Source organism: Coregonus lavaretus (genome assembly GCF_964263955.1).
Source record: "Coregonus lavaretus genome assembly, chromosome: 25".
NCBI lineage: Eukaryota > Metazoa > Chordata > Actinopteri > Salmoniformes > Salmonidae > Coregonus > Coregonus lavaretus.
Window position 1 is genome coordinate 13,801,525 of NC_140012.1, and position 60,948 is coordinate 13,862,472.

Below are 60,948 nucleotides of genomic sequence, written 5' to 3' on the forward strand. Positions count from 1 at the left end.
TTTTTATATCTCCTAGATATAGGACAGACACTTCAACACCTTAGTTCTTATGATTTATTTTTTGACTGTCTTTTTTGCCATTTATGAATGTGTCATTCAATTAGTTTCTACGGGCTATAGTAGTAAATGCAAAATTCTAAAATATACATTTCTTCGTACCTAAAGAAAAATCAAATAGCTAAATGATCCATGGTATGACCATCTTAAAACAATTCCATATGTTAGCTTAGTACCCCACCAACCCCCCAACAGCTTAGACTTTTAGAGATTAAATCAAAATTGTAACTCGACCACTCATCTTGGTAAGCAACTCCAGCGTAGATTTGACCTTGTGTCTAGGTTATTGTCCTGCTGAAAGGTGAATTAATCTCCCAGTGTCTGGTGGAAAGCAGACTGAACCAGGTTTTCCTTGATGATTTTGCCTGTGATTAGCTCCATTTAGTTAATTTTTTATCCTGAAAGATTCCCCAGTCCTTAACAATTACAAGCATACCCATAACATGATGCAGTCACAACTATGCTTGAAAATATGTAGAGTTGTACTCTGCAATGTGTTGTATTGGATTTGCACTGAACCACACTTTTGTCTTCATGACATAAAGTTCATTTCTTTGCCACATTTTTTGCAGTTTTACTTTAGTACCTTATTGCAAACAGGATTTTGGAATATTTATATTCTGTACAGGCTTCCTTCTTTTCACTCTGTCAATTAGGTTAGTATTGTGGAGTAACTACAATGTTGTTGATCCATCTTCAGCCATTAAACTCTGTAACTGTTTTAAAGTAAGCTTTGTCTCGTGGTGAAATCCCTCAGCGGTTTCCTTCCTCTCCGGCAACTGAGTTAGGAAAGACGTCTGTATCTTTGTAGTGACTGGGTGTATTGATACACCATCCAAAGTGTAATTAATAACTTCACCATGCTCAAAGGGATATTCAATGTCTGCTTTTTTTTAACCCATCTACCAATTTGAGAGGCAGTGGAAAACCTCCCTGGTCTTTGTAGTTGAATGTTTGAAATTCACTGCTCGACTGAGGGTGTCACGTTCGTTTAATGACGGATCAGACCAAGGCGCAGCGTGATATACGTACATGTTTATTAAACTTAATAAACACACGACAAAACACGAAACAAAACGTGAAGTCCTAAGGTAGATACACAACCAACCTTAACAAGATCCCACAACTAGACAGTGCCAATAGGCAGCCTAAGTATTGTCCCCAATCAGAGACAACGATTGACAGCTGCCTCTGATTGGGAACCACACCGGCCAACAGATCTATACATGCTAGATCCCACACATAGAAAAAGCACAACAAGGAATATACACACCCTGACTCAACATATACGCGTCCCCTGAGTCAGGGCGTGACAGTAACCCCCCCCCCCCCCCCCCCCCCCCAAAGGTGCGGACTCCAACCGCACAACATAAACATAACAGGGTAGGGGCCGGGTGGGCATTCCACCTCGGAGGCGGATCCGGCTCAGGGCGTGACGACCTCTCACTCTCCGCCTCCCTGTTGCGCCCCTGGTCTGGTCTAGACCTCGGCGCATTGCTTCCCCTCTCCTTCCTCCCACGATACGCCAGGCATTGTCTGGAGCCTGGTGTGGGAGACCCCGAACCTGGAGAGGGGCTGACGTCATGGTCTGGACTGGAGCCGCTGACCGGAGCTGGACTAGGCACCGGTGGAGCGGACTGCTCTGGCTCCGGAGTGGAGCCGCTGACCGGAGCTGGATCAGGCACCGGTGGAGCGGACTACTCTGGCTCCGGAGTGGAGCCGCTGACCGGAGCTGGATCAGGCACCGGTGGAGCGGACTGCTCTGGATCCGGAGTGGAGCAGCTGACCGGTGCCGGACCAGGCACCGGTGGAACAGGCACGGGCCGTGCCGAACTGGACAAACACCGGTGGAACACCACAGGCTTGGTGCGAGGAGGAGGAACAGGCCGGGCGGGGCTGGCGACGCGCACCACAGGCTTGGTGCGAGGATTAGGAACAGGCCAAGCTGGCGACGCGCACCACAGGCTTGGTGCGAGGAGCAGGAACAGGCCGGGCCGGACTGGCGACGCGCACCACTGGCTTGGTGCGAGGAGCAGGAACAGGCCGGGCCGGGCTGGGGACGTGCACCACTGACTTGGTGCGAGGAGCAGGAACAGGCTGGGCCGGACTGTGAAGGCTGACTGGAGGTCTGGAAAGGAGAGAACTGGCGCAGGATATGCGGGACCAAGGAGGCGTACTGGAGACCAGGAGCGTTGAGCCGGCACACCCCGTCCTGGCTGGATGCCCATCTTCGCACGGCACGTGCGTGGTGCAAGCACAGGACGTACAGGACTGTGCCGGCGCACTGGCGACACAGTACGTAGCTCCGCATAACACGGAGCTTGCCCAGTCATACGCCTCTTCGCGTGAGTACGGGGAGTTGGCTCTGCTCTAACCCTAGGCTCCGCCAACCACCCCGTGTGCCCCCAAAAAATTTTTTATTGGGGCTGCTTCTCGGGCTTCCTCCTCGACCGGCCTCCTCCGTGTTGCTGTTGCTCCTCTCCTGCCTGGTCATCTACCTTAGCCCATGGTCCTCTCCCCGCAAATATCTCCTCCCATGACCACAAATTGCCCACCTGTGACATGGCTATTCACTCCGCCTGGGCACGCTGCTTGGTCCTCGTTTGGTGGGATCTTCTGTCACGTTTGTTTAATGACGGGTCAGACCAAGGCGCAGCGTGATATACGTACATGTTTATTAAACTTAATAAACACATGACAAAACAAGAAACGAAACGTGAAGTCCGAAGGTAGATACACAACCAACCTTAACCGGAACAAGATCCCACAACTAGACAGTGCCAATAGGCTGCCTAAGTATTGTCCCCAATCAGAGACAACGAGCGACAGCTGCCTCTGATTGGGAACCACACCGGCCAACATAGATCTATACATGCTCGATCCCACACATAGAAAAAGCACAACAAGGAATATACACACCCTGACTCAACATATACGCGTCCCCTGAGTCAGGGCGTGACAGAGGGACCTTACAGATAATTGAATGTGTTGGGTACAGAGACAAGGTAGTCATTCAAAAATCATGTTAAACACAGTTATTGTACGCATAGTGAGTCCATGCAACTTATTAACTTTTTTACTCCTGAACTTATTTGGGCTTGCCATAGCAAAGGGGTTGAATACTTATTGAGTCAAGGCATTTCAGCTTTTAATTTTTAATAATTTTGTAAACATTTCTAAAAACATTATGGGGTATTGTGTGTAGGCCAGAGACACAAAATCTCAATTTAAACCATTTTAAATTCAGGCTGTAACATAACAAAATGTGGAAAAAGTCAAGGGGTGTGAATAATTTCTGAAGACAAACCCTAATTGCTCCTGTAAGTCGCTTTGACTAAGAGTGTCTGCTAAATGACTAAAATGTCAAATGTAACCAAAAACCTGATCTAATTTGCATACAGAATGAGTTTGCAGCAAATTTTCTGCAAACAGAATGTTCGCCACAAGTTTCACAGAATTGTTTGCCAGAAGTCCACAAGTCGCCACAAGAGTTTGCCACAAGAAAGATTTGCCACAACTGTTTGCCAGAAACCTGTTTTTTCGGTAATAGTTTGTCTCTTGTTATGTCAGTCACTGACAGTCACTCAATTAGCTATGTCAGCAAAAACATTTTAGATTAGTAATTTAGTCTAGCCAGCATCTAAACTGGTCATCATGGCCGAATACCAACCAGTCACGCAGGGCACTGACTTAATTTCTCTCTCCACCGTCAAGACGGGACCAATAATTTTTTCCGCCCGTAAGGTGAGGACGCCCCCAACCAAATCTCGCTTAGTGCCCCCAAAAGGCTATGGCTGGCCATGGCTACTGGTATGGTGCATTTAGTTAAGAAAGGTAAGTAGTTTAACTGCACAAATCAATTGACTGCATGTGTGGGTATGGATGTGGGTATGCAGACTCGCGAGCCACTGTGGCCCCTCATGGTGAGTTTAGATTTTTTTGTGGCCCCCACCCCCATCAAAGTTGCCCATCCCTGATTTACAGTAAGGGTACACCCCAGATATGACCCAGATTTTAATTAATCGTATCCTAAATAACTGTCGGTATAAATACAATCTGTAAAGTAATTCAGTCTATACCTGTTAGTAAACGACCAATTCATTTCTTAAGATGCCAAATATTTAATGAAGTATAGGAAGTCCCTAGCATTCCCACTAACACTAGATTGGGTATGATGAATAGTATGTTCGGCATAGTGTCAACCTTCGATAAAATCTGTACTGTAGAAACAAATTATGTAGATTTGCAAAGCCTTTGTCACTGCCAAACGCCCCTATACGGGTGGATTGCTGGTTCTTGGACACACTTCAAATTAATAAGTAGTAATGCTAAATCAACATCACACTTTCAACAGACACCCAAGACTACCTCACAACAACTACCACGCCTATCCATTATGTAAATGTACTTAAGTTACTATTAATATTTAACAAGAGAGCAAAGCTCTGGATTCCCATTTCTAGACAGTCAGCAGTAAAACACTTGTCAGCATATTCCAAATCAGTACAATGACATGCATTGACCCAGAAGAGAGGCTACAGGCGCTGTTTTATAGCATTGCCTGCAGGTTTTTCACACAGATGGTGCTAAACCATGATTTTCCCAATTTAAAACAATCCATCCTAAAACACGAAACAACAACACATCATATTATTAATACACCTCAGAAATGGACATAGGAGCCCATATTTCATGGTGTATGTTGTGTCAGTGCTAGCATTGCAAAGGGAGGGTATATTACTGCAAACTTCGAAGTTTACCAGTAAACTACCAGCATTTTGGTATCCTTCAAGTTTTGGGGGGGAATTTAAGAGATGCAATCTAGTGGCCTTTTGGGTACTTCAGATTATCACAGGCGTCTGTAATTATCTCTGGCCCTCTGTGTGGCCTTATCACATGTAAAATAGATAAAATAATGAAATAACATTATTTGTAAATTTTTTAAAATTGAATAACAAAGCTGCAAAACATTATCCTAAATATAAACCATGAAGTTAGTGAATACCATTGGTGTTTAATGAGGGTTTCAGCATGAAATATCCTTTACATTTTACTGTTTATTTATTTTACTATGTCAATATATATTTGTTGTAAATGTTTTGTTGCCAAACTGGTGGCAGTTGTGAAAAAAAGTAAATAGTTGGAAGAGTTGCAGAGTTAATTAGGCTATTTTCTCTTGAACCATATGGTCTATCCAGTAAAACAGTGGTCACCAATCTTTTCTGAGTCAAGATCACTTTGAGTCCAAAAGCAAGCCAAGATCTACCTTTCCGATTTTACTTTTTAAAAACATACAGTAAGCCTATGCAACATTCACCTATTAAAAACAGTTCTGTAGCAATGAGGTTTGTGCTGTAGGCTATAGGTGTCACACCCTGATCTGTTTCACCTGTCTTTGTGATTGTCTCCACCCCCCTCCAGGTGTTGCCCATCTTCCCCATTATCCCCAGTGTATTTATACCTGTGTTCTCTGTTTGTCTGTTGCCAGTTCGTTTTGTTTCGTCAAGCCTACGAGCGGTTTTCCCCTTGCGCCGGTCTGTCTCAAGTTCCTGTTTTCTAGTTTTCCAGGTTTTGACCATTCTGCCTGCCCTGACCCTGAGCCTGCCTGCCGTTCTGTACCTTGTCACACCACCCTGGATTATTGACCTCTGCCTGCCCTGACCCTGAGACTGCCTGCCGTTCTGTACCTTTTGGACTCTGATCTGGATTACTGACCTCTGCCTCCCCTTGACCTGTTGTTTGCCTGCCCCCTGTTTTTGTAATAAACTTTTGTTACTTCAACACTGTCTGCATCTGGGTTTTCTCCTGAAACGTGATAATAGGCCCAATACATTATTACTGCATATTGGCTATGCTTGAATTGCTCTGCCAATGTTGTTCTTCTCAGACCATTTTGAAATTATATTTCAAAATTGTAGGTATATCATCACACTGGTAATAGATCATTTGTTGTATTACTTGTGAGGCACAGATGAGTGAGCATAATAATTAGCATTTTTTATTTTACTGGACTGATGGCCTGCATCTGATGGTCAGTCTGAGGGGATGGAGGGAGGGAGGGAGAGAACAGAGGTGAGGCTGCCTCTCACCCGGCTCAAGGTCCCTCCGCTCTCCCGCCCTTCGTTGAGAAAAGGGGACACAGTCTTCCAGCTGATGGCGAAACTGAAGTCGCACTGCATTATTTCTGCCTCATGCACCAATTCATTTTGTTACTCCTATGACCAGAAAAAGTGAAATATTCCTACATATTAAGACACTAATAAGAACAACACTTTGCTATAGGCCTACTCATTCATTGCAGCTGCAGTGCTAGTTGTAGTGTGAGTGGAAGTAGGAAGAACGCGCATTCTATAGCTTATAAAAAGTGTTGAACAAAGTTTTGACAGTGCTGAATAACAATTTAAACAAGAACTTACTTATAAAAATAACAGCTCTTTCCTATATTCGTTGAGTCTCTCTTTAGTCATTGTTTTAAACGTTTTTAAAATCACAGTATCAACTTTGCTGTGCACTCAATGTTTCTTTTTACAGCCTATGGCTAGAGGAAACTATGCAGACACAGTGATCTGAGCTATCTGATTGGCCAGCGGTAGGCCTATAGTTACACTTGATTGGCTCTCTGGGTTCTACCTTTAGACACATGAAGTGGTTCAAAATGGGAACACTTTGCCTTCCAGACACTAGGGGCTGCTTAATCAAGTGCACCTACCACTAGCAGCGCTAAACACAATTAAAAAATATAGGAACGCAAGGCTTTATCGTTGTTGTTTTTTACAGACATGTTTGGTGATCGACTACGAATGACTTGGAGATCGACCAGTCGATCGCGATCAATCAGTTGGTGACCACTGCACTAGAAATTCATGGACAATATGGACACAGATTTTAAAACATTTATACTAATACATTTTCTTAAAGTTATTCTAGTATAAATTACCAAAGTTACCATAGATTACCTGTTAATACCCAAATTACCGAACATTCTGATAACTTTGGTAAATTACCGGTAGCTTTGCAACCCTAGTGACAATGAGCAGCCCAGTTGTTATGGCTGAACAAAAACAGCAGTGCCCAGCCAAACCTTAACCCTATCAACTATCAATGGCCGTAAGGTTTTTATTGCTGTCTCATTTTGGCTTGTGCTGAGGTTTGTGAGGCCCTTCCCCCTCTGGTCTCTGTAGTAAGAGCAGCTGTGGTCTTCAGGGCAGCGTTGATTCAATTGCAGTGGAGGACTTAAAGCTTTTCTACTCCATATGGAAGAAGAGGAGAGGAGGAGGATGCCTGGGCTGCTGCTCCCACACTGATGCAATATTATTAGAGAGATGCAGGGAACTAGGAGGGAGATTTTGAGGGCGAGAGAGATGTAGAAGGGAGAACACAGGGAGTTCAATCAAGTACAGGCTTAACTGAATAAACAACAGAGACAGAATTAAATATGGAATTGTACTAAATAGTTTGGGGTATGGCCTTGTTTTAAAGGAATGGTCCTCAGAGCCAGATGCTGATGACAGGTAACTCTTTGCTGGGCAGCTGTCATTAGAGAGATGCAGAGAACTTGGAGGGAGATTTTGAGGGAGAGAGAGAGAGAGATGTAGAAGGGAGAACACAGAGAGTTCAATCAAGTACAGGCTTAACTGAATGAACAACAGAGACAGAATGAAATATGGAATTGTACTAAATTGTTTGGGGTATGGCCTCGTTTTCGAGGAATGCTCCTCAGAGCCAGGAAATAGGAAAAGGAGAAGAATGAGATGCTATGCTGAAAATGATATGTTTGTATTCATTCCCACTATGCTTGTATAATAGGAAACAGAGTCAATTATGTTATGATGCTTGATGAAGTTAAACGAGCATTCAGACCAGCCTCCTGATTGAACTTTCGTAAACTACATTTCAATCGTGTACAGGCTTAACTGAATGAACAACAGAGACAGAATGCAATATGGAATTGTATTAAATAGTTTGGGGTATGGCCTCGTCTCCGAGGAACGCTCCTCGGAGCCAGATGCTGATGACAGGTAGCCCTTTGCTGGGCAGCTGGCATCGAAACCCCCCAAAATAAATAAGTTAGGCAATAGTGATTAGAGTGAAAAGACCGGATCAGGAAAAACCTAAATCACGAGAAGGAATAAAAGTGATAGAAGTTGTGAACTCGCTATTAGAAGCAAACAATGGAAAACCGGTAAGAAGACAGCCTCGAAGACGTCAATGCGGAGGGAAACTGCCTTGCCTGAGGGCTGTGAGCATATGCTGTAGAATAGGAAGTAGCATGTAGCTTAGTATTGAGATCAAAACTGTTGTGTTTTGCGATGAAGAGAGTCGTGCTGATTAAAAAGATGGTACGAGACAAAGAAACAAGCTGTAATGGTAGCCTGAAATAATGTCATTTGCCTAGTGTGCGACATGCTGTCGCTAGGCCTATGAGTTGAGGCGCACTATAGAATTACCAATGATCCGTAATGTAGACCGATGAACTTCAGACAACTGAGCCTGAAAATCCTCCCAAAGTACACAGATGGGAAGCATCCGTAGTAAAACCTGTCCTCTAGGGCCAACTGTCTAAAACATGATGAGATCTTGAGATCAGGCACTGTTGCAACAACCATAGTAAAAGTGTTATGAAAACTACAACCTTGCACATTAGCAATAAGGGAACCCACGTGGTGAAACCCATTGCTGGGTAGCCTTAATTTGCAAACAGGTGGTGGTCACTGTGGGACCAACCGTTGTTAATTGGGCAGGATGTTAGAAGCTAGCATAGAGAAGCATTTCCCCGAATCAGTTCAGGCAAAATGTAACCCGGTTTTTAGAAACTGAAGCTCCACCTGTAACAATGAACAAATGTATTAGAATGTTGACAAAAACCATGAAATTAGTATTAATAGGCTACAGGCAACAAAACTGAAGCTGAAAGATACAGTTCTTATTTGATATACAGTGGGGAGAACAAGTATTTGATACACTGCCAATTTTGCAGGTTTTCCTACTTACAAAGCATCTAGAGGTCTGTAATTTTTTATCATAGGTACACTTCAACTGTGAGAGACGGAATCTAAAACAAAAATCCAGAAAATCACATTGTATGATTTTTAAGTAATTAATTTGCATTTTATTGCATAACATACAGTGGGGGAAAAAAAGTATTGTCAGCCACCAATTGTGCAAGTTCTCCAACTTATAAAGATGAGAGGCGCCTGTAAGTTTCATCATAGGTACACGTCAACTATGACAGACAAAATGAGAAAAATAAATCCAGAAAATCACATTGTAGGATTTTTAATGAATTTATTTGCAAATTATGGTGGAAAATAAGTATTTGGTCAATAACAAAAGTTTCTCAATACTTTGTTATATACCCTTTGTTGGCAATGACACAGGTCAAACGATTCTGTAAGTCTTCACAAGGTTTTCACACACTGTTGCTGGTATTTTGGCCCATTCCTCCATGCAGATCTCCTCTAGAGCAGTGATGTTTTGGGGCTGTCGCTGGGCAACACGGACTTTCAACTCCCTCCAAAGATTTTCTATGGGGTTGAGATCTGGAGACTGGCTAGGCCACTCCAGGACCTTGAAATGCTTCTTACGAAGCCACTCCTTCGTTGCCCGGGCGGTGTGTTTGGGATCATTGTCATGCTGAAAAACCCAGCCACATTTCATCTTCAATGCCCTTGCTGATGGAAGGAGGTTTTCACTCAAAATCTCACGATACATGGCCCCATTCATTCTTTCCTTTACACGGATCAGTCGTCCTGGTCCCTTTGCAGAAAAACAGCCCCAAAGCATGATGTTTCCACCCCCATGCTTCACAGTAGGTATGGTGTTCTTTGGATGCAACTCAGCATTCTTTGTCCTCCAAACACGACGAGTTGAGTTTTTACCAAAAAGTTATATTTTGGTTTCATCTGACCATATGACATTCTCCCAATCCTCTTCTGGATCATCCAAATGCACTCTAGCAAACTTCAGATGGGCCTGGACATGTACTGGCTTAAGCAGGGGGACACGTCTGGCACTGCAGGATTTGAGTCCCTGGCAGCGTAGTGTGTTACTGATGGTAGGCTTTGTTACTTTGGTCCCAGCTCTCTGCAGGTCATTCACTAGGTCCCCCCGTGTGGTTCTGGGATTTTTGCTCACCGTTCTTGTGATCATTTTGACCCCACGGGGTGAGATCTTGCGTGAAGCCCCAGATCAAGGGAGATTATCAGTGGTCTTGTATGTCTTCCATTTCCTAATAATTGCTCCCACAGTTGATTTCTTCAAACCAAGCTGCTAACCTATTGCAGATTCAGTCTTCCCAGCCTGGTGCAGGTCTACAATTTTGTTTCTGGAGGAGCCTCTTAAAGAAGAAGTTACAGGTCTGTGAGAGCCAGAAATATTGCTTGTTTGTAGGTGACCAAATACTTATTTTCCACCATAATTTGCAAATAAATTCATAAAAAATTCTACAATGTGATTTTCTGGATTTTTTCGGTCTGGGGCTCCATGCAAGATCTCACCTCGTGGGGCATCAATGATCATGAGGAAGGTGAGGGATCAGCCCAGAACTACACGGCAGGACCTGGTCAATGACCTGAAGAGAGCTGGGACCACAGTTTCAAAGAAAACCATTAGTAACACACTACGCCGTCATGGATAAAAATCCTGCAGCGCACGCAAGGTCCCCCTGCTCAAGCCAGCGCATGTCCAGGCCCGTCTGAAGTTTGCCAATGACCATCTGGATGATCCAGAGGAGAAATGGGAGAAGGTCATGTGGTCTGATGAGACAAAAATATAGCTTTTTGGTCTAAACTCCATTCGCCGTGTTTGGAGGAAGAAGAAGGATGAGTACAACCCCAAGAACACCATCCCAACTGTGAAGCATGGAGGTGGAAACATCATTCTTTTGGGATGCTTTTCTGCTTTTCTGGATTTTTGTTTTAGATTCCGTCTCTCACAGTTGAAGTGTACCTATGATAAAAATAACCGACCTCTACATGCTTTGTAAGTAGGAAAACCAGCAAAATCGGCAGTGTATCAAATACTTGTTCTCCCCACTGTATTATTGTCGATGGCCACCCTGACACTTGGTTTGCTGCTAGGAGGCTGGAGAATATAACTATTATTCAAGATGGAACTGATTGCAAGGACTGACAGAACGTATCAATATATTGCAGAAGACATTTTGTTTAAATAAAAATACCTAGAGTGATGAGAGTTAAAGGCAGTAGTACAGTATGTCTACTGAGCTTATAAAGCATGGATGAAATGTATAGTTTTGTCATCAATGAAGAATCAATTGATGAATGACTATGATATTGCAAAGCACCACTTGTGAAATAGGCTATGATTATGCATACTTACAGACTTTAGGAAACATGTTTCTGATTATTTTACGATACCCTGTTCATGATTGCTGGCGATGGCGTTTTAGCAAAGCCGTTCGATAAGCTTCCCACGGGTTCAATTTACTTTGAGTCCACTCCTATGCAACCATATAGCTGTGAACAGCACAACAACAATCATCCTGTGTAGACCAGTGGAACGGAGTTCTCACAGCCGGCGATGGCGAGGGGAGAGGAAACAGCACAGCACATTAAGGGGAAAGAGTAGGCCCGTGGGCTACACATCTGAAACCAAACATAAAGCATAGACTGCAAATGTGCGCTAGATCCTTGCTAGATCAACATGACATGATAAAAATGGTATAGCCCCATGATAAGTGAATAAGATTGCCACCAGTAATCTGACAGCCTATAGGGAGGAGTGGTGGTTGTGTGGTGCCAGGATAACAACCTCTCCCTCAACGTGATCAAGTCAAAGGAAATGATTGTGGATTACAGGAAGAAAAAAAAGAGGACTGAGCACACCCCCATTCTCATCGACGTGGCTATAGTGGAACAGGTTGAGGGCTGCAATTTCCTTGGTGTCCACATCACCAACAAACTATCATGGTCCAAACACACCAAGACAGTCGTGAAGAGGGCATGACAAAGCCTATTCCCCCCCAGGAGACTGAAAAGATTTGGCATTGGTCCTCAGATCCTCAAAAAGTTATACAGCTGCACCATCGAGAGCATCCTGACTGGTTGCATCACCGCCTGGTATGGCAACTGCTCAGCCATGACCGCAAGGCACTACAGAGGGTAGTGCGTATGGCCCAGTACATCACTGGGGCCAAGCTTCCTGCCATCCAGGACCTCTATACCAGGCGGTGTCAGAGGAAGGCCCTAAAAAGTATCAAAGACTCCAGCCACCCAGGTCATAGACTGTTCCTCCTGCTACCGCATGGCAGCGGTACCGGAGTGCCAAGTCTAGGTCCAAAAGGCTTCTTAACAGCTTCTACCCCCAAGCCATAAGACTCCTGAACAGCTACTCATGGCTACCCGGACTATTTGCATTGCAAGTTTATTAAAGTTTCATTAAAATGTATTCATAAATATTGAATTTGAATATTCAATTAAATTGAAATTGAGTTTTAAAACTGAATGCAATATTCATTTAATTTAGTTTCAAATCATCAAGTTCAATTTATGTTCAATGATTACATTTCTGCATTACAAATTCAAAAATATTAAATTCAATATCCTCATACATATTCAAAATTATGGAATTCCAATACAATTTCTGTTGGCATTGAAATCGCTCCATACATTGCATTGATTGCAGAACTTAAGAGTGAAGTGACAATGAGTAACGATGAATATCGTCAGATAAATATACTACCAGCAGCATACTGTATATGGGTCTTTCTATAAACTAGGTTACCAGTGAGCATTTGTTGTAGTGGACAACTGTTTGGAGCTGTTACAAAGTCATTAATAATAAAAAGGCTTTTTTTCCCCATGTGAATACTTTAAGATATGTATTAAGAACTCTTTCTCATGCTTGGAGTCTTCATAGATTTGGCAAACATTTTGTGAAATAAAACACTATCATTCTTTCCTTACATTTATTATACTGCTCTTTGTCATTATATCATATACTAAGAATTTAACAACTTAATTACACATTGAACTTCCTGTAAAATTCACGGATATTGCTGCTGTATGGAGATCTCGAAAGTACACTGTAACTTCGTTACATTTCGTATCTCCCTATGTTACAGCGGGCACACATATCCAAAATAATGTATGGATTGCCAAATTCAATGCTTCTAACAGAAAGAGTACTTTAACAAGATGAATCAAACAAAAATCGATAGTCATTAACTGGGTTCTTCAATAATTATGCATAATAGTTGTTTAATGCGCATTTGATGTCTACAGTACCTGTTTAGTTACATTGGGAAACTATTGAGCAGGAAAGGATTTTCTGAATGACAGTCGAGTGATAAAGAGCGTGTGTGATACTGCACACGATTGAACAACAGCCAAAGTGCGGGAATTAATGTTGATCTGGAGAATTGACAGAACATTTAGGTGTCTATGTTAGGGCGGTCAAGATAATTAGCCTATGTCATGGACAACATTATGTTAAGATTCCTGAGATAAGATTATGGTCCATGTATGTTTAGATTGTTTGTTTTCCGAGTTAAAATGGAGCAATCAGGAACATGAAAACGGCTTGTTTATTAGTTTTTTTAATAGAAAACCATATAAAACCCAAAAAACTACTTGATATTTCAATTTTCCCATGTGGGTGGGGTTAAATGTGAAATGACTGTCATTGGTTAAGTGCACAGCCAACACTTGCTGTCCTTTCAAAGTAGGGGTTCAACCTTCTAACTCCATTCTTTGAATCTATGAATCTATTATCTATTAAATAATAATAATAATAGTGCCATTTAGCAGACGCTTTTATCCAAAGCGACACAGTCATGTGCGCATAAATTTTTACGTAAGGGTGGTCCCGGGGATCGAACCCACTACCCTGGCGTTACAAGCGCCATGCTCTACCAATTGAGCTACAGATTAATAGCTGCCAATACAATGCCACAGTGCATGATAAAGCAATATTTCTCAATTTCTGCATAAGATTTAGTGTGTACTGACTTATTAATGAACTGCTGTTACTGTAAATGGTTAGATGACATACAGTACCAGTCAAAAGTTTGAACACACCTACTCATTCGAAGGTTTTTCTTTATTTTTACTATTTTCTACATTGTAGAATAATAGTGAAGACATCAAACCTATGAAATAACACCTTTGGAATCACGTAGTAACCAAAAAAGTGTTAAACAAATCAAAATGTATTTTATATTTGAGATTCTTCAAATAGGCACCCTTTGCCTTGATCACAGCTATGCACACTCTCTGCATTCTCTCAACCAGCTTCATGAGGTAGTCACCTGGAATGCATTTCAACTAACAGGTGTACCTTCTTAAAAGTTAAATTGTGGAATTTCTTTCCTTCTTAATGCGTTTGAACCAATCAGTTGTGTTGTGACAAAGTAGGGGGGTATACAGAAGATAGCCCTATTTGGTAAAAGTCCATATTATGACAAGAACAGCTCAAATAAGCAAAAAGAAACAACAGTCCATTATTATTTTAAGACATGAAGGTCAGTCAATACGGAAAATGTCAAGAACTTTGAACATTTCTTCAAGCTCAGTCGCAAAAACCATCAAGCGCTATGATGAAACTGGCTCTCATGAGGACCGCCACAGGAATGGAAGACCCAGAGTTACTTCTTCTGCAGAGGATAAGTTCATTAGTGTTACCAGCCTCAGAAATTGCAGCCAAAATAAATGCTTCACAGAGTTCAAGTAACAGACAGATCTCAACATCAACTGTTCAGAGGGGCCTGTGTGAATCAGGCCTTCATGGTTGAATTGCTGCAAAGAAACCACTACTAAAGGACAACAATAAGAAGAAGAGACCTGCTTGGGCCAAGAAACACGAACAATGGACATTAGACCGCTGGAAATGTGTCCTTTGGTCTGGATTCCAAATTGGAGATTTTTTGGTTCAAACCGTCGTGTCTTTGTGAGACGCGGAATGGGTGAACGGATGATCTCTGCATGGAGGAGGAGGTGTTATGGTGTGGGGGTGCTTTGCTGGTGACACTGTCTGTGATTTATTTTGAATTCAAGGTACACCTAACCAGCATGGCTACCACAGCATTCTACAGCGATACGCCATCCCATCTGGTTTGGGCTTAGTGGGACTATCATTGGTTTTTCAACAGGACAATGACCCAACACACCTCCAGGCTGTGTAAGGGCTATTTTACCAAGAAGGAGAGTGATGGAGTGCTGCATCAGATGACCTGGCCTCCACAATCCCCTGACCTCAACCAATTGAGATGGTTTGGGATGAGTCGGACGGCAGAGTGAAGGAAAAGCAGCCGACAAGTGCACAGCATATGTGGGAACTCCTTCAAGACTGTTGGAAAAGCATTCCAGGTGAAACTGGTTGAGAGAATGCCAAGAGTGTGCAAAGCTGTCATCAAGGCAAAGGGTGGCTATTTGAAGAATCTCAAATATAAAATATATTTTGATTTGTTTAACACCTTTTTTTACTGCATGATTCCATAGGTGTTATTTCATAGTTTTGATGTCTTCACTATTATTCTACAATGTAGAAAATAGTTAAAATAAAGAAAAACCTTTGAATTAGTAGGTGTTCTAAAACTTTTGACTGGTAGTGTATATCCTAGCTACCTAACTAACCATTCGTAATCTTATTCAATGATGCCATACAGCCAAAACAACAGTGTCTAGTGCTAGACTAGAGATATTCCCCTAGCTATAGTTAGTCAGTGGTTGCACATCTAACTTGCAGCGCTCCTAGTAGCAGGGGACTTTAATGCAGGGAAACTTAAATCCGTTCTACCTAATTTCTACCAGCATGTTAAATGTGCAACCAGAGGGGAAAAAACTCTAGACCACCTTTACTCCACACACAGAGACGCATACAAAGCTCTCCCTCGCCCTCCATTTGGCAAATCTGACCATAACTCTATCCTCCTGATTCCTGCTTATAAGCAAAAACTGAAGCAGGAAGCACCAGTGATTCGGCTAATAAAAAAGTGGTCAGATGACGCAGATGCTAAGCTACAGGACTGTTTTGCTAGCACAGACTGGAACATGTTCCGGGATTCTTCAGACAGCATTGAGGAGTACACCACATCAGTCACTGGCTTCATCAATAAGTGCATCGATGATGTCGTCCTCACAGTGACCGTACGTACATACCCCAACCAGAAGCCATGGATTACAGGAAACATCCGCACTGAGCTAAAGGGTAGAGCTGCCGCTTTCAAGGAACGGGACTCTAACCCGGACGCTTATAAGAAATCCCGCTATGACCTCCGACGAACCATCAAACAGGCAAAGAGTCAATACAGGTCTAAGATTGAATCATACTACACTGGCTCTGACGCTCGTCGGATGTGGCAGGGCTTGAAAACTATTACAGACTACAAAGGGAAGCACAGCCGCGAGCTGCCCAGTGACACAAGCCTACCAGACGAGCTAAACCACTTCTATGCTCGCTTCGAGGCAAGCAACACTGAAGCATGCATGAGAGCACCAGCTGTTCCGGACGACTATGTGATCACGCTCTCCGTAGCCGATGTGAGTAAGACTTTTAAGCAGGTCAACATTCACAAGGCCGCAGGGCCAGACGGATTACCAGGACGTGTACTCCGAGCATGTGCTGACCAACTGGCAAGTGTCTTCACTGACATTTTCAACATGTCCCTGACTGAGTCTGTAATACCAACATGTTTCAAGCAGACCACCATAGTCCCCGTGCCCAAGAACTCTAAGATAACCTGCCTAAATGACTACCGACCCGTGGCCATGAAGTGCTTTGAAAGACTGGTCATGGCTCACATCAACAGCATAATCCCAGAAACCCTAGACCCACTCCAATTTGCATACCGCCCCAACAGATCCACAGATGATGCAATCTCTATCGCACTCCACACTGCCCTTTCCCACCTGGACAAGAGGAACACCTACGTGAGAATGCTATTCATTGACTACAGCTCAGCATTCAACACCATAGTGCCCTCAAAGCTCATCACTAAGCTAAGGATCCTGGGACTAAACACCTCCCTCTGCAACTGGATCCTGGACTTCCTGACGGGCCGCCCCCAGGTGGTAAGGGTAGGTAACAACACATCTGCCACACTGATCCTCAACACGGGGGCCCCTCAGGGGTGCGTGCTCAGTCCCCTCCTGTACTCTCTGTTCACCCATGACTGCATGGCCAGGCACGACTCCAACACCATCATTAAGTTTGCCGACGACACAACAGTGGTAGGCCTGATCACCGACAACGATGAGACAGCCTATAGGGAGGAGGTCAGAGATCTGGCCGTGTGGTGCCAGGACAACAACCTCTCCCTCAACGTGACCAAGACAAAGGAGATGATTGTGGACTACAGGAAAAAAAAGAGGACTGAGCACGCCCCCATTCTCATCGACGGGGCTGTAGTGGAACAGGTTGAGAGCTTCAAGTTCCTTGGTGTCCACATCACCAACGAACTATCATGGTCCAAACACACCAAGACAGTCGTGAAGAGGGCACGACAAAGCCTATTCCCCCTCAGGAGACTAAAAAGATTTGGCATGGGTCCTCAGATCCTCAAAAAATTCTACAGCTGCACCATCGAGAGCATCCTGACTGGTTGCATCACCGCCTGGTATGGCAACTGCTTGGCCTCTGACCGCAAGGCACTACAGAGGGTAGTGCGTACGGCCCAGTACATCACAGGGGCAAAGCTCCCTGCCATCCAGGACCTCTATACCAGGCGGTGTCAGAGGAAGGCCCTCAAAATTGTCAAAGACTCCAGTCACCCTAGTCATAGACTGTTCTCTCTGCTACCGCACGGCAAGCGGTACCGGAGTGCCAAGTCTAGGTCCAAAAGACTTCTCAACAGCTTCTACCCCCAAGCCATAAGACTCCTGAACAGCTAATCATGGCTACCCGGACTATTTGCACTGCCCCCCCACCCCATACTTTTTACGCTGCTGCTACTCTGTTAAGTATTTATGCATAGTCACTTTAACTCTACCCACATGTACATATTACCTCAACTACCTCAACTAGCCGGTGCCCCCGCACATTGACTATGCAACGGTACCCCCCTGTATATATAGCCTCCCTACTGTCACTTTATTCTATTGTATATATAGCCTCCCTACTGTCACTTTATTTTTACTTCTGCTCTTTTTTTCTCAACACTTTTTTGTTGTTGTTTTATTCTTACTTTTTTGTTTAAAATAAATGCACTGTTGGTTAAGGGCTGTAAGTAAGCATTTCACTGTAATGTCTGCACCTGTTGTATTCGGCGCATGTGACCAATACAATTTGATTTGATTTGATTTGAACTACTATGTGAATAGTAGAAATGTAAATATATCGTTTCACTGTTTACAGCAGGTCTTCAGCTACCCAGAACTGTCTGATCAGCCTGATAGGGTGCCGTGGGTGTGTCCAGCTTACACCCGTGCAAATGTATGTGTGTATAGCAATGGAATGAAACATCCAACCAATGCCTCGAGTCATGCTGTAGGTCCACCACACAACCGGAGGGTTGTCCTGTCCAAAAGCAACCCCTAGCCCCTAGACACTTGTGGAGATCTGAAAGGATTGGACAAGTGTAAGCAATACCACCAAAATCCACCAAGCCTTTCAGAGGGTAAGGTGGAGCTCTCACCATGTCAAATCCAGAAGATGCTGGAGGAAACAGGTACAAAAGTATCTATATCCACAGTAAAACGAGTCCTGTATCGACATAACCTGAAAGGCCGCTCAGCAAGGAAGAAGCCACTGCTCCAAAACCGCCATAAAAAAGCCAGACTACGGTTTGCAACTGCACATGGGGACAAAGATCGTACTTTTTGGAGAAATGTCCTCTGGTCTGATTAAACATAAATAGAACTGTTTGGCAATAATGACCATCATTATGTTTGGAGGAAAAAGGGGGTCGCTTGCAAGCCGAAGAACACCATCCCAACTGTGAAGCACGGTGGTGGCAGCATCATGCTGTGGGGGTGCTTTGCTGCAGGAGGGACTGGTGCACTTCACAAAATAGATGGCATCATGAGGGAGGAAAATTGTGGATATATTGGAGCAATATCTCAAGACATCAGTCAGGAAGTTAAAGCTTGGTTGCAAATGGGTCTTCAAAATGAACAATGACCCCAAGCATACTTCCAAAGTTGTGGCAAAATTGCTTAAGGACAACAAAGTCAAGGTATTGGAGTGGCCATCACAAAGCCCTGACCTCAATCCTATAGAACATTTGTGGGCAGAACTGAAAAAGCGTGTGCAAGCAAGGAGGCCTACAAACCTGACTCAGTTACACCAGCTCCGTCAGGAGGAATGGTGCCAATTTATTATGGGAAGCTTGTGGAAGGCTACCCAAAATGTTTGACCCAAGTTAAACAATTTAAAGGCAATGCTAGCAAATACTAATTGAGTGTACGTAAACTTCTGACCCACTGGGAATGTGATGAAAGAAATAAAAGCTGAAATAAATCACTCTCTACTATTATTCTGACAGTTCACATTCTTAAAATAAAGTGGTGATCCTAATTTACCTAAGACAGGGAATTTGTACTAGGATTAAATGTCAGGAATTGTGAAAAACTGAGTTTAAATGTATTTGGCTAAGGTGTATGTAAACTTCCGACTTCAACTGTAGGTATGGGTAAAGTGACTATGCATAGATAATAAACAGTGAGTAGCAGCAGTGTAAAAACAAAGGGGGGTCAATGTAAATAGTCCGGGTGGCCATTTGATTAATTGTTCAGCAGTCCTATGGCTTGGGGGTTGAAGCTGTTAAGGAGCCTTTTGGACCTAGACTATGGCGCTCCGGTACCGCTTGCCGTGCGGTAGCAGAGAGAACAGTATGACTTGGGTGACTGGAGTCTTTGACAATTTTCTGGGCCTTCCTCTGACTCCGCCTAGTATATAGGTCCTGGATGGCAGGATGCTTGGCCCCAGTGATATATTGGGCCGTACGCACTACCCTCTGTAGCGCCTTACGGTCGAATGGGGAGCAGTTGCCATACCAGGCAGTGATGCAACCAGTCAGGATGCTCTCGATGGTGCAGCTGTATAACTTTCTGAGGATCTGGGGACCCATGCCAAATCTTTTCAGTCTCCTGAGGGGGACAAGGTTTTGTCGTGCCCTCTTCACAACTGTCTTGGTGTGTTTGGACCATGATAGTTTGTTGGTGATGTGGACATCACAATGTGATTTGATTATAATAGACCAATGACTGTTCATCTGGGTAAGGGGTGGGCTCTAGATCGTCCTATCAGCTTATCAGGGCCGTGTATGTAAATATCTTCAAATTTGTTTCCTAACGCCCACACAATCAGACTGAGCATTTCAAGGGCCAAAGGAGGCTCAGGGGAATAAATGAGAAAAAAAATGTATTTTGGAGTTATTTTCATTAAATTAACACACAGTGATTTATTAGACATACAGTGATGATTTAAAAAATAAAATTACAAAGACTGCATGGGGGCTTTAATAACTGTCAAATACTTGCTTCCTCTGTCCTTGGGAGAATCTCGATTGCATTTCCTTGATTTGTCACATCCTCTCTCCTTCTCAAAACCCATTGGATGAGAAGGTCAGAGGTCCTTCCCCTCTCTTGAGGAATCAAGAAATGCAATTGAGATTCTCCCCTTGTTTCCCCCATTCCTCACCTCCCTCTCAAAGCACATTGGGGGAGAGGAGTGAAGGTTCCTTCCCTCAGGCTACAATGCACTTTCAAGGAAAGGCAAGGAGTAGAGGAAATAAGGACAGAGGAAGCAAGCATATGACAGCTAGTTTTCAAACAGACTCACACACACACACACACATACACAACGCTTGAAGAGTTTACTGATTATAATGATTTCCTTATTGGTTATTGTCACTGATTTTGTTGACAGAACACATTGTATTATCTTATATTATTATATCAAGTATTAAAACATAGAAATGCTGTTGTTTGTCTTTTTCATTCTTCAGGAATGTTTAGCATGGCTATAAATAATAGAGAAGTTGACTAAAGCACAAAAAGACCCGGCAACTAGGCATGACAAAAGAAAAATGCTACATGACATGTAGATATGTTGTTGTTGCTAGGTGAAGTTGTGGTCTCATTGTGCCTACCTAGACTTTTATTCCTGTAACTACACATGAAGCTGCAAGAAAATCATATTTAGATATATGTCAAACCATTTTACAATTTTGACACTGATGTCACACATTGGCCCCCTTATTTATAGAAAGACCCATATGCACCCTTATCCCTGCAGAGGATAACTGTATTTGGAAAAAACTCTGTGCTCTCTCTGCAAAAGAAAGTTTATGACAAGACACCATATTGTTTAGCAAACAGCCATAGTAAAATATTCATCAGTGAATATGAATCCGGGATGTAAAGAAGGTTGAGTTTTCCCAATTAATACCCTCGAGAAGACTATGAGTCAAATGAGCATTAACAATAAATCCAACTGGATCTGATAGCTGAAGTGAATAATATTATATATCAACGTGGAATGACGCTAACCATGGCCGGAAATCTTAGAGATATAATTATCAAGCTCTCTTCTCCTGGGGTTAAACATGGAGCAAAACATCACGGCAAATGCTAAATGCTACCACAAACTGCAATGAAAAGGAGCAGAGGAGGCAGGACCAGCCTGGTCAGAGACGCCCATTGCCTCACGTTTTCTGGAGCCTTTTCTTCCCTCTGGGAGAAACGACCTCTTCTCCCGAGAAAGGAATACTGTCGTGTGGAGTGCAGAGATGAGTCAAATGCATTCGTAGCCAGTTGTGAGGAGCTCATGGCTTGAAATGCCTGGACCACTGTGGCCAGGATTGGCCAGGAATCCCAAAAGTTGAGCGTCGGAAAATGCCCACTTGCCTAATGGCGATTCTCTAAAGCCTTGTTCACGTTGGCAGTTTGAAGTGACTCAAATAATTTCTTGGTTACACTTTTGACACCTAGCGTTATAACACGTTATGACACGGTCATAAACATGTCATAATATGTCATTACAGCTGACATAACCTGTCATAATATGGTCATAACTCTGTCATGAGCCATATACAGTGTTTACAACTGTGTGACATATATTGCGTTATTTTATGGCTGGTTATGACACCTACTTAAGGATGTCAAAACCCAAATTTTTTCAGATGAGTTTTTTTCCTTTGTTTGAAAGTTTGTTTCTTAAATTCTTTGTTGTTGTACAAATATATTTAAACTCAGTTTTTCACAATTCCTGACATTCAATCCTAGTAAAGATTCCCTGTTTTAGGTAAGTTAGGATCACCACTTTATTTTAGGAATGTGAAACGTCAGAATAATAGTAGAGAGAATGATTTATTTCAGCTTTTATTTCTTTAATCACATTCCCAGTGGGTCAGAAGTTTACATACACTCAATTAGTATTTGGTAGCATTGCCTTTAAATTGTTTAACTTGGGTCAAACATTTCGGGTAGCCTTCCACAAGCTTCCCACAATAAGTTGGGTGAATTTTGGCCCATTCCTCCTGACAGAGCTGGTGTAACTGAGTCAGGTTTGTAAGCTTATTTGCTCACACATGCTTTTTCAGTTCTGCCCACAAATTGTCTATAGGATTGAGGTCAGGGCTTTGTTATGGACACTCCAATACCTTGACTTTGTTGTCCTTAAGCCATTTTGCCACAACTTTGGAAGTATGCTTGGGGTCATTGTCCATTTGGAAGACCCATTTGCGACCAAGCTTTAACTTCCTGACTCATGTCTTGAGATGTTGCTTCAATATATCCACATAATTTTCCTTCCTCATGATGACATCTATTTTGTGAAGTGCACCAGTCCCTCCTGCAGCAAAGCACCCCCACAGCATGATGCTGCCACCCCCGTGCTTCACTGTTGGGATGGTGTTCTGCGGCTTGCAAGCACCCCCTTTTTCCTCCAAACATAACAATGGTCATTATGGCCAAACAGTTATATTTTTGTATCATCGGACCAAAGGACATTTCTCCAAAAAGTACAATCTTTGTCCCCATGTGCAGTTGCAAACCGTAGTCTGGCTTTTTTATGGCGGTTTTGGAGCAGTGGCTTCTTCCTTGCTGAGCGGACTTTCAGGTTATGTCGATATAGGACTCGTTTTACTGTGGATATAGATACTTTTGTACCTGTTTCCTCCAGCATCTTCACAAGGTCCTTTGCTGTTGTTCTGGGATTGATTTGCACTTTTCGCACCAAAGTACGTTCATCTCTAGGAGTCAGAACGCGTCTCCTTCCTGAGCGGTATGACAGCTGAATACTTGCATACTATTGTTTGTACAGATGAACGTGGTACCTTCAGGCTTTTGGAAATAGCTCCCAAGGATGAACCAGACTTCTGGAGGTCTACCATTTTTTTTCTGAGGTCTTGGCTGATTTCTTTTGATTTTCCCATGATGTCAAGCAAAGTGGTACTGAGTTTGAAGGTAGGCCTTGAAATACATCCACAGGTACACCTCCAATTGACTAAAAATATGTCAATTAGCCTATCAGAAACTTCTAAAGCCATGACATCATTTCTTGGAATTTTCCAAGCTGTTTAAAGGCACAGTCAACTTAGTGTATGTAAACTTCTGACCCACTGGAATTGTGATACAGTGAATTATAAGTGAAATAATCTGACTGTAAACAATTGTTGGAAAAATTACTTGTATCATGAACAAATTAGATGTCCTAACCGACTTGCAAAAACTATTGTTTGTTAACAAGACATTTGTGGAGTGGTTGAAAAACAAGTTTTAATGACTCCAACCTAAGTGTATGTAAACTTCCGACTTCAACTGTACATGTCTGACATCAATGTGTTTACAATTACAATGACAATTCAATATGGTCAATTTCAGAAAATTGTACATAACATAAATATACTGTTGACAAGTAGGTTATGGTGTAATGGAATGTTTAGCATTGTATGGTAAGTTTTATGGGTATTGACACTCTTATGTAGGTGTCATAACCAGCCATAAAATAAAATAGCCATACAATACATGTCACAACAGGTCTAAGGATATGTGTCGTGATAGTGTTATGACCATATTATGACAGGTTATGACAAGTGACTTGTTATGACACTAGGTGTCAAGTAAAGTGTTACCAATTTCCCCCCCCCCCCCCCCCCCCCCCCATATCTCATTCAAATCTGTTATTTTTCCTGCAGTCTGAGCAAATGGAATCAGATACCTCAACCCACATTTCCAACTACCTTCGTAGGTGGTTTGAAATCAGATACAAATCTGATTCCTTGCCATGCGACTGTTATTTGGCATATCCTTTTGCTTGCTAGCTACTCTGGTGACAGATTTGACAAGAACATGTGGTAGTTAACTGGCTTGTTAATTGTTTACAAATACATGAGTGAATGTGCTAGATGAGCTCAACAGCTACCTAGCTATCTAGTTGATTGTTGTGGCTAGCCAAAAAGGACTCATTTTGAAAGTTGGATCGTCTTATCCTTTCAGTCTTTAAAAGTGTTCTGAACATTCAAAGCAACTGGGGAAACGTCCAAGGCAGGCATTGTTGTCACCTTAGCTTGCCACATAACTTCTGAGTGATAGGAAGCAGGAGCACCACCACCAATCAGCCTACACCACTGTGAGCACACACCCGTCATTACTATGACAACTAACATAGCCATGTCAGCAAATTACTGCTGTCTGAACACACACATCCGATTTGGTCACTTGTAACTTGCTGTTTGGACAGTCAGTATTCCAAAACGGATTTGAAAAACAAAACTGATTTCAGCACTAAGGCCTGCAGTGTGAACAAGGCTTAACTTCTTCTCGGGAAAATAGTTATGGAGGAATCACCTGGATTGCCTGGGAGTGGGTATAGATCTATCGCTGGAACAAGGGACGTATCTTCTTCCTCAGGGGAGATTTCGGGGTCTGACATAATTTAAATAACACGGAAAGCAGAGACCATCATTTTAGAACTTTTGTGAAAAATCACAGTACAGTTGAAAAATATATGGCAAATAGAAATCAAAACTGGATGGTGTTCAGAGATAAATGGGAGGGGTTGAGTGTAGCTGAAGGATGGGACTAAATACAAACAAAAGATAACTATTGTAAACTATGCTGTGTCCGTAAAATGTATATAGTATGTATAAGCTGGATGTAGAAGCCTAAGAGTTGTTGTCCATTAGTTTACTCCAATTAGGGGAGGGATAGTATGGTTAGGGGAAAATAATAAAGGAAAATATATATTTTAAATATATTTACAAAAAAATGTGTGGGGGATTGGAAATGATGCAGACAATTACATTGATGTAAGTCACAATCTATCTGCAATATTAAAGCTGATTTACCCCCTACATTTTTTTATAATAATTACATAAAAATAATACATCCCAAGATTTACACCCATTGGTTGAGAGAGAGGAAAGTGATAATTGCAAAAGTGAGCCCATAGGTTAAACAGAAAGCGTGCGGAATGTGCATTATTGTGCCATGCTTATAGGCTAAATGTAAATAGTTGAAAGACTGTTGAGACTGTATGCTGATGATGACACGTTTGTATTAATTCCCACCAAGCCTGTTTAATAGGAATTATGTTATGCTGCTTGATGAAGTTAAACAAGCATTTAGACTAGCCTTCCTGATTGAACTTTCGTAACTGACATAATGAGGAAGAGGTAGACCCTAGTGAGTGAAACAGAAGGAAAAGGAAGAACACAGACAGAGGGAGAAAAATCTAGAAAAATAGAAAATGACAGAACATTAGTGATAAAGAGAGAAACACATGGCTTTAGCCAATTAAGAGGGTAGCTGCCAGCCAGAGAGAGAGGAAGGGAAACAGCAGCTCTCCTCCTTGTGTGTTTCAGCCCCATTGAACCTGCGATGGGAAGGGCATTCTAATCACAAACAGGCTTTACCCATCAGTGTGGTATAGTAGTAGTGGGATGAGATCCCCCCTCCCTCCCCCCTACCCACCAGCGTGGTCGCCCCGGCGATGAATAATGTAGAAGGGAGGGGTGGAGGCCACTGAGCGTGTGCGAGGAGGAGGGATCCCTCCCCCCTCAGCCCCAGCCCCCTAGCCTGCTGCTGCTGCTGGTGCTGCCTACTACAGAAGGTCAGTGGGAGAGAGAAGAGATTAAAGGATAGACAGGAGAGGAGAGGATGGTGTGTTGAGAAAGAGTGATAGAGAGAGAAAAACGAAAGGGGTGGGGTGCCGGACGGACGGATGAACATGCTGAGAGGGCAAAGTGTGGTCCTCCAGCGATGCTGAGTCCCAAGATCAGACAGACCAGGAGAGGTGAGCGAGCCGAGAGCGATGTATTTTTCTCTACCACTACTATCTAACCTACTACTACATACTGTATCTGAATGGAGCACATGGGCGGTACACAACGATCGTTCTACTATGATGCTGTGAATGACATCATCATCTCCTGTTTCATCTTGACGATGCTGACCAGATGCTTGTCCGTCAGTTGCTGCTTTTGATGTATGCGGCATTGACACTAGAATGTGAATGACAAAATGATGCAGGTGTGATAAGATTTCATGAGAGTTCATGTGAAATGATGAACAGTACTAGATATAGGGATAGATCACATCGTTATCTGTATTCTCTTATTCTCTCTAAAATAAGATCAAATTGAGAGTGTATAAGAAACTAAATGGATGAATAAATTCATTAAAAGATGTCAAAAATGAAATAGATTCAATTAGGTTTGTGGTTCTAAGATACACACATTCTCTGCATAGATTTTGTAATTGGTATGTAAATTGCTTATTTTTATTCATTCAACAAAACACTTGAAGAAATACAATTTTCGAGTCCTGGTCCTTTTAAATATATTTTGTGGTCCATGGAAATCTCATTAAATAGCCCACATCTCAGCTGTTTCACTCTCCTCATCATCATGCCTTTGAAGTACATTACCATGGTTTTGGGATGAGAAATCCCACTACTGTAGTATACTACACAGCATTGACAGTAGTAGTACTGACAGATGAGCTACAGGCACAGTAGTACACACACATACACACACATACTATGCAACAGAATATACAGCATAGATACAGTGCACACTAGGGCTGGGAATTGCCAGGGACCTCACAATACAATATCATCACGATACTTAGGTGCCGATATGATATGTATTGCGATTCTCACGATTGCAATTCGATACTGCAATTTTATTGCAATTTGATGTTCCAAACATATTGCTTACTATATGTCTGCTGCATAGAGACAAGAGAGAGCATGAGAAAATGATGATCAGTCATGGAAATAAAAGTGTTGAAAACAGTTCCCTGTAGCTCAGTTGGTAGAGCATGGTGCTTGCAACGCCAAGGTTGTGGGTTTGTTTCCCACGGGGGGCCAGTATGAAAAATGTATGCACTCACTAACTGTAAGTCGCTCTGGATAAGAGAGTCTGCTAAATGACTAAAATGTAAATGTAAAAACATGTTGGCTCAATATTTAAAAAGAAGATGGAGAACAAGCTATAGAATGAAAAGTATTTATATAATATCGTCCAAAATAATATTGCGATATGTAACTGTAATCCATTTTTCCCCCCATCACTAGAACACAGAGTACACACACACCAGTAGAGAAGTGTGACACCTCACTGCAGCTGAACATCACGCACAGTAATCACACCCCCCTCCCCCTAATCCGAGTGACACCTACTACAGTTTCTTAGGCAACGCAAACTCTCCACTGATTCTCAATGGGTTAATACATTCATCAACAGCAGATAGAGTCAGTGGAAATGATCCAGTGATGCACCTGTAGCTCTGCTACCTCCTTCCCATGCATCATAAATCACACAGCAACCATATTCATTAAATGGAATTTCTCAAATGGATTCCAGCTTGGAGAAAAGAGCCAGGTAATTTATCCTGTGGCTGATAAGTCTGCTCATTGTGACAGGTTAATGGATAGCTATTCTCTGATTTGGAGAGGACTATACATCCATATCGTGTGATGATGAATACACAGCTCAAAAGTTCATTAACAATAGTGACTGGATATAGGCTACAGCAGGGGTAGGCAACCCTGATCCTGGAGTGCTGCAGATACTGCAGGATGTTGTTCCAACTAGGCACCTCACCTGACCAACTGAGCTAATTGATCAACACACCTGGTGGCACTCCAGGTCCAGGGTTGCCTACCCCTGGGCTATAATATGTGTGTGTGCAATGCAATCATGCAGTCGTTATTTCTCTATGGTCATGATTACTATCTCTGGATGAGTTTTCACCCACTTTGAAACACAATAAGGTAGGTATGACGTCTGGGCCACAGGAAAAGAGACACACTTAGTCATATGCCATTACTATGGATTAATCATACTATGGGTTAGAGACATGCTAAATAGACAAGTTATATAGAGCACATCTCCTTAGCTGGCGTGATATCATGCTTTTAGACATTAGTTCATTGATTGATGGTATTAGTAAAGCTGGTACACAATATACATTAATCATGATGAACATCCTTGGCAGACTATTCTCTAGGGTCAGGGAATACATGCCACATACAATAAGGAGGAGGACAACCAATCTACTAAATCTTTAATTGAAGATTACTATAAATCATATGGAGGGGAATAGTATGTTTGGGTTATAATCTCAGAGTTACTGTGAGTGTGAATCATCCATTTACTTAACCATAAACATACAAAGAAATACTCTGAATGTGCACTCCTTAGCTAAATGAATTGCTGGTATGTTGTGATAACACAACAATGTTGTTTCTAAGACCTACTTACAGACTGGGAGTGACCACATTGTAACTACGCCCATGACAACGCAGGGAATCAAATCAAATGTTATTTGTCACATGCGCAGAATACAACTGGTGTATACTTTACCGTGAAATGAATCACTGATAGAAGAAATCTCCAAACTGGGTCAGTGTACCATTTGGTCTACACTCACTGACTCAGATAATTGGGCAGTGTATTCCAATGCACCCACGGACTGCAACATCTGATGCAAACTACATTACACTCTTAGAAAAAAAGGTGCTATCTAGAACCTAAAAGGGTTATTTGGCTGTCCCAATAGGAGAACCCTTTGAAGAACCCTTTTTGGTTCTAGATAGCACCTTTTTTCTAAGAGTGTAATGTAGTTTGCATCAGATGTTGCAGTCCGTGGGTGCATTGGAATACACTGCCCAATTATCTGAGTCAGTGAGTGTAGGCCAAATGGTACAGAGGGTTCTACCTGGAAACAAAAAGGGTTGTCCTATGGGAACAGCCAAAGAACCCTTTTGGAACCCTTTTTTCTAAGAGTGTGCACTACTATGGCAACATTTACAAATCATTCCTTCATTCCTCTTGGACCTACTTGGTTTCTTCCAGTAGAGTCGATTTTTGAAAGGGCAGTGTGGAAACTGGAAAACAAGACTCACGAGGCTTCCCCCAAATGTCTGTTTAGAAAACACCACGGTTTGTTATGTCCTGAAACACCACTGATGAAATACATCTGGCTGGAATGACAGAATAATGAATACAGTAATGAAAGACTTTGTCATTATAGTTTCAATTAAGACGATATTTGAGACAATGTTTGAGATCTCACAATACACCAATTACAATGCTAAAACAAAAGAGCTCAAACAAGTCTCTAACGACCATGCTTATGGTCCCTCCAGGACGGGTGTGTGTTAGGGTTGAATGGCGGGAACCCGGTTAACAAGATTTACCGGGATTTACCGCCCAAAACCACTCCCGTTTCCTGGGATAAATAACTGCGAGAAACCGGTAAATTATAATAAACAATTTATATGAACAGCATGGTGTAAAATGGAACTGTAAAATTATACGCAATGTTTAAATCTGGCTTCTCTACGGCGTCTGCATGATGAATCATCAACACTCAGCGTGGGGACAGACTCATCTCAGTATGGAGTGCAGTTCACGATGCATATAGTCCTATCATCTCATTTTTTTTTTGACAGGTAGGCCTGCATTTGCTGCAGCATAGTCTATTCTACAGTAATATAGATAGAATGCGTATCTAATTTACCCATCTCCATCTGGCTTTCGGGGGTCACCTTATTTTTTAATTAAAGATACTTTTTATTTTTTTATTGGAGCTGCAGTTTTAAACAGGCTATCATTTTACATTTACATTTTAGTCATTTAGCAGACACTCTTATCCAGAGCGACTTACAGTTAGTGAGTGCATACAATTATTATTATAATTTATTTTTTCATACTGGCCCCCCGTGGGAATTACTCGAATATCGTTGTTTTAAAGCAATGCACGCATGAGCACTCTCTCGAAGTTCTCTCTCCATCAACTCCATTGAAATTTCATCCAAAATACATAAACCTGTTCTAGATTGATATATAGCCCAATATATTGATGTCCTAGCCTACTTCTTTCAGGTAATAAATTCAATGCAGTATTAGCTTTATATTTAGCTAATTAATGATGGGTTATGCATAATAAGCTTCTAACTTATAGCCTCTGTCTCTTGCGCAATATGCATGCACCTGTGCTCCGCTGGCTTCTTTCCTGAAAATAATCCTTAGCTCTTGGAGTCCCATGCAGGAAAAGATAGACTAGAATAGCTTGCTGGACATAATTGTTTTTGTGTTTCTAACACCAATAGACAATTTGAAGAGGGATGCAAGCTCTTGTTTGCTGAATGTTAAATACAGCAGCCAATAGAACTCGGGCAGTTTAAAAGAAGAGCGAATGTGCGATGGCGGTAGGCTATAGCAGTTATTTATTCAGACCCATAACCATTCAATCTTCGTGAAGAGAAGTGAAAGCCTTCTGCATCTAATTCTAGTCCTATATTATTCTGGGATGTCATTAGAAAGATGAAGATATGGACAACAAAACGTATTTCATTTAACCTCTACAGGATCGGTGTCCCATATACGGGACGGTTGAGCTAATGTGCGCTAATGTGATTAGCATGATTGTATGGGCAGAAAGCTTACATTCTTGTTAATCTAACTGCACTGTCCAATTTACAGTAGCTATTACAGTGAAAAATACCATGCTATTGTTTGAGGAGAGTGCACAACAATTCAGTAATCTTGCTCTGATTTGTCATCCTAAAGGTCCCAGAGATAAAATGTATCATAGTTTTGTTAGATAAAATCAATTGCTATATTCAAATGTAGGAACTGGGTTCTACAATTTGAACCCCTGCTATCTCTGTCTCCACACCCACCCCGCCCGGCCATCTAGATGTGTGAAAGTTAGTGTATAAGCTAATGATCCATCATGTATGACATTCCTGGGAGTGTGTAAACTTACATTTTGTATTACCATATCATTTTTGTATGTTCTCTAAAGTTATGTACTTGAAAATGTATCAATTGACCAATTCGGCACATTTGGGCAGACTTGATACAAAATAGTCCAGTATTGCAATGCTTCACTGGATCAATCTGAAACTTTGCGCACTCACTGCTGCCATCTAGTGGCCAAAATCTAAATTGCGCCTAAACTGCAATATTATATTGTGGTCTTTCTCTTGCATTTCAAAGATGATGGAACAAAAAATTAATAGAAAACACATGTTTTTTTGTTTGTATTATCTTTTACCAGATCTAATGTGCTATATTCTCCTACATTAATTTCACATTTCCACAAACTTCAAGGTGTTTCCTTTCAAATAGTATCAAGAATATGCATATCCTTGCTTCAAGTCCTGAGCTACAGGCAGTTAGATTTGGGTATGTCATTTTAGGCGAGAATTGAAAAAAGGGTCTGATCCTTAAGAGGTTAACTCTTGAACACGAGGAAGGAATGAACAATAAAGAGAAAAAGAGGAGGTAGGCTAGTAACATTAGGGGAAATACAGTATTATGAAAGGTATATATGCGCCAGCCTACTAATTATACATATAGGCCCTATTATATTTCAAAATCCTTACTTTTGTGACGAGTACTGAGGATACGAAGAGGCAGGACGCAGACGCAGGAATCAACAACGTAAAGGTTTACTTAACACTGAGCAAGAGAACAACAAAGAGCGAGTACACGATATGACACTAACAATCACACACAACACAACACTGAACAGTCCAGGGCTATATAGGGGTGGTGATGAGATGATGAGGTGCAGGTGCGCTGGAGGTGATTAGGGTGGGTTGGGTTTCCATTCTGGTGTTGCCAAGGTGGTGCGCTCAGACCGGTGGCTCAGTAGACCGGCGAATCAGAGCGCCTGAGGGGAGCAACGGGAGGAGACGTGACAACTTTTAACTCTGTAGGTTTTACAGTGGGGAAAACAAGTATTTAGTCAGCCACCAATTGTGCAAGTTCTCCCACTTAAAAAGATGAGAGAGGCCTGTAATTTTCATCATAGGTACACGTCAACCATGACAGACAAAAGTTTCTCAATACTTTGTTATATACCCTTTGTTGGCAATGACACAGGTCAAACGTTTTCTGTAAGTCTTCACAAGGTTTTCACACACTGTTGCTGGTATTTTGGCCCATTCCTCCATGCAGATCTCCTCTAGAGCAGTGATGTTTTGGGGCTGTCGCTGGGCAACACGGACTTTCAACTCCCTCCAAAGATTTTCTATGGGGTTGAGATCTGGAGACTGGCTAGGCCACTCCAGGACCTTGAAATGCTTCTTACGAAGCCACTCCTTCGTTGCCCGGGCGTTGTGTTTGGGATCATTGTCATGCTGAAAGACCCAGCCACGTTTAATCTTCAATGCCCTTGCTGATGGAAGGAGGTTTTCACTCAAAATCTCACGATACATGGCCCCATTCATTCTTTCCTTTACACGGATCAGTCGTCCTGGTCCCTTTGCAGAAAAACAGCCCCAAAGCATGATGTTTCCACCCCCATGCTTCACAGTAGGTATGGTGTTCTTTGGATGCAACTCAGCATTCTTTGTCCTCCAAACACGACGAGTTGAGTTTTTACCAAAAATATCTATTTTGGTTTCATCTGACCATATGACATTCTCCCAATCCTCTTCTGGATCATCCAAATGCACTCTAGCAAACTTCAGACGGGCCTGGACATGTATTGGTTTAAGCAGGGGGACACGTCTGGCACTGCAGGATTTGAGTCCCTGACGGCATAGTGTGTTACTGATGGTAGGCTTTGTTACTTTGGTCCCAGCTCTCTGCAGGTCATTCACTAGGTCCCCCCGTGTGGTTCTGGGATTTTTGCTCACCGTTCTTGTGATCATTTTGACCCCACGGGGTGAGATCTTGCGTGGAGCCCCAGATCGAGGGAGATTATCAGTGGTCTTGTATGTCTTCCATTTCCTAATAATTGCTCCCACAGTTGATTTCTTCAAACCAAGCTGCTTACCTATTGCAGATTCAGTCTTCCCAGCCTGGTGCAGGTCTACAATTTTGTTTCTGGTGTCCTTTGACAGCTCTTTGGTCTTGGCCATAGTGGAGTTTGGAGTGTGACTGTTTGAGGTTGTGGACAGGTGTCTTTTATACTGATAACAAGTTCAAACAGGTGCCATTAATACAGGTAACGAGTGGAGGACAGAGGAGCCTCTTAAAGAAGAAGTTACAGGTCTGTGAGAGCCAGAAATCTTGCTTGTTTGTAGGTGACCAAATACTTATTTTCCACCATAATTTGCAAATAAATTCATTAAAAATCCTACAATGTGACTTTCTGGAAAAAAAAATCTAATTTTGTCTGTCATAATTGACGTGTACCTATGATGAAAATTACAGGCCTCTCTCATCTTTTTAAGTAGGAGAACTTGCACAATTGGTGGCTGACTAAATACTTTTTTTTCCCCACTGTATGTGCTGCACCAGAATCGCTTGTTCTCTCCCTGCTTTATCATGGTTTGAACGATGTGCGTAATTCCAGTCAATATAATACAGTATAATACAATGCAGTACAGTAATACAGTTCACACTCAAAAAGATTAGCCTACTGGAGCTAGTTTCATTTATTTACCCAAGAGAGCATATAGCTAGCTACATCAATGGGCTTTTATGTTTTTCTGTCGTGCGTAATGTGCAGTAGCCTATAGGCCTATCTTATATTGGATAACGGCACAATCATTTGGGCTTTTTTGGGCTTGGGCTCATTGAATGTCTTTAATGTAGAGCTCATAAAATGTATTTAATGTATGGCTCATCAGGCTCAAGTAGCATCAGGCTTGAATTTTCGATCAAAGCTCGAATCAAATCCAGACAGGCCTATTTACGTGCTTTATAATGCTTTTGAATGACAGTTCCGGTTTTGGCGGGAAGAACTGGGTTACCCGGGAGAAAAGTGATTTATTCTTGGGATGGAACATTTGTAAACATTCTCGGGGATGGAACATAAAAAATATTCAACCCTAGTGTGTGTACAGTATGTACTTACTCTAAAAAGGCTTCCAGAGTAGAACACAGGGCTGTGATTCAGTGGGGCCAGCAGTGCACCCAGACACAGGGACGGAGGTAGAGAGAGATGGAGGGACGGTTGTAGATGGAGAGAGAGAGAGAAATGGTAAATGTGATATATGGCCCCTGCTCCTCTGATGAGTGTAACCCATTAGGAATGGAGCCAAGCAGGCAGCCATGGCAGTAGGAGTGGAGGGGGACCATGATGACTAGGCTACAGTAGCCATGCTATGTTGTGTCTGGGGCTGGGGGCAAAGGAGCCACAGCCCAACCCATAACCACAGTGTATAATATACAATGACTGTAAATGAATGGACAGTTTGAATTCATTCCAAACATGGTGGGTGACGCCAGGGAGATGTTGGGAAGTGTCTACTATAGCATTCCCCATCCTTAGGGTCGGGGATTTTCCCTGACCATGTGAGAAACTCCTGGCCGTCCATACCCATCCCATATCGCAAGAAGGAGAATAAAGGGAGAATAAGAGAGAAAAGGGCAGAATAAACATTGATTTTCATCCCCCTTTCCCCCTCTAAGCTGAGCAATGATCCTGAGTGTGTCACACAGGAGGTCCAGCAGAGAGGATGTCTGCAGGATTGATTCCTATAAATTATTCATGATCATCAAATTGCTTGTTTTGTTTGCCTTTGCTGCTGTTTGGCTCTGTGAGAGGTGTTGCTGAGTGGCTATTCTCTCAGGATGGTCAGGTCTCTAGAAGCTGAAATCAGGGTTTTGTTAATTGTGTCAAATGTCATGATTAATGCATGCACTAGTAATGACCAGATTTTACTTTCTGCACATGCTGTACTGTATTGAGTCATCTTGTGTGTTTCCTGTACTTGATACTGTAGCTAATTTCATGAATAGTGTTGCATAGAGGACAGACTGAAACTGATACAGGGACAGTGTGTGGGTCCAGAACCTCCAGACAGAGGAAGCCTATAAACTGCATCTGAAACAGTCGTTGACTGAGCTCACGTTACACTAAAACCAAGAGTCAATCCCAGGAGGTCTTATTATCACAGTTCAAACGGGTTTCTGGTTCTAGTGGTCTGCCAGAACAGACAATAACTCTCTTCCAGGGGCTTTAAATGAATCGCTTATATCACCTGAGGTCTATCCTCTCTTCCCTGTGCCGGGTGGGTCTCCAGCCACCTCTACCCAGGGGAGGGAGGGGGGCCTCAGCCTCAGCTCCAGGGCAGGACGTGGTGTGTGTGTTGTCTGCCTCACCATGGCAACCCTGGAGCTGACACACACTATGTGTATGTGCCTGTCTCCCTCTCTGTCTGTCTCCCTCCCTGCCTGTCTCCATGCCTGTCTCCATGCCTGCCTGTCTCCCTCTCTGCCTGTCTCCCTCCCTGCCTGTCTCCCTGCCTGCCTGTCTCCCTCCCTACCTGTCTCCCTCCCTGCTTACATGTGTATTTGTATTAATGTGTGTATGTGTGTGTGTCTCGACTCTCCAGCCCGGTCCAAGAGCATGGTGATGGGGGATGTGTCCCGGGGCCCGTGCCGCCCGTCCTCCCCCAGTCTCCACGAGGGGGCTCTGAAGGCTGGCTGGCTGAAGAAACAGAGGAGCATCATGAAGAACTGGCAGCTGAGATGGTTTGTCCTGCGCTCTGACCAGCTCTACTTCTACAAAGACGAGGAGGAGACCAAGCCACAGGTATTGAACCTTTATTTGGTTTAATGTGGGACTTTCGCTATAGTAGCTACTGTCGCTGGTTCAGATCCTCTCCAATAATACTTTGCTGTGGTTTTTCATCCATTGCTTAGACAGACAGGTCAAATGGCCAATAGAACATTTTAAAAATTCTATATCACCACCTAGCATGGATAGATAGTATTGCCATCGTGCCCTGCCTAGAAGGAAAATCAATGTTGGTCATGACATGTTGACATGGTCATGAAAGAGCTACGAGGTAATCAGGCAGACGGTTGTTTCGGGACCACTACACAGCATCAAGCCAGGAAAGGGTAATGAAGTGATCCAACAAAAGACAGCAGGCGGTAGGCGGTGGCCCCATGCTTCCAGTGTTCAGTGATCATCTTCTTACATTCCCGGCCTGATATCCAAGCACCATTGATTTCCACTGGCGTTCCCACTTGACTGCTGCCCTTTTAAATGCAGACCTGTCTCCCCAACACACAAACACACACACACACACCATCGATGCCTTTCAGGTTGGAGAAGCTCTGCATTAAGGCCTGGATGAATGACTGAAGGGTTTGACTAGCACCTTTCAATCACAGGCTGTCAATAGTCATCCAGCCAGTATTGATTTCTCCACACACACACATACACACACACACACCCCTCCCTGCGCGGTAACCAGGATGCGTGCAAAAGTGTCAATCTGGTCGCTTTTTTCCCATCTAACCAATAGGAATTGGAGCAGGGGGCTGTGTAAGCAATTCACACAGCAAGGTCTCACACTGAGATGAAAGGAAATTATAATTGAAAGAAGGGAATTTGCACAGAGGCAATCTATAGCCATTTCCTATCATGTAGAGCTGGCCGTTAAGGAATGGATTGGTGTTTAGAGCCATAAAGGATACTACAAGACATGTTTTGAAGGGAGAATAATCTCAGATCTTGAGTTACGTCTTGGTTTTCCTCAGTCATTTGTCCCCATATTCAAGGCACATTGTACCCTTGGGAGCTCTGCTGGGCTGCTAGCCCTACCCCAACATTATACCAATTTGTTGCCATGGCAACTACTGTGGACAGCTTGGCCTCTGGTTTGGCAGATCCCAGCCTGTTTGATGAGGGATGATGAGGGATGCTGCCAGACTGGTAGAATGAGACCGGCTTACCTTCTGAGTAGTCTCTAAATTAACAGGCCTTGATTACGTTGTTTAATTATTATTGATCTGCATTCAATAATCTGTACATCTTCATCCTGAAAGAGATAGATAGAGCTAGAGAGATCTTCTGTCTATGTTCTACCCTAATATTCTCATCAGGATTTTATCAATATTTGTGATTTAACCGATTAGAGTTTAATCTCACTGAGGTATCGTTAATATTTGGTTTTGAATGGATGGATTCCCTAATGCTGCTGATTCCTGTGGTTGAGTGAAATCCTTCTCTGTTTGTTTGTTCCAGGGCTGCATACCTCTGCAGGGCTGTCAGGTGAACGAGCTCACCGCCAACCCAGACGAACCAGGGAGACATCTTTTTGAAATCGTTCCAGGTGAGGTGATCCATCAACACCAAGCACTCTCCTTTTTTCACAGAAAATACACGTGTTGTCAAAGTCAGGCATCACTACACAGGGCTGACTCAAGTTTTTATGAGGAGGATATTAGCATATTGCAGTTTCCTCAATACCACACTAAGCCAGCAGGGGGTAATGCTGATGTTTCACAATGGAGACTGGAGATGCAGGACAAAGACACCATACTGACTGGTGGATAAGCTTGCACTCAATACACTGTGCAATTGCACTGAGTGTACAAAACATTAGGAACAACTTCCTAATATTATGTTGCACCCCCTTTTTCCCTCAGAACAGCCTCAATTTGTCGGGGCATGGACTCTACAAGGTGTTGGAAGTGTTCCACAGGGATGCTGGCCCATGTTGACTCCAATGCTTCCCACAGTTGTGCTGGCTGGATGTCCTTTGGGTGGTGGATCATTCTTGATACACATGGGAAACTGTTGAGTGTGAAAACCCAGCAGAGTTGCAGTTCTTGACACACTCAAACTGGTGCGCCTGGCACGTACTACCATACCCCGTTTAAAGGCACTTAAATCTATTGTCTTGCCCATTCACCCTCTGAATGGCACACATACACAATCCATGTATCAATTGTCTCAAGGCTTAAAAATAATTCTTTAATCTGTCTCTTCCCCTTCATCTACACTGATTGAAGTGAATTTAACATGTGACATCAATAGGGGATCATAGCGTTCACCTGGATTCACCGGGTCAGTCTATGTCATAGAAAGAGCAGTATATCACCCCCTAAGAATTCTATCCCTGTGGATGTTAATCTCTTTCATAACAGAATCTCCAAACCAAGACTTCAGAATCAGAACTAATCACTAAGAACAAATTAATACATCAGTATGGGTGCCACCTGCTTGCTAATTACATTTTAATACTGGGAAGAGAGAAAATAGAATATTCTGATCTTGCCCAGGCATATTGACCCCAATAGCTGGGTCTCATGACTATCATGAGTCTGTTAAGGTTGACATCCATGTACAGTTCCTTCGGAAAGTATTCAGAGCCCTTGACTTTTTCCACATTTTGTTACGTTAGAGACTTATTCTAAAATTGATTAAGTTGTTTTATTCCCACATCAAACTACACACAATACCCCATAATGACAAAACAAAAACAGGTTTTCAAAAACGGAAATATCCTATTTACATAAGTATTCAGACCCTTTACTCAGTACTTTGTTGAAGCACCTTTGCAGCGATTACAGCATCGAGTCTTCTTGGGTATGACGCTACAAGCTTATCTTTAGGTGCCTTATGGCAAACTCCAAGCGGGCTGTCATATGCCTTTTACTGATGAATGGCTTCCGTCTGGCCACTCTACCATAAAGGCCTGATTGGTGGAGTGCTGCAGAGATGGTTGTCCTTCTGGAAGGTTCTCCCATCTCCATAGAGGAACTCTGGAGCTTTGTCAGAGTGACCATCGGGTTCTTGGTCACCTACCTGACCAAGGCCCTTCTCCCCTGATTGCTCTGTTTGGCCGGGCAGCCAGCTCTAGGAAGAGCATAGGTGGTTCCAAACGTCTTCCATTCAAGAATGATGGAGGCCACTGTGTTCTTAGGGATCTTCAATGCTGCAGAATTTGTTTGGAACCCTTCCTCAGATCTGTGCCTCAACACAATTCTGTCTCAGAGCTCTATGGACAATTTCTTCAAACTCATGGCTTGATTTTTGCTCTGACATGCACTGTAAACTGTGGGACCTTATATAGACAGGTGTGTCCTTTTCCAAATCATGTCCAATCAATTGAATTGACCACAGGTGGACTCCAATCAAGTTGTAGAAACAGCTCAAGGATGATCAATGGAAACAGGATTCATCTGAGCTCAATTTCGAGTCTCATAGCAAAGGGTCTGAATACTTATGTAAATAAGGTATTTCTGTTTGTTTTTTTAAATACATTTGCAAAACTTTCAAAAAACCTGTTTTCGCATTGTCATTATTATTGTGTGTAGATTGCTGAAAAAAATACAATATTTAATCCATTTTAGAATAAGGCTGTAACCAGTGGTGGAAAAAGTACTCAAATCTCATACTTGAGTAAAAGTAAAGATACCTTAATAGAAAATGACTCAAGTAAAAGTGAAAGTCACCCAGTAAAATACTACTTGAGTAAAAGTCTAAAATTATTTGGTTTTAAATATACTTAAGCATCAAAAGTAAAAGTAAAAGTACAAATAATTTAAAATTCCTTATATTAAGCAAACCAGACGGCACAATTTTCTTTCTTTATTTATTCATGGTTAGCCAGGGTCACACTTCAACACTCAGACATCATTTTAAAACAAAGCATTTGTCCACCAGATCAGAGGCAGTAGGGATTACCAGGGCAGTAGGGATTACCAGGGATGTTCTATTGATAAGTGTGCGAATTGGATCATTTTCTGTCCTGCTAAGCATTTAAAATGTAACGAGTACTTTCGGGTGTCAGGGAAAATGTAAGGAGTAAAAAGTACATAATTTTCTTTAGGAATGTAGTGAAGCAAAAGTAAAAGTTGTCAAAAATATAAACACTAAAGTAAAGTACAGACACCCCCAAAAAAACGACTTAAGTAGTACTTTCAAGTATTTTTACTTAAGTACTTTACACCACTGGCTGTAACGTAACAAAATGTGGAAAAAGTCAAGGGGTCTGAATACTTTCCGAAGGCAAAGTAACCGGTGTGAAAAGGCTAGCGGTGCCCGCTAGTAGCATTTCAATTGGTGACGTCACTCGCTCTGAGACCTTCAATTAGTTGTTTTCCTTGCTCTGCAAGGACCGCAGATTTTGCGGAGTGATAGGTAATGATGTTTCAGTGTGACTGTTGTCAATGTGTTCAGAGGTTCCCTGGTTCGAGCCCAGGTTGGGGCAAGGAGAGGGACGGAAGCAATACTGTTACATATGCACGGACAGTACGCAGCTTTGCCTGGGGGCAAGTTTGCTGGAAATACCCTACTCATTCAGCTCTTCACGCTATTGGTTGCGCTCAATTCAGCCGAATTGTCATTTTCAATTAAAGTGAGCTTGGCATTGAGATCGTATTAAATTCTAATTTCTAATTCTATAGTACTAGGTAGCTATATCACTCAGTTAAAGGGTATTTGCACTGTGATTTTTCCCCACTGTTTATTGCTGCTGACGGGCCAGTGGGTCTCTGTGTGTTTTATTTATGGTGAGTAAATATTGCAGGAGAGTGTGACCCCAATCAGCCTTTACTGGCTAAGTGTGGATGAGCCTGGCAGGCAGCACACAGGCAGGGAAGGCCATTTCTGAAGACCATTTAAACAGTGGGACAGCAAGAACATAATGGAAAGGGGATTGCGTTTCAATCGGGTCTGTGCACTTTACATATCTCTCACTCTCAAACCCAACTCAGCCCCTCCATGCCCATTACAAGATATTCAATTCTCAGGCCCTTGAGAGAAAGTAGGTGTTTTTTCTCCCTCTTGCTTTCACTCTTAATCAGCTTAAATGAAAGCTTTTCGCTTCTCGGCTTTGAAATAAACAACCACTGAGGGCTCAGGTTGACTATGGCATTACGATAAAGATCCACTCTAGTAATGGGGTTGGGAAACAAGAGATCATGTTAAACAAATATTACTGTAAGGCTTCAACAGAGGTGCGGGGAAGCTTTTTGTACACTTCTTACAGTAGGTCAAGAGGGACCACTACATTCACCCATATCACCCAAAATGTCTCCATATGAATTCAGATCCACTCTGAACTGATGGTCTTATGTCCTCATTCATACTGTCCATTTCAAAATCGTTTTCGGCAAAGAGCAGTGCCTGCAATTCATTGGCCAATTTGGCTTTTGACTGTGCCATCTAGGGGGTTAGAGAGCCCATGACCTCTGAGGCTACTGTCTGTATGATTCTCCTAGCACTTGTGATAAATCCCTCTAAGCATCTTTTGTCTTCTGTTACCACATCACGTCATCCTTTCAGAGTAGGGCTGCAGAATTATTTGAATTCACATCAAAATCGCAACATTGACATGTGCAATATCCATTTAGCAAGAGAATCATATCGCATGCAATATTTTGAAACAGCCACGTGTAACATCCTCTTAGTTTTTTATTAAATCTATTTCTATGATTCCATCAGTTTGCCCAAGTGTTTTGATCTATATCGCAAGTGAAATCGCAATCGCAATATTTGGTTAAAAAAACACCCATGTCGTGTAGCCCTATTTCAGAGCAAGGCTAGGCACTAGGGTGTTCCTGGGTTTCATTTCACTGACTCTCTCTATGCATGACCTCTGGCAATAAACGCTCTTGCAGGTTGTGTTTCATGTGGACACTTTAAGGTCCTTGCCCTGTCCAAACGAAAAAGAAGCAAAGGCCCCTCCAAATTGACACTAGCTCATCAAGGGTACAAATATGCCTAGCTTGATTTTTTTCCCTCCAAAATTTGGCAAGAGATGATACATTGATACATGATACATCTCTACTCATTTCCTTAGGAACATCTACGATGAGAGACATCCTGTATGACCAAATTAACCTATCTGATAGCATTTGTTATGTCCTCATATCCAAGGGTACAATTAAACTGGTTTGGGAGGCCTCATACCTTCTAATATCCTTGGGACCAAGAAAGCAATGAACCAAAACACAGCCAAATCCAACAACCCTTTTCAATATCCGTTAAACTGAAATAGGCTATATGGCTATGACTGAAAGTCAATCAGAGTAAGGAAAGAGTTATAATAATCTGTGTTTTTTAAATGCTCTCTGTGCTTAAGGGGCTCCTCAAGGCTAAGCTTCCTTTTGTGTTGGTCTCTAGCCATAAAACCAGCTGGGAAACAACAGCCAGTGAAGGATGGTGCACACACACACACACAAGCCTGGGTAAACGTGACAATTTCAGCTAATTAATTATTGCAGGCTACTTGTTTAGCCAGTGCAAACACACTCTTGGAGCCTGTCCCCTACCCCCAGCACCTGTCCAAGTCTTGCAGACAAGCTCAGCCTTATCAAAAATACCTGTTTGCTAGAGAGGGAATACAGTTCCAGACAAAGGACAGTGGTCCCGTCTTTCTAGGCTTGCATGACTTCTGCTTAGCTAGTTGTCAGTTCATTGCTTATAGAGCACCACGCTGGCTCAGAACATTGAATGTTGAAAATTGAAAATTGTTTTATACTGTATACAAAGATATTGTTAGTACCCTACTAACAAGATCTTTGTATACAGTATAAAACAATTTTCTTAGTGCCCTCTGACATTTGCATATTATCCTGTGGCACTAGCAGTAGAAAGGTTTATGATCTTGTTTACCTGAGTAATGTGACCCAGGTTGAAAAGTAGACAATGTTCATGCATACCTCCCTTTCATCTGAGCTTCATTGTGAGCTCTCATTACTTGATATGCATAAACTGTCAGTAACTACAACAATGGCTCACTTCATGACCCCAGACAGTGTTGCGAAAGAAAGCAATGGAAAGTAGCAAAGCACTGTTTTGTTGGTTTAAGTGCCATGTCTATGGACAGCATGCTGGAATTTGTGATGGAGGATTTCCATGGATCTATAGATGGGTCTTGTGGTGACGTGACTGTGACTGTGAGGTTAGCAACAAACCTACGCACATCACTCTTTCTGGTCACTTAAAGCGAAGGGAAAACACCAAGGCCTGCTGTAAATATGCGTTAGTAGGACAAACTAGCCAACAGCAGAGTGTGATCCAACAACATGATTACAATGATACTGGTCATTGCAGTTTAGACTCATACACTATTAGAAAGAAAGGTGCTATCTAGAACCTAAAAAGATTATTTGGCTGTCTCCATAGGAGAAACCTTTGAAGAATCATTTTTGGTTCCAGGTAGAACCCCTTTGGTTCCAGGTAGAACCCTTTTGGTTCCAGGTAGAACCGCAATGGGTTCCACGACAGCCGAAGAACCCTTTTGGAACCCTTTTTTCTACGAGTGTACTATAGATCACCATCACAAATCTGGCCAATCAGAGGCTTCCCGATTTATTAGCAACGTCTCTTTGTTTTCCAGAGAGTGTGTGTGTGGACTGGGGAGGTTTGTTTGGTAAGGAAGGGAAGAGCAGCCCATCTCCTAATCACTCCACACACAGCACACTGCCAGGGAGGGAGAGCAAGGCAAGGGCACACAAGGAGAGCTTAGCCTACACTCCTCCTCTGGGATCTGCCTCTCCCTAGGGGAGCCAGGGGATAGAGAGAACTGCCGCTGCCCATGTTAGTGAATGAGAGAATGTATAAATGAAGAGGAAGAAGTGGGAATTGTTTTTCGGGGTTTGTTTTTTTCCTGGCATCGAGCATGCCTCACTGGCACCGCCTGCCCAGTAGTACCTGCGTGTGGATAAGGATACACAACCTCCAGGAGGGCAGCACGTACCCCGTTCATGCCCCAGCTGTAGCACTGCCAGCTCCCCTCAGTGAAGCATGGGAATGGGGCTGGCCTGCTGTAAGCCCACCAGGCTCAAACAGGAACACCTGCAAGGTAAAGCTAGCTACATATTTTGAGTTATATTGTCAATATAAATTCATGTCATTTGAGTACATGTAATGTACTGTAATTACAATGTACATTGAACAGCTATGGGCTGTTGATGTTCATCTGTCTGTTGTGGATTTCACTTGTTTTGTCCATAGTGCAATATGCCATACCACAACGAAAGGTGTCCTCAGTAGGGGCGCTAGATGGGCTCAAAAAAAGTATTTTATTTTGTTGGTGGTGGTGTTCTGATGTTGTATGACGTACTACATTCAGGTTTTGTGAAGAGTCCTTCCTTTCATTTGAAGGGCAAGCTTTTCTGAATATCCAACAAAGGTTGGTAGAAAACATTATAAAGCATGTTCTAGAACCAATCATAGCTGCTCCAGAGGACATGTTTTATTACAAAACGTACATACTATAATAAATAAATAATTAAACATACTATATGCCAGAAATATCATGATGTTCCCTCTCCATGGTGACTCTACACACAGTTATTTAGGAAACATTATACACAACACATGTGCTGCACCTCATAAACACTGCTGCACAAAGGTCAACGGGAGTTAATCCATTCCCAATCCTCAGAACCATTAACACTGACAGTGACCACACACACACACACACAACACCGCTGCTTATCATTAACTGCAGGTGTCTGCACCTCCCAGTCAGTTAACTAAGTTCACACAGTCAGTGGTGGAACAAGTACTCAATTGTCATACTTGAGTAAAAGTAAAGATACCTTAATAGAAAAGGACTCAAGTAAAAGAGAAAGTCACCCAGTAAAATACTATTTGAGCAAAACTCTGGTTTTAAATGTACTTAAGTACAGTGATGTAAAAAGTACTCAATTGTCATACTACAGGGGCTCACTCAAACACTCAGACATAATTGACAAATTCAGTATTTGTGTTTAGGAGTCCGCCATATCAGACGCAGTAGGGATGACAACCAGTGGAGGCTGCTGAGGGGAGGAAGGCTCATAATAGTGGCTGGAATAGAGTCAATTGAATGCTATCAACCACATGGAAACCATCCTCCCCGCAGCAGCCTCCACTGACGACAATGTGTTATATTGATAGGTGTGTGAATTGGACCATATTGCTGTCCTGCCTGAGCATTCTAAATGTAACAAGTACTTTTGGGTGTCAGGGAAAATGTAATGGAGTAAAAAGTACATATTTTCTTTAGGAATGTAGTGGAGTAAAACTTGTCAAAAATATAAATATTAAAGTAAAGTACAAATACCCCCCAAAATACTTAAGTAGTACTTCAAAGTTTTTTACTTAAGTACTTTATACCACTGCACACAGATAAGAAGAAACATATTTTTCGCATCCCTCATCTCCCCTCCCTTCCACTAAGGATCCATCCATCCACAAGCACAGTGGTCAGTCTGACATTTACCGACCAGAGGGAATCATTATCATCAAAAATGATCTTCACTGCAGTTTTCTGTGGAACATGAAGTGTCCTAATCAAAATACCAGCCCTTTAATGTGCTCAGTGGGAGTGAGACTTACATTAAATCCCAGAGCTCTGGTTTATCTTAATTGTCTCCAAATCAGATTGACTCGGTACGGGTACCCCCTGTATATAGCCTCGTTATTGTTATTTTATTGTTATTTATTTTAAATTTTTTACTTTAGTGTATTTAGTAAATATTTTCTTAACTCTATTTTCTTAAAACTGCATTGTTGGTTAAGGGCTTTTAAGTAAGCATTTCACGGTATGGTCTACACCTGTTGTATTCGGCGCATGTGACAAATAAAATGTGCACTTTCTTTCCAAAGACAGACTTTTCGTATTTTCTTATCTTTTTGACAGTCTGCATTTCTTGAATGATTTTGTGAAGCTGTCTTATCTGGCTGGCGGTGGGCGGGAAGAGGAAGCACTGACTGTGTTCAGGCTCCTTTATGTCTGCGACGGCAGGACATCTTTATCACTCGCTTGATTTCTCTCTTTTCCGGTGGCTGTATAGATCACTTATGTGGGTGACCTGAAGGGAAGGGATCCATCTGGTTTACACTGCTATTAATGACAGGAACTAGGACTGAAGAGCTTTATCTTTCCTATCTGACCACATAAAGGAACAGCTTTTTGAAGAAGTGCTTTTGAAGCTGTAATAATATTAACACTTTCATCTTTAAAATTAATGGGAAGTGCTATGTTTGGAACTGGCTTGCTTAAGTATTCACCCCCCTTGGCATTTTTCCTATTTTGTTGCCTTACAACCTGGCATTAAAATGGATTTTTTTGGGGGGTTGTATCATTTGATTTACACAACATGCCTACCACTTTGAAGATGCAGAATATTTTTGGGGGTGAAACAAACAAGAAATAAGACCAAATTAACAGAAAACTTGAGCGTGCATAACCAACAGCCTGGACACTAGACTACAAACCTGTATCTAAGGGTCACATGAGTACACAGAGCCCAAAGCAGTCAATGTGACTGGGCTGCTAAGCGATAATCACAGTGGTGTGAGTTTGCTGAGCTCGGTGACAAAGGCACTTAGCTTTATGGCACCACTGTTTATATATGGTTTACCTTCCCAAAGCTAAATGGCATTGCGTAACATAGCAAGAGATATCATTACACGGATTACTGGACCACAGTAAAATCACATCTAAAGAATGATATCTGATTAATCACTTAAATGTGACTATTAGCGATCCTGTTTCTCTACATGTGTACTACTATATCTGATAAATGGTAGACATTAATTTTGTTGCCAAATCCTATAGGGTCAATCAATTGAGACATGTAGTCTACATTCGGTTGTTCAGTCAGTCTGTTATGTATCCACAGAGTTTCTAAACCCAGAGGTGCAACATCGCTAGACTTCTGGGAATGCTTGCAAAGCAGACCAAACAGACCAGGCAGGGGTTTGGGGTTTGAGAAGTCAATGAGAGAAGTGACAAATTCTTCCTTAGTTGTTAATTTTCTTGAAATCTAAAGGCACAACCAAGATTAGAGGCAATGTCTTAAGTAGTTGAACATGTTATTACTCCAACCTCGTGAAAGTGTCAAACTGAACCATTTTCATTTTTTTTGTTAAAGAAAAACGTTATATCGAAGGAATGCCTTTGATTTGACGGCCTGCATATGCGCAGTTTGGCGCTAGACGACCATTACACTCAATTACGTGTTTCTACACATGTGCTTATCTAGCCAACGTCGCCATGACATTGCCTACAAGTGTGATTGGGGATTTATTTTGGAGAAGCAGTTTTAGCCTATCTTCATAGTGTACTGTCTTTGATGTAGCTGTAACTGTATTCTAAACAAAACAACTACACCATCTAGTGGTAATGGTACCAGCCAGTTACAACTTTATTTACCCTGATATGAAGGTAGTTGATGGCTAACTTGTTTGCTGAAAATCCAATCAGATTTTGAATTTAGACAGTTTGATCTTTGAGGAGTCGGGCCTACCTGATTGGAGGTTCTTGTCCATGCACAATATCTCATATTGTAGCCTAATACAGGGATGGGGCTCTTGAAGGACATCATCTCCCGCTGGAGAGCTGTGGTATGGAAAAAAACATGAAAGGATATTGAAGTGGCTGGACTCATCAACCTTTCATTAACCTCACTCCAGTTTTCCCCCAGATAAGAGTCTGCCAACAAGATTAACTTTTCAAAGATTCATTCGACTCATCTCTCTCTCTCTCTCTCTCTCTCTCTCTCTCTCTCTCTCTCTCTCTCTCTCTCTCTCTCTCTCTCTCTCTCTCTCTCTCTCTCTCTCTCTCTCTCTCTCTCTCTCTCTCTCTCTCTCTCTCTCTCTCTCTCTCTTTCTCAGGTGGTCCAGGAGGAGAAAAGGACCGTGCTGCTATCAGTCATGAGGCCTTTCTACTCATGGCCAACTCCCAGAGTGACATGGATGACTGGGTCAAGGCCATACGACGGGTCATCTGGGCACCGTTTGGAGGAGGTAAACTAGGCTGGCATTCAAAGTGATTTTGCTATGTTTCACTGTTGTTTTGCAGTGTTCAGTCTGGTTTAACCAGGCTAGAAGTAAACTGCTTTGCCCAGACTTATATTACTAGATACAATTATTTACAAAACTGAGCTAATGCTCAGTGAAAGCGTATTCTGGTCAAGGCTCACATTGTACATGTAACTCAAACATTTTGACTTATGCTGTATGGGGTCAGCGGTTTGACAGACAGAAAATCATTGCATGGAGTACAGTATGTTCAGAACAGACTAACAGGTACTTTCAGAGCTTTAAGTCTTTATTTCCTTACTAGTGTGTCATTACACTCTGTTCAGTTTCTAACATTGTACTGAAGGCTAGTCTACTGTATGCTGCTGTACTTGACGTGTATCCGGAAGTTTCAAGCTTTAATGTCACATGCACAAGTACAGTGAAATGCCTTTCTGGCAAGCTCTAAACCCAACAGTGCAGTAATCAATAACAATGTAATACTAAAAATAACATAAGGTAAAACAAAAACACACAATAAATAAAAATAAGAAAATAAGAAGAACACGAGAAAGTAAGTGAGCATATTATATACAGGGTCAGTTCCAGTATATGATGATCCTCTGTAGCTCAATTGGTAGAGCATGGCGCTTGTAACGCCAGGGTAGTGGGTTCAATCCCCGGGACCACCCATACGTAAAAATGTATGCACACATGACTGTAAGTCGCTTTGGATAAAAGCATCTGCTAAATGGCATATTATTATTATTATTATTATGATTGAGTCAGTGTGTGTAGAGTCAGTATAAATGTATATGCATATTATGTGTGTGTGAGCAAATTATGGAGTAAGTGTTTGTGTGTGTGTTGGAGTGTTAGTGTGCGTGAGTGTGTAGGGCCCTGTGAGTGTGCATAGAGACAGTGCAAAAATGTAAATAAAATAAAATACAAGGGTCAGCTCAGATTGTCCGTGTAGCCATTTAGTTACCTATTTAGCAGTGTTATGGCTTGGGGATAGAAGCTGTTCAGGAGCATGTTGGTGTCAGACTTGATCCACTGGTTCCGCTTGCCATGCAGAAGCAGAGAGAATAGTCTATGGCTTGGGTGACTGGAGACTTGGGTGACTGGAGACCTCTGATATAGAGGTCCTGGATGGCAAGGAGCTCGGCCCCAGTGATGTACTGTGCTGTCCACACCACCCTCTGTAGCGCCCTGCGATCGAGGATGGTGTTATTGCCATACCAAGCAGTGATGCAGCCAGTCAAGATACTCTCAATGGTACAGCTGTATAACTTTTTGAGGATTTGAAGGCCCATGCCAAACTTGTTCAACCTCCTGAGGGGAAGAGGCGCTGTTGCGCCTTCTTCACGACTGTGCGGGTGTGTACCATTTTAAGTCCTTAGTGATTTGGACACCGAGGAACTTGAAGCTTCGACCCGCTCCACTGCAGCCCCATCGATGTGGATGGAAGCATGCTCACCCCCCTCTTTCTCCTGTAGTCCACGATCAGCTCCTTGCTCTTACTGACATTGAGGGAGAGGTTGTTGTCCTGGCACCACACTGCCAGGTCACTGACCTCCTCCCTGTAGGCTGTCTCATCGTCACCGGTGATCAGGCCTACCACCGTCGTGTCGTCAGCCAGCTTGATGATGGTGTTGGAGTCGTGCGTGGCCACACAGTCATGGGTGAACAGGGAGTACAGGAGGGGACTAAGCACACACCCCTGTGGGGCCCCTGTGATGAGAGTCAGCATGACAGAGGTGATGTTCCCTTCAGGAAGTCCAGGATCCAGTTGCAGAAAGAGATGTTCAGTCCCAGGGTCCTAAGCTTGGTGACAAGCTTAGAGGGGACAATGGTATTGAACGCTGAGCTTTAATCAATGAACAGAATTCGCACATAGTAATTCCTCTTATCTAGGTGGGTGAGGGCAGTGTGGAGTGCAATTCAGATTGTGTCATCTATGGATCTGTTGGGGTGGTATGCAAGTTGGAGTGGGTCTAGGGTGTCTGAGGTGATGTGTGCCATAACCAGCCTCTCCAAGCACTTCATAAAATATAGGCTAGGGTGTGTGAAGGCAGCTGGATATCCAGATATTATATTAAAAAGAGGACGTTATAAATAGGAGGATCACAGCATGTCTAACTGACATCCAGGCTTTCATATCATAGTCGTAACTTTAAACCCATCAGACACTGGAACTGGAAGGGAGGTACTCTATTGTAGTCAGTCAGTGAAGACTGCTCAGGAGAGGACGGCTCATAATAATGGCTGGAACGGCTGAGCGAATGGAATGTCACCCAACCAAGTGTTTGATGTATTTAATACCATTCCACCGATTCCGCTCCAGCCTTTACCACAAACCCGTCCTCCCCAATTAAGGTGCCACCAACCTACTGTGTAGTCAGTAGGCTACTTGTGGCTTCATACATTACATTTTGGAAGGAGCATGCAATGATGAAGGGAACTTCTTTAGCTAATGTCTAATTCATGTCAAGAGGGCCTACAAATTGCTGATAACAGCAAGATTCCATACGGTATGTGAGACCTATGGACATGTTCTGTATTGGCCCTTGCCAAGTACCTCAACTCCTCCACGGAGCAACTCGAAAGAGTCAGAGGTTCATTTCAAAAACTCTAGTCTGCGCTCAACTCCATGGATGAAATCATCGGGGAGTTGAGGTACTTGCCAATATTGGCCCCTGAATGCTCTGTTGCACAGGGGTGTATTTAGTTGTTGTTGTTTTTTTTAAATATATTGTTTTAAAATATATATTTCCCTTTATTACTTTCCAACCCCACCACCCCTTCCCTAATTGGAGTAAACTAGAGAACAACAATGCTTAGGCCTCTACTTCCAGCTTATACTGTACATACTATATACATTTTATGGACACAGTCAATTTTACAATAATTCTATTTTATTTGTTTTTACTCCTGAACTTCCTCTAACCTCAACCTCGCCAATCATTTTCATGATGTCCATCCGGTTTGCTTCTATATGCCATATCTTTCTAACTGTGCTCTTTCACAAAAGCTCTCAACCTATAACCTATATACTTATTATGGACACAGTATGCTTACATTATTAGTTATCTTGTTGTTATTAGTTGTTGTTAGTAGTTATTAGTCCCATCCTTCAACTCCATTCAACACCACCCATCTATCTCTTAACACCATCCATATTGGATTTCTATTTGCCATATATTTTCAACTGTACTGTGATGTTTTACAAAAGTTCTGAACCTTTCTATTCTCATTGTTTTTACAGATTGTAAATTGAAAATAAACATTTTTGCTAAAAGTATTATTATATTATTGATCGATTGACTATGACTTTTCAGATCACCCAGTAATGCTATCTGCAGGGTTAGCTCCAGGTAAATATTGCAATGTGTCCAAAAACAAGCTACGAATGGACAGTACCAAAACAAATGATCTAATGATTCTGTCTCTTTGCAGCAAAATCTATTGGTAGCAAAAATGTTATATAATAATTTACATTTACATTTACATTTTAGTAATTTAGCAGACGCTCTTATCCAGAGCGACTTACAATTTAAATTGACAAATTCTAAGTTTTGAATCCGGCGTCGTTTTGCGTATCAGTTCAAAAATCTCTTCCCAGCTATTTTGGGACGGCTGTCGGTCCTTAAATGAAACTGGTATACTTTTTTATTTATCACAGTTTTCTTTAACCAATTATGTTCTTTAATGCAAGGCCAACAGACAAGTTCCTTACTTTTTCCCCCTTCCACTTTCCTCTTCCATTTTTGCGGTAATGCTGCAATTATTTGGTTGTAATTTTGGGTAGAGCAGACATTTCCATATGTTTTTGTTAGCTACATGTGCGACATACCTCCACCTGTCCTACCGATGATATCATTTACGAAGATTATACCTTTTTTTTTTTTTTAATTTGTCAAAATAAAAAGGTTTTTTATCAATTATATATCTGAGTTTAACCACAATATTTGTTGCATTCTTTGTTCTGTCGTTTCTGGAGGAACTTTATATGGCTTGTTTTAGAAATAGTGATATTTGGGAGATTATTTCTGTCACGCCCTGACTCAGGGGACTCGTATATGTTGAGTCAGGGTGTGTATATTCTTTGTTTGTGTATATTTCTATGTGATTTATCTAGGATGGGTATTTCTATGTTGGCCGGTGTGGTTCCCAATCAGAGGCAGCTGTCGCTCATTGTCTCTGATTGGGGATCATACTTAGGCAGCCTATTGGCACTATTGAGTTGTGGGATCTTGTTCCTGGTAAGGTTAGTTGTGTGTCTACCTTAGGACTTCACGTTTCGTTTCCTTTGTTGTTTTGTCGTGTGTTTATAGTTCAATAAACATGTATGCATATCACGCTGCACCTTGGTCTGACCCGTCATTCAACGAACGTGACAATTTCCTTTTCAAATAACTGAAAGTGAGAGGTTGTAATCTGAATAAAGGGAAAAAGGCCATTCTTGAACATTGGGTGAGACAATCTTACTAATTTGCTAGAGAACCAGTTCGGATTTAAGTATAACTTTTGTATGACTGAAGCTTTTAGTGATAGGTCTAATGCTTTAATATTTAATAATTTCTGTCCTCCGAATTAATATTCATTATATAAATAGGCCTGTTTAATTTTGTCTGGCTTACCGTTCCAAATAAAATTGAATCTTTTTTTCTCATATAATTTCAAAAACTGTTCACTAGGCGTAGGCAAGACCATAAGGAAATAGGTAAACTGGGATAATACTAAAGAGTTAATCAGGGTGAGCTAATCAGGGTGAGTTAATCAGGGTGACCACTGCGCCCGAGTGGCGCAGTGGTCTAAGGCACTGCATCGCAGTGCTAGCTGTGCCACTAGAGATCCTGGTTCGAATCCAGGCTCTGTCGTAGCCGGCCGCGACCGGGAGACCCATGGGGCGGCGCACAATTGGCTCAGCGTCGTCCAGGGTAGGGGAGGGAATGACCGGCAGGGATGTAGCTCAATTGGTAGAGCATGGCGTTTGCAATGCCAGGGTTCGATTCCCATGGGGGGCCAGTATAAAAAAAATTATGTATGTACTCACTAACTGTAAGTCGCTCTGGATAAGAGCGTCTGCTAAATGACTAAAATGTAAATGTAAATGTATTTTTCCACAAATTGACAGGTATTTACCTTTCCATGGTAGCAAGATCTTATCTATTTTTGCTAACTTTCTATAAAAATGCATTGGAGTAAGAATTTATTTCAATTGGGATATGTATTCCGATTATATCACCATCAGACCATTTTATTGGTAAACTACATGGTAATGTAAAATTTTTATTTTTTTGTGATCCAATACATAATATAGTACATTTATCATAATTTGGTTGTCATCCAGAGAGGTTAGAAAATGTATCTAGATCCTCTGTGAGGCTGTGGAGGGATTCTAGTTGTGGATTTAAAAGAAAACATGAATCATCAGCGTACAATGACACCTTTGTTTTTAAGCCCTGGATTTCTAATCACTTGATATTATTGTTGGATCTGATTTTAATAGCTAACATCTCGGTGGCCATAATAAATATATATGCCGATAGTTTAATACTTTCTGAGAAATAGCCATTTATTTACTATTTTACACCTAGGATTACTATACATAATATTAACCCATTTTATAAGACATTTATAAGGCAATTATACATAAACCCCAGTCATACTTTATCAAATGCCTTTTCGAAGTCTGCTTTGAATAGCAGGCCTGGTTTCACAGATTTTTCATAGTGTTCTATTGTTTCCAGTACTTGCCTTATATTATCTCCAATGTATCTTCCATGTAAAAAACCTGTCTGATTAGAATGAATAATGTCCGACAATACCTTTTTAATTCTATGCGCTATACATTTTGCTAGAATCTTTGCATCACAACACTGAAGTGTAAGGGGTCAATTTTTTAAATGGACTGGTTCTTTACATTTTCCACTTGTATCCTGTTTCAGTAATAATGAAATCAGAACTTCTTGAGTGTCTGATAATCTACCATTTACATAGGAGTGGTTAAAACATGCTAATAACGGTCCTCTGAGTATATCAAAAAAGGTTTGGTATACCTTGACTGGTATGCCATCCAACCCTGGAGTTTTCCCGGACTTAAAGTCTTTAATTGCATCCAGAGGTTCCTCCTCTGTAATTTCACCTTCACATGAGTCTTTCTGTATGGCTGTTAATTTTACATTATCAATAGAAAATAAATCTCTACAATTAGCTTCAGTTAGAGGAGATGGAGGCAACTGAAACGAAAACATATGCTTAAAGTACTTTGTTTCCTCCTTCAAAATATCATTTGGTGAATCATGGGTGACATTTCTAACCAGTTTCAGTAAATTATTTTTGGTAGCATTCCTATGTTGAAGATTAAAAAATAATTTGGTGCATATTTCCCCATATTCCATCCAGTTTGCTTTATTTTTATAATATATTACACTTGATCTTTCTTGAATAAGTTCCTCAATTTCTTTTTGTTTTTTCTCTAATTTATTCTGAGCCTCTATGTTACAGTTTTTATTGCTATCTATCTGTTCTGTTAGACCTTCTATTTCCTTTGTTAGTATGGACTCTTTTGACCCAAATTTCTTTTGACCTAAATTTCTTTTGTTTTCGAGCTGAGTACTGAATTGCATGGCCTCTAAAGGCACATTTAAAGGCGTCCCATACAATAAGGGGATTTGCTGTACCTATGTTATGTCGGAAAATATCAGTTATAAAATGTAAATGTAAAATTTAAGAAAGGACCTGATTTATGAATGGATACACGAATGTTTATACAGTTACAGCTGTTTGAGAAAGCGTGCAAGATTGAGCAAAAATTTACAACAATGTGAGATTTGATTAATCTATTTAATCTATGTTAAGTCCTAGGTGATGGAGATCAGATCCACCCTCTTCACCTGAGACACAAACACTCTGGTCCCCCGTTGTAACCATTTTTCCCAAGCATCTCCGTGCAGTCAGACCTTTGATTATTTTGTGCCACCTGGCCACAATGATAAGCCCCCTCTCTGATTGTCCGAGTGTGACCCCCTCCCCATGGGTTACTGCAGCCAGTGTTGCCAGCACTGCCACTACCTGGGTAGGGGTACCCCTCCGGAATCCCCACTGGCTAGGTACAAGGTCGTCAAGGTTCTCATTAGCAGCTTTGAGAACTTCCTTGTATATTATGCTCTCCCATCAGGGGGCTCTGGCTTTGTAGGACCAACCCTGCCAGGCAGGCTCAGAATATTGAGGGGGCAGTGCTGCTCAAGTAGGTCTCTGACCGCATAATTTTTTTTGTTTTGGCTGCATATAGGCAACTCACAGCAGGTCCATAAAACAGATGGGGACTTCTCTTTGGTGTATGGGTCGCTCAGGTGGGTGTCTAGGATATAGGGTTGGGGATCGTTCCATCATGATAGGTCAATAAAAAAATATATTAGATGTATACTATATTTTAAAATGTATATCCCTCATCTGCACAAAATTGAAAGCTCTCTCTCACAACCCCTGCTCACAGACACACATTGGTTCTGGGATATGCAACCATTTCCTTTCTCACTCACTTAATGCCACACTTATTCCATTGTCTCAAATTTACAAGGCCGCAGGAATGTTTTCGAGTTCTCACTCTCCATCAAGAATAGAACTGTCGCCAACTTATAGAACTGTCATTAACAGGAATACTGCAGGCATAACCAATGACTCATGTCTCCTATTTACATTTTGATGTGCAGACTACCTGCCTCATTACGAGTTATTAGAAGACCAGTCTTCTCGAATGCACGAACCAGACTGGATTGAATTACTTCAACCGTCGCTGCTTGAGGAATGTGGCTTTGTAATGTATGAAAAGCGCGCTCTGCAACTGTGTAGCACTTTCTCAATTAAGTATTATGACTACTCCGATCTGTCCGTGCCTAGGGGTTGTGTTGCACGCAATCATCAGATGAGATACAGTGCGCGATTGATCGAAGAAGATGTGAAGACTGTTTGAACTTTTTTTGCCCTCTCTGTTTCTTATTTTTAGGGGTTCACAGCGAAGCTGAGTAACTTGGTAAAAAATAATGGCACCAATTGGCCTATAGAGGGCACTGTATACACAGTCTCACTTAAACCCTCATATCTGTCGCCCCATTTGACCTAGAGACTTGAAACTTTGTATGTAGGTGTCTTTCCTCATGTAGAACACATTTGCCTCAAAGACCCATAAGGTCCATCCTGATAGAGGACACTCTTTTCACTCCATTTTGCCCAGTGTGCGGTGCTATACATCACAGTGGGCACACACACACACACACACATACACACAGTGGCATGTTAAACGGAATAAATACATTCTAAAGTCAATAATAATGGATTGCATTATAGCTAAAAGCTACAGTAGATATTCCTCTATAAATTGAATTTAGACAAGTTAGCATGCTAGCTAGCTTTGTAGCTTACTGCCAGCCGTCGCTGCGCAAGACAGTTAGCTAGCTAGCTAATAAGTTAACAAACTTTCACGCACTTGCGGCCACATAAATATTCTAAATAGATAGCTAGCTAGCTTAGATAAAACATTGGATTGTTGATATGGCTCTCCGTTTACCATTTTTCTCAGCCAGGTTTTAGACTCAATGAATTAGCCTCTAACAAATTTGAAAATAATTAGTTGCTGCATTCAAAGTCGGCCATGCTACACCACTAGATGGCCCCATATCACACCAGGGCTATGAAATTAGGTATGTAAACCTTATGTATACGTCAGCGGAGGCTGCTGAGGGGAGGACGGCTCATAATAATGTCCGGAATGGACATAAGATACTGGAGCAATAACTATTGATCAAGTGGAATTTGTCTCATGCAAATTCATGTTAGATTTAAATTATGCAGACAAAAAAATTTGAAATATTGTGAAAATAATGTTGAAAACATTTCACAAATCTTAACATAAAACATTAGTCAAATTAACCCCAGAATTGGTTTATAAACTCAATACATTAATTAATGACTTAAATAATGATTACCTGCTGAATTCAAAGATAACCAACCTACAGCACTGGACTAGACTAAACTTCACTTGCGTCATCTTTGTGGTTTTGAGAGATAAACATGGTAATGCTTTCACTGATTGCACATAAAGGAACATAGTTCCTACATGATAGTGCTTGCTTTGTTATCCAACTGATCTTCTTTCTGTCATCCTGTGAACCCCGTTCATTGCTGCTCGCAGCTATATTTTGATTTGCATTTTGTGTTTACTGTTCATCCAACTACTGAATGTTGAGAAGCTGCATATTGGTATTCCTGAACATAACTTTACATTGGTTTGGCATTTTATTACGGTAATACCTTTTTTACTGAATGAATGACAACCATTATTTAATACTGAAATACAGTATGTAATACGTTTTTCTTGCCTGCAGGGATATTTGGCCAGAGTTTAGAGGACACAGTCCAGTATGAAAAGAAGTTTGGCCATCGCCTGGCACCTCTTCTGGTGGAGCAGTGTGTGGACTTCATAAGGGAACAAGGTCTGGATGAGGAGGGTCTCTTTCGGATGCCAGGGCAGGCTAACCTGGTGAAGGATCTACAGGAAGCCTTTGACTGTGGGGATAAGCCTCTCTTTGACAGGTAGATGAAAGGTCATCTGCATTCCCTGTTATTGAATACAAAATAAATGCTGATTTGTTCAGCTGGAAGTAGAAATGGTGGTGGCAGTAGTGGTGGTGGTGGTCAATTGTTGACAATAACTTTGATAGTGTATACACAGTAAGCCTACATATAGCCTACACTAAATCCTTCCACTACAATACTGTAGGCCACTAGGCCTTTAGCACTTGTAATTCTATTGTAATTCATACAGAGTTAGTAGACAACTTTAGATAACTCTTTCGCGCCCTCTTGCAGTAACACTGACATCCACACAGTGGCGTCCCTGCTGAAGCTCTACCTCCGTGAACTGCCTGAGCCTGTGGTCCCTTTCTCAAAGTATGAGGACTTCCTCTCCTGTGCTCAGCTGCTGGCCAAAGACGCGGAGGTGGTAAGAGACACTTCTCTGCGCTAGTTCCTGTCATGTTAGTACTCACACTTTGACTGAAGCCAAAGAGCAGAACTGCTCTGTCATTGGATAAAAACCAGTGTTCAAGTACATGATGTCTGTGTGAAGAAACAAGAGCTGTCGTGATACTGTATGTCATAGGTTCTCATCTTATCTTCTTAGGGTGTACAGGAGCTGGGAAAGCAAGTGAGCAATCTTCCTCCAGCCAACTACAATCTCCTGAAGTACATATGCAAGTACGTCCACAAACATCCAACTCCCTTCCTTTGAAGATTTTATCACAGTCCCATTTTCATATCTTTCGAATTCTGTCCCGCCATGCCGTGCCTTTCTTTAAAGGTTTCTTGATGAGGTCCAGTCTCACGCAATCAAAAACAAGATGAGTGTACAGAACCTGGCCACTGTATTTGGACCAAATATCCTCCGGCCCAAAATGGAGGACCCAGTGGTTATTATGGAAGGTATGAACTCTCATTCATTTTATATCATGCTGATATTAACAGCAACTGTATTAATCATCTGAGACTTTCCTGATATTTGTTCATTGAAATGGCTGGGAAGTATGATGCAGAGTCGATACAGTACATTAGCTTATGGAAACAGAGTACCGAAACACTTTACTATTACATGCTATCTATTCATGACTCACCTACTCTATGTCCAGTTCATAAAACATATACAAATCCAAAGTAGAACAGCATTGTACAGTATGGTTCCTTATTCCTTTTTATTGTTTCCTGTAAAGGGACCTCCCTAGTCCAGAGCCTCATGACCGTACTGATCAGTGAGCATAAACGTCTGTATTCGGGGAGGGGGGAGCTGGAGGTCCCTGTTCCCCAGCCAGAGGTGACCCTCCAAGGCCAACAGCTCCAGCAGCACAGCATCGGGGGCTGGATTTCCGAGGAGGACCTCCAGAGCTGCCCCACCAACCCCAACGAGGACCTCACCTGCAGCAGCACCTCTTCTCTGGATGCTAAACTCTGTGCCGCCACCACCCCTCCACCCAGACTCGCTCCTTCAGGGAAGGGGGAGACGGTGGTCAGCCCCAGCAAGCAGACCAAGAATGTTCCCTCCTGGAAGTACTCCTTCAAGGGCTCCTCCATGCCGCGGCCCCCTCCTCAGGCCAAGCCGGCCGTTTCCACTGCTGACGTCACCAGCGTTTCCTATAGTGGGAACTGGCTGATGAACGGGCTGTCCTCTCTGAGGAGCCATAGGCGCACCACCTCAGGGGAGCGTGTCAGGGACTCCACCAGCTCTTTCCAGAGACTGTCCACCTATGACAACGTCACCTCTTCCTCCAGCATGGGCAGTGTCCCTAGCGTAGCCAGCACTCCTTGGTCTACCTCCTCCTGTGAGATCTCCGCACCCAACTCAGGCAGCGAGCCCTCAGGGCCTAACTGTGGTAACGGGAAGGGTCAAGGGGATTGCCAGTGGCAGGAGCTAGCCTCACCCCAGGGCCAGGACCGGAAGGGAGGCCGGGATGAGGAGAGAGTTGGAGATAGGGTCTCAGAGCAGGAACAAGACAGTATTGAAGCCATGGAGCTGTGTGTTAGCAGCGCAGGCTGCAGTGACAATGGGAACACCAAAGCCAATATTATGTTGGTGCCATCCATCGTGACGCCGGAAGACCTTGACGGAGGCTCCAAAGTACTTACCAGCCTGGTGGAGGGTCTGAAGGACGAGCTGAGGAAACAGAAGGTGGCCTACGAGACCATCATGAAAAAGTAAGTCTGCAGGCTGCATATCAGTCTTAGGTTACTTGCAGGTATTGAGGAGTTCCGGCTCTATAGTTGTGTAAATCAACCTATGTATGTGTGTGCCCCCTGCAGGCTGGAGGAGTCCAATGCTGCGCTGTGTGCTCAGATGGAGCGTCTGGAGCAGGAAATGGAGCAGGAGAGGAAGAAGCAGCGCATGCTGGAGATCAAGCTCCGCAACTCAGACCGAGCCCGTCACGATGCAGAGAACAGGAACCAACTCCTGGAGAGGGAAATGGAGGACTTCTTCTCCACTCTGGGAGACCTGGCTCTGGGAGCAAGGACTAGTGACATTTAATAGCCCTGATCAGAGTCATAAACCTCTATAGTCTCTTCCCACAGTCGAGTGCCATGAGTCTGGCAAGCGAGACTAAAAACTACATGGACTCAATTAATAATACTGTATGTTGTACAACGCAGGCAGCTGCATCTCTATCTTTCCTCAGGCCTCTAAGTGTGCCTATAACTACCATGAGTATCTATCTGGATGGAATTCCATGTCGTTTGGTGACAAAGCCTCGGTCCTTGGTTTACTCTGGTCAACTCTGTCAGTATGTATACCTTTAATGTAAAGCAAAGGGGTCAACTACTATCATTATGACTGTACAATAATCACTGCTTTGTTAATCATATGCTGCCTACTACAGTACACAATGTGCAAATACAACAATACCAAAGCCGGACTCTGCTAAGGACCAGTGTTGAAGCCGCCATGTCGGTTTGGGGCACATGAAGCTGACCACTGCCCTCAAAGAAACAATTCAACAGTATCCTGGCTGTGCCTTCAGGGGCTTTTAGAATTTAAAAAAGAAAATGTTGCGTGCTTGTCCAGAGGTGTAGTTAGTCCATTTTCGTCAATAATACTCAAATGGTTCATGTATTGCTTAACCTTAATTTATCACCACTATCCCCAGAGTCACTTGCAGTAAGGTGCCAATAGTTCATTGAATTCAAATGTTGAAAAATAATGTACTGTATACTTTAGTGAATGTAATGCCTTGTTGATCATGCCAGCCCTGTAAATTGAGTCTGAATTAATTATTAAAACATTGATATAGATTTGAATGCATTTCCCAGAAAATTCGTACGTGAGTGTTGCATGTGGTGAAACTGTTGATAGAATCCCCATTTTCAGCAAATGATTACTGCTACTGCATAGAAATGTCTGGATGCCTGAACACAAAACATGATTTGGTTCTTGAAGACCCCTATAATCAGTATAATATCGTGACAATGTGTATTAGTTTTA

The 60,948-nt window shown here is 42.3% G+C and overlaps 1 protein-coding gene across 1 annotated transcript; it reads left to right on the forward strand.

The window, feature by feature from the left end:
- Positions 1–26,219: 26,219 nt before the first annotated feature.
- On the forward strand, positions 26,220–59,997 carry LOC311101123 (rho GTPase-activating protein 22-like; the record flags this gene model as incomplete). The annotated part of the gene is made up of 10 exons (XM_084142184.1): positions 26,220–26,253; positions 35,770–35,969; positions 37,413–37,500; positions 47,793–47,924; positions 57,311–57,518; positions 57,795–57,927; positions 58,108–58,181; positions 58,285–58,406; positions 58,691–59,669; positions 59,775–59,997. The coding sequence occupies 10 exons, from the start codon at positions 26,220–26,222 to the stop codon at positions 59,995–59,997; spliced, it is 2,193 nt and encodes a 730-aa protein (XP_083998310.1).
- Positions 59,998–60,948: the final 951 nt, after the last annotated feature.